Below are 72,089 nucleotides of genomic sequence, written 5' to 3'. Positions count from 1 at the left end.
TCGTGGAAGAGGCTTAGTCAACGGGTCTGCAACATTCAGATCCGTATGTATCTTGCAAATCTCTGTGTCTCCCACCTGGACTAGATCCCGGATGGAATTGAAGCGTCTCTTGATGTGCTTGGTTCTCTTGTGAAATCTGGATTCCTTCGCCAAGGCAATTGCACCAGTATTGTCACAAAAGATTTTCATTGGACCTGATGCACCAGGTATGACACCTAGATCGGATATGAACTCCTTCATCCAGACTCCTTCATTCGCTGCTTCCGAAGCAGCTATGTATTCCGCTTCACACGTAGATCCCGCCACGACGCTCTGTTTAGAACTGTACCAACTGACAGCTCCACCGTTTAATGTAAACACGTATCCGGTTTGCGATTTAGAATCGTCCGGATCAGTGTCAAAGCTTGCATCAACGTAACCGTTTACGATGAGCTCTTTGTCACCTCCATATACGAGAAACATATCCTTAGTCCTTTTCAGGTACTTCAGGATGTTCTTGACCGCTGTCCAGTGATCCACTCCTGGATTACTTTGGTACCTTCCTGCTAGACTTATAGCAAGGCACACATCAGGTCTGGTACACAGCATTGCATACATGATAGAGCCAATGGCTGAAGCATAGGGAACATCTTTCATCTTCTCTCTATCTTCTGCAGTGGTCGGGCATTGAGTCCGACTCAACTTCACACCTTGTAACACAGGCAAGAACCCTTTCTTTGCTTGATCCATTTTGAACTTCTTCAAAATCTTGTCAAGGTATGTGCTTTGTGAAAGTCCAATTAAACGTCTTGATCTATCTTTATAGATCTTTATGCCTAATATGTAAGCAGCTTCACCGAGGTCTTTCATTGAAAAACTCTTATTCAAGTATCCCTTTATGCTATCAAGAAATTCTATATCATTTCCAATCAGTAATATGTCATCCACATATAATATCAGAAATGCTACAAAGCTCCCACTCACTTTCTTGTAAATACAGGCTTCTCCAAAAGTCTGTATAAAACCAAATGCTTTGATCACACTATCAAAGCGTTTATTCCAACTCTGAGAGGCTTGCACCAGTCCATAAATGGATCGCTGGAGCTTGCACACTTTGTTAGCTCCCTTTGGATCGACAAAACCTTCCGGTTGTATCATATACAACTCTTCTTCCAGAAATCCATTCAGGAATGCAGTTTTGACATCCATCTGCCAAATTTCATAATCATAAAATGCAGCAATTGCTAACATGATTCGGACAGACTTAAGCATCGCTACGGGTGAGAAGGTCTCATCGTAGTCAATCCCTTGAACTTGTCGAAACCCTTTTGCGACAAGTCGAGCTTTGTAGACAGTAATATTACCGTCGGCGTCAGTCTTCTTCTTGAAGATCCATTTATTCTCAATTGCTTGCCGATCATTGGGCAAGTCAACCAAAGTCCACACTTTGTTCTCATACATGGATCCCATCTCAGATTTCATGGCTTCAAGCCATTTTGCGGAATCTGGGCTCACCATCGCTTCTTCATAGTTCGTAGGTTCATCATGATCTAGTAGCATGACTTCCAGAACAGGATTACCGTACCACTCTGGTGCGGATCTCACTCTGGTTGATCTACGAGGTTCAGTAGTATCTTGTTCTGAAGTTTTATGATCATTATCATTAGCTTCCTCACTAATTGGTGTGGGTGTCACAGAAACAGTTTTCTGTGATGCACTACTTTCCAATAAGGGAGCAGGTACAGTTACCTCGTCAAGTTCTACTTTCCTCCCACTCACTTCTTTCGAGAGAAACTCCTTCTCTAGAAAGTTTCCGAACTTAGCAACAAAAGTCTTGCCTTCGGATCTGTGATAGAAGGTGTATCCAATAGTCTCCTTTGGATATCCTATGAAGACACATTTCTCCGATTTGGGTTCGAGCTTATCAGGTTGAAACTTTTTCACATAAGCATCGCAGCCCCAAACTTTCAGAAACGACAACTTTGGTTTCTTGCCAAACCATAGTTCATAAGGCGTCGTCTCAACGGATTTTGATGGTGCCCTATTTAACGTGAATGCGGCCGTCTCCAAAGCATAACCCCAAAACGATAGCGGTAAATCAGTAAGAGACATCATAGATCGCACCATATCTAGTAAAGTACGATTACGACGTTCGGACACACCATTACGCTGTGGTGTTCCGGGTGGCGTGAGTTGCGAAACTATTCCGCATTGTTTCAAATGTACACCAAACTCGTAACTCAAATATTCTCCTCCACGATCAGATTGTAGAAACTTTATTTTCTTGTTACGATGATTTTCAACTTCACTCTGAAATTCTTTGAACTTTTCAAATGTCTCAGACTTATGTTTCATTAAGTAGATATACCCATATCTGCTTAAGTCATCTGTGAAGGTGAGAAAATAACGATATCCGTCACGAGCCTCAATATTCATCGGACCACATACATCTGTATGTATGATTTCCAACAAATCTGTTGCTCTCTCCATAGTACCGGAGAATGGCGTTTTAGTCATCTTGCCCATGAGGCACGGTTCGCAAGTACCAAGTGATTCATAATCAAGTGGTTCCAAAAGTCCATCAGTATGGAGTTTCTTCATGCGCTTTACACCGATATGACCTAAACAGCAGTGCCACAAATAGGTTGCACTATCATTATCAACTCTGCATCTTTTGGCTTCAACATTATGAATATGTGTGTTACTACTATCGAGATTCAATAAGAATAGACCACTCTTCAAGGGTGCATGACCATAAAAGATATTACTCATATAAATAGAACAACCATTATTCTCTGATGAATAACCGTCTCGCATCAAACAAGATCCAGATATAATGTTCATGCTTAACACTGGCACCAAATAACAATTATTTAGGTCTAATATTAATCCCGAAGGTAGATGTAGAGGTAGCGTGCCGACCGCGATCACATCGACTTTGGAACCGTTTCCCACGCGCATCGTCACCTCGTCCTTAGCCAATCTTCGCTTAATCCGTAGTCCCTGTTTCGAGTTGCAAATATTAGCAACAGAACCAGTATCAAATACCCAGGTGCTACTGCGAGCTCTAGTAAGGTACACATCAATAACATGTATATCACATATACCTTTGTTCACCTTGCCATCCTTCTTATCCGCCAAATACTTGGGGCAGTTCCGCTTCCAGTGACCAGTCTGCTTGAAGTAGAAGCACTCAGTTTCAGGCTTAGGTCTAGACTTGGGTTTCTTCTCTTGAGCAGCAACTTGCTTGCCGTTCTTCTTGAAGTTCCCCTTCTTCTTCCCTTTGCCCTTTTTCTTGAAACTAGTGGTCTTGTTGACCATCAACACTTGATGCTCCTTTTTGATTTCTACCTCCGCAGCTTTCAGCATTGCGAAGAGCTCGGGAATAGTCTTATTCATCCCTTGCATATTATAGTTCATCACGAAGCTCTTGTAGCTTGGTGGCAGTGATTGGAGAATTCTGTCAATGACGCAATCATCTGGAAGATTAACTCCCATTTGAATCAAGTGATTATTATACCCAGACATTTTGAGTATATGCTCACTGACAGAACTGTTCTCCTCCATCTTGCAGCTATAGAACTTATTGGAGACTTCATATCTCTCAATTCGGGCATTTGCTTGAAATATTAATTTCAACTCCTGGAACATCTCATATGCTCCATGACGTTCAAAACGTCGTTGAAGTCCCGGTTCTAAGCCGTAAAGCATGGCACACTGAACTATCGAGTAGTCATCAGCTTTGCTCTGCCAGACGTTCACAACATCTGGTGTTGCTCCAGCAGCAGGCCTGGCACCCAGCGGTGCTTCCAGGACGTAATTCTTCTGTGCAGCAATGAGGATAATCCTCAAGTTACGGACCCAGTCCGTGTAATTGCTACCATCATCTTTCAACTTTGCTTTCTCAAGGAACGCATTAAAATTCAACGAAACTACAGCACGGGCCATTTATCTACAATCATACATAAACAAGCAAGATACTATCAGGTACTAAGTTCATGATAAATTTAGGTTCAATTAATCATATTACTTAAAGAACTCCCACTTAGATACACATCCCTCTAATCCTCTAAGTGATTACGTGATCCAAATCAACTAAACCATGTCCGATCATCACGTGAGATGGAGTAGTTTCATTGGTGAACATCACTATGTTGATCATATCTACTATATGATTCACGCTCGACCTTTCGGTCTCCGTGTTCCGAGGCCATATCTGTATATGCTTGGCTCGTCAAGTATAACCTGAGTATTCCGCGTGTGCAACTGTTTTGCACCCGTTGTATTTGAACGTAGAGCCTATCACACCCGATCATCACGTGGTGTCTCAACACGAAGAACTTTCGCAATGGTGCATACTCAGGGAGAACACTTCTTGATAATTTAGTGAGAGATCATCTTATAATGCTACCGTCAATCAAAGCAAGATAAGATGCATAAAAGATAAACATCACATGCAATCAATATAAGTGATATGATATGGCCATCATCATCTTTGTGCTTGTGATCTCCATCTCCGAAGCACCGTCATGATCACCATCGTCACCAGCGCGATACCTTGATCTCCATCGTAGCATCGTTGTCGTCTTGCCAATCTTATGCTTCCACGACTATCGCTACCGCTTAGTGATAAAGTAAAGCATTACAGCGCGATTGCATTGCATACAATAAAGCGACAACCATATGGCTCCTGCCAGTTGCCGATAACTCGGTTACAAAACATGATCATCTCATACAATAAAATTTAGCATCATGTCTTGACCATATCACATCACAACATGACCTGCAAAAACAAGTTAGACGTCCTCTACTTTGTTGTTGCATGTTTTACGTGGCTGCTACGGGCTTAAGCAAGAACCAATCTTACCTACGCATCAAAAACCACAACGATAGTTTATCAAGTTGGTGCTGTTTTAACCTTCGCAAGGACCGGGCGTAGCCACACTTGGTTCAACTAAAGTTGGAGAAACTGTCACCCGCAAGCCACCTATGTGCAAAGCACGTCGGGAGAACCGGTCTCGCGTAAGTGTATGCGTAATGTCGGTCCGGGCCGCTTCGTCCAACAATACCACCGAACCAAAGTATGACATGCTGGTAAGCAGTATGACTTATATCGCCCACAACTCACGTGTGTTCTACTCGTGCATATAACATCAACATATAAAACCTAGGCTCGGATGCCACTGTTGGGTTTCGTAGTAATTTCAAAAAAAAAATCCTACGCTCACGCAAGATCATGGTGATGCATAGCAACGAGAGGGGAGAGTATGATCTACGTACCCTTGTAGATTGACAACGGAAGCGTTTGGTTGATGTAGTCGTACGTCTCCACGGCCTGACCGATCAAGCACCGAAACTACGGCACCTCCGAGTTCTAGCACACGTTCAGCTCGATGACGATCCCCGGACTCCGATCCAGCAAAATGTCGGGGAAGAGTTTCGTCAGCACGACGGCGTGGTGATGATCTTGATGTACTACCGTCGCAGGGCTTCGCCTAAGCACCGCTACAATATTATCAAGGACTATGGTCGAAGGGGGCACCGCACACGGCTAAGAATATGATCACGTGGATCAACTTGTGTTCCTAGGGGTGCCCCGGCCTCCGTATATAAAGGTTCAAGGGAGGGGGGCCGGCCGGCCAAGGTGTGGCGCGCAAGGAGGAGTCCTACTCCCTCTGGGAGTAGGACTCCCCCCTTTCCTAGTTGGAATAGGATTCGTGGGGTGGGAAAAGAGAGAGAGAGAGAGAGAGAGAGAGAGAGAGAGAGAGAGAACGAGGGGGCGCCGGCCCCCTCTCTCCTTGTCCTATTCGGACTAGGGGTGAGGGGCGCGCGGCCCAGCCCTGGCTGCCTCTTCTCTTCTTCCACTAAGGCCCACTAAGGCCCATATACCTCCCGGGGGTTCCGGTAACCTCCCGGTACTCCGGTAAAATCCCGATTTCACCCGGAACACTTCCGATATCCAAACATAGGCTTCCAATATATCAATCTTTATGTCTCGACCATTTCGAGACTCCTCGTCATGTCCGTGATCACATCCGGGACTCCGAAAAACCTTCGGTACATCAAAATGCATAAACTCATAATATAACTGTCATCGTAACCTTAAGCATGCGGACCCTACGGGTTTGAGAACAATGTAGACATGACCGAGACACGTCTCTGGTCAATAACCAATAGCGGAACCTGGATGCTCATATTGGCTCCTACATATTCTACGAAGATCTTTTATCGGTCAGACCGCATAACAACATACGTTGTTCCTTTTGTCATCGGTATGTTACTTGCCCGAGATTCGATCGTCGGTATCCCATACCTAGTTCAATCTCGTTACCGGCAAGTCTCTTTACTCGTTCTGTAATACATCATCCCGCAACTAACTCATTAATTGCAATGCTTGCAAGGCTTAAGTGATGTGCATTACCGAGAGGGCCTAGAGATACCTCTCCGACAATCGGAGTGACAAATCCTAATCTCGAAATACGCCAACCCAACATGTACCTTTGGAGACACCTGTAGAGCTCCTTTATAATCACCCAGTTACGTTGTGATGTTTGGTAGCACACAAAGTGTTCCTTTGGCAAACGGGAGTTGCATAATCTCATAGTCATAGGAACATGTATAAGTCATGAAGAAAGAAATAGCAACATACTAAACGATTGTGTGCTAAGCTAATGGAATGGGTCATGTCAATCAGATCATTCAACTAATGATGTGATCCTGTTAATCAAACGACAACTCTTTGTCCATGGTTAGGAAACATAACCATCTTTGATTAACAAGCTAGTCTAGTAGAGGCATACTCGTGACACTCTGTTTGTCTATGTATTCACACATGTATCATGTTTCCGGTTAATACAATTCTAGCATGAATAATAAACTTTTATCATTATATATAAGGAAATAAATAATAACTTTATTATTGCCTCTAGGGCATATTTCCTTCACCCAATACCCCTCCCGCTCTGCTCTCTCCCCTGCCGGTGTTTGCCATTATACCGGAGGACGTCGCCGCGTGGGATGCTGAACGGAGGCACCGCCATCGGGATCTGGATGTTTCACAGGAAGCTTGTTCACCCAATCATCCTACATCCCTGATGTCATATGAAAAAAATTCCAGCTGGAACATCAACACGAAATCAAGAATAAGTCTTCGTGTTTAATGAGGTAGTGCTAAATCAATTTCCTATGCCGCTTAATCAATTTCCTGATTTCATGAAGCCATATAAAAGATATTTCCCTGATAAAGTAATAATTCTTCAAACACAAATTTCTTGTGGGAATTAGCACAAACATTTTCTTGGCAACCAAAACTCGGTTTCTCATATTACATTGTACTGTAGTAATGTAATGGGTACTATCGATCTTCTGAAACATAATAAGAAGGGCTAGCTTATAAACAGAAAACATTGTTTTATGGCTCAATAAGTATTAGCAAACATGACATGATAGCAGGAGTGCTATGATCAATTTTACAAAATTGGGCAATAATGTAGCAAGGCGTTCAACTTGTTTGGGCAAGTGATGTTCAGCATGTTTAGTTTGATCTTACCAAAAGGATCAACGTAATTCAAGACAGGGGAACTGAACCAAGAATACATTGGTGCCTATCAATAACTCCCAATTGGATTTCGCCTTAAATCAGTGCAGGGGTGGCAGGGGAGCACATGTGTATACCTGCACGTGGTCGTGAAGATCGGTTCAGACGAAGTAGCATCCTCGTCGGCGTTGCAGAGGAGGGCCTGAGTGGAGGAGCCAGCTTCCATGGATAGCACACGCTGAGATGGGGAGCGGCTACACGACAAAAAAAATCGGAGGCCAGCAGCACATTGGAAATCCATCAAGAGTTGGCCTGCAGTGTTGGAGTATATAGTCAATGTTCTCAAGACTTTGCAGATTCAACTTCTCAAGTAAAATCATAGTAAAATTGATTCGTTTTACACATTATGAACATTCAGAAGCAGATAACAAAACTATCAGGCGGCTATTCACTGTTGCTAAAATTGTATCTGACCATTAGATGAGTAAGTCACCAGAGAAGTTGTTATGTATATAGAACATGTACTTCCAACACTCATGGGTGTTGCCCACACGCCACAACAAAATCTTTGATACAAAATCAATCAGGGGAGAGCATGCCCATGCCACTGAACTCTCACGCGATCTGGGGGTTGTTGTTGGCAACAGGATGAACTTATGAAGGGCATCTCTAGCAGTTAGCGACGATGCGACATATGCTTTTTACGGGGAGGAGAGGAATCGGGACACATACCTGGATCCGCCGACCGGAGCCACCGCCGGACCGAGGCGCCACGGCCATGGAGCGCCGGCCGCCGCGCTGGATCCTGACCTGATCCGCCTCGCCGCGACGTCCGCCGCTTCCCCGCCGTTCCCGCCTCCCTGCCGTTCCCCACTTTCCAGAGCCCTGCCGCCGTCGTCCTACATGTCCCGATTGGATCGGGACTTCGGGAGCGCCGCCGCTCGATCTAAAGCCAAACGTGCACAGAGGGTTGACGAAGAAAAATAACTGCGGGTTAAATTAGCGAGAACCGTTTATTCGACGGTGAGAGACGGGGCAAGGCCCAACTGGATCACGGCCCAGTTAAGCCACCAAGAACGTAGCGGTCAATCGAGTCAATTGGAGAGACAAAATTTAGTACCACCTCGAATATGTTTTAAATTTAAACTGAAAGCGTAAAATCACGAGAAGAAGCGTATTATGACGGTGAACCCACGGAGTCAATCCGTGCTTTATTATTAAGGGATATATATATATATAATATAATAACTAGTAAATATGCCCGTGCGTTGCTACGGGTTGTTGTCCAAACCATGAACTATAGCCCGTGCATTGCAACAGTTTTACAAAATTAGTTATAGTTAGTTTACTTGATATTTCATCAGATAAATATTGCAAAAATAAAAATAACAGCTTATCAATAATCCAGAGAAATATATGCCACTTCCATTGATTATACAGGAACTGTCAAAATTTATTATTAGATTTGGATCGAGATAAACTACTTTAGTTTCCCGAAAAGCAAAAAACTCCCTTCAAAGTGTAGAATTAACTCTACACAAGATGCTCAATGGAAGCAAACATTTGTTATTTGTATAAGTCTATGCAAAACAAACTCACTGAAGTTACTCATCAAGATGCCCGATGCAATTCCAAAGCAGAAAACGGAATACAAACTCGTAAAACTCACAACAATGTCCGTATGCAAAGCCTCACAAGAGGTTTCTACAATCTCACAAGACACTGGGTTTAGTCTAGACGATCTTCTTCACAAGCATATTTTGTAAGCAACTACTACCTTTGATCCTCATGATGCAATGATTGCACACCAGGTTTGTAGCTCTATTGGAATGTGTTGGTCTCGTTTATACCTTCGCATGATTGCGACTTTGGTTTACTTGTGCATGTATTCAGCGATGTACTGAATGTAAATAAGGCTATTTAGTGCCAGTCTGCCATTGCCTCTCAAGGCTTTAGTAAACAGACATATAATACCTCTTATTTATTTTATCTGAAGGTTCTTGTCGGATTCACAGTGTGAAAAATTGACAAAAAACTGACATTAAAATTTCTAAAAGTGAACAACTAAAGGAAATGTACAAACAAAATTTAATTTGTGTCAAGTAGGTCAAACCAGAACTATAAAATGTCATTTCTGAAATGTTTGCCAAGTATGTTATCAATATAAGAAAGGAGCCTTGCACTGTGTTTTGACTGAAAGGTGCACATTGGTGACCTTAATGTAAATAACATGTCTTAAAATAGTTCATGCAAGGGCTATAAAAACATATGAAGAACATAACCCTTCCAAGGTCAAATGGAGTTTTGAACCATTATCATAACCATGAAGATTCGAATCCCCAAAAATAGGGCAGTATTAAGATGTAGATTTCTAGAGTCGTTACACTGTTGTTTGTATCCCTATGGAAAACAAAATTTGAGTACAATTAAATCCTATTAACCTACTACAATAATTCAAAATAATCAACTAAATTGCATTTACTGAACATGAGAACTTATTCTTGGAAGATGTCAGAAAGGAGATCAAACACCATCAACAATAGGTTGTTTAGAAAATAAATGACATGTCAACTGGCATAGAAAATCTTTAAATCATGTTTGACATGAAAATTTGGCTATTAAAAATGGCAACTAAATTACACCTGAGAAAGAAAACATCAAGAAGCTAGAGAGAACGGACATGAAAGAACCACCTGAACATACAATTGCACCAACAGGATAGAAATCCATCTCCATCGATCAAACTTGTTTTCACCCTGTCGTACGTAGTGGAGTACACATACGGCATATCTGATGCCATCGGTTCATCAATTGATTCAAAAGAAAAGTTCCGACCAAGCATGCATGAGCACATCCCAGGAGCTCCTAGCATTGACTTCCAACACCTATAACAGATTTTAATACCATGGAGCAGTATTTTCCATATGAGATCATCCTCACCTACTGGTCCAATCACATGAATTTTTACAAGCCAATGCAACTTTTAACTGTCGGACTGAAACCACAAAGCTATAGGCCTGAAGAACAAAAGGCAAAAATCCTCAAATTAACTGACCGGCCACTTGTACTGGAATAACATATCTCTCCGTAGCGCATTATAGCATCATGTTAAACCAACTGGTGGCCAACATACCAGCTTTGACCAATCAAAAATAGATCACATAGGAATCCCCAAAGAGCAACACTACATCAGCAGATTACAACCTGATCAGAGATGCCAGCCCAAGGGCAAGGAGAGGAGGGCATACCTCGGTGGTGGTCGTCGAATCCTCATCTACTGGCCTACCTGCAGCTCGTCCAGAGAATATCGTAAATGTTGCTGCAAGAGCCCGACCCGCCGCACCGATGACCAGCAGTCCACTTGCAAGAGGGCGCAGGTGGAGGCCATGATGGCCCTCGTTGATGATGTCGCCTACCTCGCCGGCACCTAGCTCGCCACTGCCAAGGCCCACTGCAGCATCAAACAACCAACAACGCTAAATTTTCCAATTGAAAGAAGCAAAGATTATTTAACAACAATAATTTTTGATCTCAAATTCAACATCCTTCAGAGCACCAGGGTCTCTATCTCTCTGCCAATCTAAAGTTTCAAACGGTCCAATGCCAAAACCTCATAAAGTCACCACAAGCTTATCTTCTAATGTTTCGATTTGAAAGAAGTCCCAAGAATTTCAGGTATCATTGACCTGAGCATGGAAGACAAAGCTTGTAAATGTCATGGTGATTTCACTCCTAATCGATGGCAGAATTCGTTTGAGAAATATATGCACAACAGAGGTACCGGAAAAATGATATAAACTGACCACGTCTAGGATTCTGATCTACAAAAATAGAAGACTTAATGTTTCTGGCTTGCTTTGAACTGATGCACCAAATGAAAACATTTGATGTGCCCTCCTATATAATAATTAGAAAACATAATTCTTTTACGAAGAAGAATAAATATTGTGTGTTGGACCATTCGGGTCGTTGGCATCAATTTTTAGTATTTTTTTAAGAGCGGGAACATCAACTATTGATCTTAAAATTACTTTATGTCCACTCAAAAGTATTAAAGCCACTCTTCACTTGCATGATCTACAAGTATCTGAACACTTCCTTATGGACTATATGGCTCGGAGGTCCATCTTAATAACGATCTAAAGTTAAAATGGAAGCAACTAAGGAAGCAGAAGTAGCCCGTTAGGAGCTCTAACTCAGAAACACATAGATGCAGTTTCCTAATATAATCCAAATATATTTGAAAAGGTTGATTGTATTAAAACGGCAATAACCGACCATGAATAATAAATTTTGGAAATAGAAACAATGAAGTGCAAGTTAATCATACACCATGAGATGCGATAGGTATATTAAGTTTGAATGTTTTCTTGTGCTGAAACAAACAAATGTGCATGCAGTTTTTTTTTCAGCTTTAGCATGGGAGAACAGTACTTTGGCAGTGACTGAGTTTCTTCACCGGCACACTGATATTGACAATTACATATATTTGTTTCTACTGCATGTTAAATGAAAATTTTGATTAATTTGCGTACCTGTATAACCTAGGATATCGCAATGCTCATAACAAATCTAATGACGTGTCTCACCTAACCTGCCAAACTCTGCTTTTTTCTTTCGGGGAAACCTGCCAAACTCTGTTATGATCAAATCTTTAAGATAGAGCTCCGGTCAAGTCAGTTGATTTAGAACCTTTTTGGTTTAGAGTTAGTAACATGTAGCGGCCAAGTTTTATTATTTGTGTTGGCTTGTTGCCTTAATAAATGATCCTTTTCCAAAATAATAATATTACATACACATGGAGGCTAGGAAACAGAAAACTGTGTCTGAATGGATTGATACATCTATCTATACGTTTGCATTATAACCTTAATCTAATGGAAGCAGAGAAATTCAAAGAAACTAATAATCTAAGAGCACATCATCAACCATGGAGGCATTCTGTTTGAAGTTCGGTGTCATGTAGAAATTTAGAGCGCCTCGCTGCTGCTGTGCACAATTACAGGAATCCTACTGTTTTATTATAACTGTAGCATCTACTCCAAATACTGAATGATGGAATTAACCTATCAAATATTGAATGCAGCTAGTTTTGGGTTTTTAAATAGTTATTTGTCCTGACTAAAATAAGGATTTTGACATTGGTTGTAGTTTTGCGGCAAATTAATGATAGGCTGCAATTATGAATCCAAAATTTATATTAGTGCTAGAGCACAATCATTGTGCACAAAGTAAAGGAAAACAATTGGTATATACACGATACAGAAGAAATTAGAAGTACATAGTACATGGGTGCAATCAACATACAGAGAGGTCATGGACTTTGAAGAAATCTGCAACAAATCAAAGGAGACCAAGAGGGATGTGAGAGCTCACCCATTTGCCTGACACAAGAAATAGAAATTTTCTTAGTCTGTAGATTCAGTAAAGCAATTACAGTGAAGCATAACATTCCAACTCTGCAAGACCACTAGCAGTGGCGCATTTAATCTTAGTTTTGATCATAATAAGCCAATAGCCCAAGATCAATTGCCAATCATGAACCTTCATGGTCCTGTAAAATAACCTCTGTACCTCTCCATAGCACACTATAGCATCACATGAAGCCAGCTAGCGGCAAACAGACCAATTTTTACCTGCCAAATTTAGGTCCCGGATAAATCCTCTGCTCGCTCGTCGTCCGTCCCTGCACGTCCTCCACATCAAATTAGCAGCAACTGCATCAAAGTAGCAGCAGCAGCAGCAATCAACAAACAACAGGAAAGGAGCAGTACTATATGCAGCTAACAGCAGCGCAGCAGCCATCCCTCTCCCCTGCCCTCCCCGCACCAGCAGTGCACCAGACAGTCCTCGTCCTCATCGATCTCCCCCACTCCCGCAAATGTCCAACGCCCTGCTATACCTCCCCTTGTTTATCCCCTAAAAAACCTAAACATGATTAGTTAGATAAAGGGAGACCAAGAACGAACGAGGAACGAACCTGGGGCAGCCGGAGACGCGGCTGCGAAGCCCTACCCGAAACCCTAGCCATGGGGGATGGGCTTGCGAGCGGGTGGTAGAGGACGGGAGCGGAGACTCTGGCCGGAGGGGAGGGGGGCGTGGACCGTGGGGAGCTCGGGGGCGTGCTGCACGGCGCCGGAGGTCACCGGAGAAGCGGCCGACGTGGGTGGTGGCGGCGGCGAGCGAGAGAGGAGGCGAGAGCCCGTGCTCCGTGTATGGACACATGTATTTTCTTTCTGTCTCTTCTATTGGCTTGTCTGGCTGCTGGATTTGATTCGGTGGGCTGAGGCCCATGCAGGTGACGTATGGGCTGAGACAGGCAGGCGTGACCGACGGGAAACGTGATGTAGGAGCCGATGAAACCGAAAATTACCTAAGCAAAAAATTAGTACCACCTTGAATATGAGTTTTTTTTTAAACTGAAAGCGTAAATTCACGAGAAAAAGTGTATTGTGACGGTGAACCCATGGAGTCAATCCGTGCTTTATTATTAGGGAAAGACTAGCATAAATGCCCGTGCGTTGCAACGGGGAAAACGTTTAGTTCGTATGGACCACGGTTGGCGGCGTCAAGGAATGATGTCATGGGACAATGGTTCTTACGTCCAAAAACATATGCATCATTTGAGCATCATGACTTCACAACATGGAGTTTAAGACATGGGGTATGATTCAGATTAAATTGATCTGATTGCCAATGTTTTCTTATGGAAAAACTTTTGATGTATTCATAACTTCATTGCAATATAAAGAACATCAAAAGTAATAAAAATGTAATAATTTAAAAAAATCATGCATTTCAACAAAAAATAAAATCAATGCAAATTTAGTCAGGAATATTAATGCCAATGGCAATGTCCGGGAAGAGAATTCTAGTTCCTATGAACAAAGGTTGGCCGGGTCAAGGAACCATGTCACGGGACAACAAACGCTTATGAAGAAAGATGCATCAATTGAAGATCACGACACGGAGTTTGGAACATGGGTAGGATTGGAAGTAAATTGATCTGATTGACAACATCTTTTACGAAAAAACTTTGATTTATTTGTAGCATCATGACAACATAAAGATCATTAAAATTAATGAAATTTAAATAAGTAATAAAAACTAAATCATGTGTTTGAACAAAAAAATTGAGATAAACAACTTTTGGCTCTATGATTAGATAGTTAGGAGGACGGTGGTATTCCTAACCCACCAGAATTAAGTCATAGACTTGACATAGGTGCTCGCATTATTTTAAATTTATTTTAGACTTCCACGAAAGTTCGTTCAGTGAGAGAAGATGCTCCTCCCACTAAAGGTTCTTAATAAGGGTAGGGTATGCATTTGTGCGTTCATATGAATGAGTATATGCTCATGTTTGTGAGGAACTTTATTTATACTGTGTTAAAAACCCTAAAATATGTATCATGCATGTCCTCCTTTTCTTAATTAACAGGAAAGGATTAAAAATTTGAGATAAACAACTTTGGCTGTGTGTTGCGGCCGGCACGTACACCTTAGTCGTCACGTGGATGCCTCGCTCTAGAAAAAAGGCTACGCTTGAAAGCTTATCCCACTCATCTCCACTATCTCTCTCATCCCTATCTGGTTTTCTTCACTGAAGTAGGTAGGGCAGGAGTTTGTTGCGGCGAGCGGCGATGCAGGACCGGCGGTGACCCCGCTGCCCCTATTTTCCTGCTGCTCTTCACTTCTCTGAAGCCGATTCAGCGCATCATCCTTAAGCCAAGGATGTTCCCCACGATCTCGCCCCCTTTTCATCCTTGAGATCTTTTCTTTCGCCTTCCTTTTCGATATACGACCGAGACACACATCTCATCCTCTTTGCTTATTTTTGAGGCGGCTTATTTTCTCATATAACTGCGGCGTATATAAATTGATGATTTTCGATGCAAAAAGGCGATATGGGACTATTTGTCTAACCGGTATAGTTGGCAGATATTTTTTGCACTCCGATGAAGAAAAGGTACCCAGCTTGCACAGCTTGGCCCACGCACAAAAATCAAAAAACAACAGCCAATATCTTGGACGGATGAACGAAAGCCCACTTGCGTGGTCATAAAAAAACCAACTGGCCCAAGTCGAGGAGGGAAACGTCTTTAACTTACGGGCAGTGATATACAAATAGATTAGTACCACCTCACGTATATGTTTTAAATTTAAACTGAAAGCGTAAAATCATGGGAAAAAGTGTGTTGTGACGGTGAACCCACGGAGTCAATCCGTGCTTTGCAACGGGGGAAAATAACATACGAATAAGTTTAGTTCAAGACTTTCATAGGTTCATGTCTTCTATTTAACACGGCGCCACATCTTTATGCAATATGGTATATGATAGTGTGGTTGTTTCTTCGAGCACCTTATAAGCATTTTCAAATCAGAAAATAGTGTGAAGCTTTGAATTGTCCATGCCTTTAAAAATAATTGTGGTTACCAGTCATAAGCAGAGTGGGCCTAAAATTGTTTTCCATGATGTATTCTTAGCAATTTACTTTTATTTATTTCTACCATGTATACTTGCCCATTTATGTAGTTATAGTCCACAGATTGTGTTTTAACACACACATAAAATATTACAATTATTCCATTGATTAGATTTTTAGAAAAATAACATTACACTAAATTCTGGTAAAACAATATGTGGTTATGCTTGAAAATTCTATGGGTAACATTTTGGAACGACGATATTGATCAATTCATGAAACCACTCTGTCTACTATATCACAAAGTTCCTTAGGATTGGAGGGCTCTCATTCAATTGAGGTCATCAATCTAGAATTAGGTCATCGATTTTGACCGAGTCAACAATCTCTCACTCAATTCTTTTAATTGAAAATGCTCTCTAATTCTGGAGCTCTCTCATTCAAATGAGAAATTCAATATTGAATTTCGTTCATGATTTTGACTGGTCAACAATTTTTCAAATCAATCGAAAGCAACCCGCCTTAAAAAACCATACCAATCCTGCACACCCTCATCACTTAGAAAAAAGAAGCAACAACATGTGATGCTGTAGGACCAATATAATACATGCAACCGTCGACGCAGAAAATTTCTCACAAAATCACACCACCAAAGGCCCATCAAAACACCACATATATGAATGAAAAAAGATACTCCATCATCTTCACCACTAACCAAATCAAATAATCACTCTGTTTCAAAATATAAGGTGTATTAGTTTATTGAAAAGTCAAATTCTTTTAATTTTGACCAAGTTCAGAGCCAAAAATGTCGACATCCATAATAGTTCCTCCATCCCAAAAATCTTGTCTTAGATTTGTCTAAATACAGATGTATCAAGTCACATTTTAGTATTAGATACATCTGTATCTAGACAAATTTAAGACAAGAATTTTGAGACGAAGGGAGTACTAAATAAATGAAATATGTAAATTCATTTCATGATGAATCTAAAATTCAGACTTGATATTATAGATATTGATATATTTCCACACAAATTCGGTCAAACTTAAATAGGTTTGACAGTTAAAAAAAAGTAATACACCTTATATTTTGAAATAGATGGAGTAAAAAAAGTATGAAAACCCAATTACATCAACGACGCAACAAAGCGCGCCCAACTCTTCTAGTAAACACTAAAGCCGAAGTCATTCAGATGTAAATCAAGCTATAAGCTTCAAATTTGTGTATGAATACAAAGAGAAGCATGGCCATTCTGCAATGTTGACAGATTATTATCATCCTTCAAAAAGTGTAATGGACAAATGAGATAAAAATAGAGAAAGAGGTCAGCACCGAGTAATGAAATGAAGGACAAAACTGTCCAATTGATAACCTCTCCGTCATGCAGTCAGTGGCCTTGAAGGGGACAATTAGTTTATCAAAGAAGCTGGGCATGAAAGGTTAAACATAGCAAAACAAGGGACAAAAAGTTAAAACACATATATGCTGGCACCATACTTGAAGGGCAATGATAAACTGCACCTTTTGGATTAGCAAAGCATAGCACCGGCACTTGTTCTTAAAAGGATAATACTACAAAACGTATAGCAGCGTAGTATGTGCACAGCGACTGTAAAACTAGATAATACCCCGCGTGTTGCTGCGGGAATTGGTTGCAAGATATTTCAGTGATATTTGGTTGTACGAAACATGCATATTTAGATTTATAATATGAACTTTAGTTAAATAAAAATAGATATACATAATCATTTGATTATTGTACAGTTGTACAACCATTATTGAATATAAGTTTTATAAAATGACGGATGTATTTTCCCATGCATGAATGATTGAAATGGATGTTTTCCCATTCATGGTTGCATATTGAATTGGTATATTCACATGTTAAAAGAAATATAGGTAATGGTGATCAACTATTTGAATCAGACACGTGCGTTGTTACGGAGAATTTTTAGTGCATACCATGATAGTTTCTATAAAATACATGGGATGTGGTGATCTTACACACTCAAAAACGTGTGTAATAAGGTGAGAATAGATATGTATATAGGAATGGATAAAATGCCTATCATCAATGACATATTTACAACAGAACTATATATTGTGCATTGCAGAAATCACGTAATGCATTGACAATTGAACAGTTACAAAACATATATAATTTATTGAGTGCTCTATCGCAATCATGCTTAATTCAATGGAATTTCTCATACTTAAAAAATATATTTCTTTCTCAGGTGCTAAACTATTAACGCAGTGGTCTAGTAACCCCATCGGCTAAGTGTAAAATTATTGAAACCATAACATCCGAGGCACGATATGGTGATATCGCTAGCTAGTCGTTCTACCAGCAAAGAACCATTGGTAGTAAAGATGCTTTACATACTCATATTAGATTAGTTGGCTTACATTCCAGTCTGAGATGACCCTTTCACCTGCACATCTGATTCCTACCATGCTAGCTTGACAGTTTGAACATCACAGCAAAATTGTATGCAGGTATACCTAATGGACTTACCTGGAACTTGAGCCTCAGACCAATGAGCTACTCCCGCAGCAGAATACCACTACAATAGTATTACCATAATTTACATTATGCTCAATAATTTGGCTGAAAAATTTATCATGCTCGTAGAGATTTTCTTAGGTGAGACCATGGAGATCTTTTACCTACCTCGTGATGTGTAGCGAATTCAACATGCCTTTGATTTCGGTACTGTGATAGGATGGGAGTAATACAACGATCCATCTGTAACATTACCATAGAGATTTTTCATAGGCGCCAACGCTCGATAGGGCAGCTACCTCTACACTTTTACAAAGTAAATACATCGGACATCTTCAGCAATGCACAATAGTAATATATGTGCAAATGTGAACCCAAAAGATAATGAAAGAATATAATTTGAATCAGTTGGATGATGATATTGTCTTCATGAATGGTCTGGTAACATGGTTAATAAAACTTTTTGTTATGCGCAAACACGATGCATCAGGGAAAATTAGACCATCGATAGCATGTTTGCAGTCCATAATTGATCTCGGATCTCCAGTGTACCTAAATAGTCGTTACAGCAGTATCTTTTCTGCCGTAGCTGACTGCATTATAGATGTCGTGAAACCTGTTGCCATAATAGTGCTCCTTCTCCTGACCAAGCCGATGCTTCAACTGGGCTGTTACTACTGCTAGACACATCATGCAGCGCGCGCTCGTCAGATGGCGACAGTACTGCATGAGCATCATATTCAAAATACAAATTAAGCAAACCAACTACCAATAGAGAGAAATAATAGTTTGCAGAAGATTCATAACCCCCATACGTCTTTTATTTGTCATCTTGTGAATCACACAACCTAAATTTTATGAAATTTAAGTGAGCTTATGACACCAGCTGGGAACTCTTGAGTGTGACTAAGCAAATAAAATGCGCAAAAGTAGCACATGAATGTCAAGAAACATGAATCTTTGTCTCAAGGAGCCATAATTATCATATTTTCAGTTCTCGGAAAATAAATACTTAATTTTTGGAACATTATTGTCAATTTTTGGAATTCCAATGAAGAAAGGAAGCGAGCCATGATGATTACCGATAAAACATGTATATGACGTGCCTTAGAAATATGAACTTCTATATACCATCACACTGTTGCATGTGTGGGATGTAATCTTCAGGAAGAAAAGGAAAATTAGAAAATGGTTCAGAATTAGAAAAAACTAAGTATCACGCCACTTCATAATTGGTTGAATTACCAGGTAGCACGTGATGTTTTATAACCTTTCCAGCGGAAGCATGAAGAAACAGACATCATTGCAAAATTTCAGCAACTACCTTTTTCTTGCCAGGGGTTTCAGTGACTTCAGTGCCCCCTTTTTGTGTGCATACATCAAGATCTCTAGCAAAAATAGATTGAAACGCATAGATGTTACTTAAAAAATGAATGAAACAATCAATATATGCGCAATGTTATCATAATTAGTCAAATCTAATAGCCGCATAACATTTTAGCACATCAAAAGAGAATGCATAGTGCTGGAAAACACCAAAATTATGCTGTGAAAACCAATAGCTACATCACCATAAATATACTACAAAGAGGAGCGGGGAGTCAATGGAGGCGATGGTATCCACGAAGAAGTCAGGAACCCACTGCACCGGCAGCAGCGTCTATCTCTCCGTCGGCAACCATGAGACCATGGCCAAGTAAGGAGCAGGAGGCGGCCCCGACTGGAACGGCCTGCTCAAGTGGAGCCTCGCCCACGACGGCGTCTACACCAACCGGCCGCGCGCACTCAGGTCCGTCCGCCCAGATCCCAACACCGGCGGCGGTTACCATGGTTAATGGACGTGAGAGCACTGGAACGGGATGTACCTACATGAATCATGGACTGGGGATTAGAAGCGTTGTATTGGAGAGAGAGAGAGAGAGAGAGAGAGAGAGAGGAGGGATCCGTCTCTGCAAAAGGAGCTCCAATCTATCCCCATTGACGCCTCCCAACATTCGCCAATCGTCTGCTGCGCTCACCCCGGTTCGTTCCTACTACGGGAGAGAGAGAGAGATCGGGAAGACAGGGGATAAAAAGGGCCGAGAAGGGGAAGAGACTGGGAAGAGGAGAATATCGTGTATTTCCGTTGAATAAAAAGAAGTAAGCTAAATTAAAAAGACCTGCAAAAAAAATCCCGAGGGAAGATGGATGTTCGGATGGAAATTATATTTGCTGAAGATGAGAAGAAAACGTCTGCAGGCATCCATGACCTTTGGCTTCGGAGCTAATCCAGTATGTAAGCTAAATTTAATATAGAAAGGTTACTGGAAGGGGAAGATTGCTTTCACATGTGGGACCTCCACGTTCATTAAATAGGAGGAAAAGCTATCAATTGATCAATTGTTCTTTTTTAAAAAGAAAAATGACGTGGTCTTGAGTGGGACTGCATGAGGTGTGACATGGCTGGATGTGATTGGATGATGACGTGGCTATGCTGCATGTTGAGATAAATCAAGTAGTGGGGGTGAACTTCTTAAGTATATAGGATAAGTTAATGTTTTTTAAGTCGAGATAGTAAATCATAATGAAATGCATTAGTTCTACCAAGAATACCACCATTATTGATTTTAGAACACGAACACACTCAAAATACAATATTTTAATTATATAAGAAGCTACATCTATTGGGAAATAAGCATAGATCTGTAGGGAGGAGAGCGAAAGAAACTTTCAGGTTCCGCTTTACCTATGGGTGCCTTTATCTAACCTTTGTTGCTAAACTGAAAAAGAAATAAGCTGTAAGAACGAAATACATACGACCACAGGAAGGAAGCCAAAGTTTCAAGTTTTTAGACATGAAGTTGCTTTAGCTACACCTTTAGTATAAACATTCCCGAGTTCAGCTCCCTAATGTCCCTTGAGGTGATCAAGACATCCAAGGATATGGTAGTGAGTTTCATTAGTAAATTAGCCCAACAACTCTGCACTTCAGGATATTACTGTCACCTACTCGTATATATGAGTAATGTGAATTCCCTACTTTGCACTAACGTGTAAGAAAAGAACATATATCTCCGAAGCTACTCTCTACCTACAATCTTTCCTAACCAAAACAAGGCGGACCACCAATCAAGACACAAAGACACCTATAGCATTTAAAAGAAACTATGTTGTACACTGGAAATTTCGTACAAACAAATATTACCGAGAAAAGAAACGAGGGCCTACATATCATATAGGATAAAGTGGGGATTTATTAAAACAGAGCCATGTGTATCCAAATAAACAGGATGGTGAAATAAGTAGGTTACATTCAGAAATATGATTTACACAATGGAAGTAATCAGTTTCTTCGTTTGCTTTCTAGTATCTCATAGTATTGGCTTGCATAAACACTGCTTATAATTTCAAATGAATAAAATATTTTTTACAGGATCAAGGAGAACATAGTTGGTTAATCTTTAAAGTTTCAGCTACAGTAATTTGAAGGACCTTTCAAACTAATTGTTCAGATGATAAAAGAGCTGCAATTGTAGTTAAATTCATCAAATCATAATGGCATTCATGATTGTATAATTTTCAACTGTAATTAAATTCAGCATAAGGGGCAGTCTACCTGCTGCCCACGCCCACAGCTCGTGCCTCGTTCCGGCACTACTCGAGATTTAAATGATAGATAACTGATACTTGGTGACCTTTGCGAAACCTACTAACTAAAGTTGTGTCATCACAAGAAAATGTTGTGTTAAAAAAATCAATATCAGTCATTCGTGAGACAATTCGATTCCAGTCTTTATTAAGATTGGGTATGCACTTTCAGTATTCAAAAACTAAAGCAGAATATGAAAGCTAGTGAATCTCAGTTCCTAACACAAAAATCCATTGTTAAAATATGAAAAAAAAAAGCCGCAGAAGTAATACAACATAACCAACAGTGCACAATGAGAGATACTACAGACACGATGTTCGTCAGTCAAGTAGGAATAGTACTTGCCAGATTAGAAGAGGATTCTCATTGTGGTGGTTTCTTCCTGTGAGCAACTGATGCACTATCTCATCTGGATCATCCCAAACAAAAGGAACCGAGTAAGAAACTTCTACCTAAACACACAACATAAATGATCTATCGCGTGAGTCAACTAAGATTGCATGAACGAGCACACAAAGGTCGAGCACAAAGAGGGCATGAAATCATATATATACCTCGTAGGACACACCCCAGGAGGTTCCCCTGGGAAAAACCTGCCTTGGAACGGGCGTGACATCAGCCAGCAAACCTAAGGAGTGGCCACGGCTGGGGGGCAAAGATCCAACGAACGGGGAGAGGTGGACCCATGGGATCCAGATCTGCTCCTAGCCGGGGACGCCTCGCCTGGAGCGCTTATCCCATTTGAGGTGGATGTGGGAATTGCAGCGAGTAACTGGGAGTTGGGCGTTGGTCGGACTTAGGTCTCTTCCGTAATCTGTACTTATTTGGCGGCCACTGACCGGATTCCTGCCTGTCGCTGGCAAGCTGAAGGTCCGGTTGCCACCAGCAAGGAGACACGAGCAGCAAGGACCTCGCTTCTGATCGGCCCTTCATGGTTTCTTACAAAGGCAGAGCTTCACGTCAAAATTACTTAGTACTAAATTAACAGGATAATAAATAAAGAACTTGTAATTCATGTCGAGAAGGATTACATACCATGTTGATTCAGTTCCATAGAACTATGATTAGCATCAGTGCAAATTCTTTTACATGACAGTGCAGCAAATTCATGTACTGAAAAACGACCCTCAACTAAACAGACAATGTGACTATTTGCATACATTAAAACAAATGTTTTTGCTTGTTGATATCAGGTTATGCTCAAGGTCAAGACTTGAAGCAAGTACAACTAACTGATGTTGTTTAATCCTAAAAAAATAACTGATGTTGTTCAATCCCTAAAAAGAGAACTATATCAGACAAGACACAAATGGTAGTGCCGTATACAAATGTATCTATCTGCTGCAGTATAAGTATGAACAGAGAAAATGAAAGAAGCACGCATATTCTTTATATGTAGAAGCACATATACTATGCTTGAAAATGAGAGTTAATGGTGATATTTACCTGATTGGAAATTCAGAGCTTTTCATATAGCAATTGAGATAGATGAAAGGAGCAGCACGGCCTCATCCATCTCTTCCTTGGTGGATCTGAGTTGCACAAAATTCAGATAGATAAAAGAGCAGCACGGCTTACTGCTGTTTGTTTATCACGGCTGGATCTCATCTGCAGAAAATTCAGATAGGAGGAAAAGACCAGCAGTCCAGCACAGTCTGCTACTATTTGTTCATCACGGCTGGGTCTCATCTACATCCACACGGACTGGCCATCGAACGCCTACCTCCGCTCCCGTGAAGTGCAGCCATGGCGAGCCGCCACCAGTCGCCTCCTCCGGCCTTTCGACAAGGCCAACGCCTCCACCAGCCGCCTCGAAGTCTCCACAGCCCGCCCCTCCCCTAATCCTTCGTCCGCCGGACTCGACGGAGCGACGCTCACACTCGAAAGCAGCAGCAGCTTGCCTAAGGCTGCGTCTCCAACCGCCCGCAGCCGCAGCCTTGCATGGTGCCCAAGCGCTCGATATTCGCCGGTGAGCAGCAGAATCCCCGCCGGCCAATCCCTTTCCCTTCTCTCTCCCATCTCCCTTTAAATCTCGCCCCACCATCTTCCCCTGCAGGAGCTCACCGAGCAACCATGGCACCACCCCGAACTCTGGATCCGGCGCCGCCCAACCTCGTCGGCCTTCCGCGCGCCTCTCTGACTCTCCTCTGTCTGTATCCGTCCGTTGGCAGCCGCCTGTCGCTGTTCTCCACGGTGGGAGGCAGGAGGCGGCCGGCGGAGCACGGTGAGATGGGGCGGCGCAGGAGGCGGCCGGCGGAGCTCGACGAGGCAGGGCGGCGCAGGAGGCGGCCGGAGGAGCGCGGGGAGGCAGGGCGACGCATGAGGCCGCCGGCGGAGCGAGGCGAGGCAGGGCAGGAGGCGGGCGGCGGAGGACGGTGAGGCGGGGCGGCGTAGAAGGAGGCCGGTGGAGCGTGGCGAGGCGGGGCGGGACAGGAGGCCGCTGGCGGAGCGCAGCGAGGCAGGGCAGGAGGCGGCCGGCGGAGCAGGAGGCGGGACGAAGCGCGGCGCGGAGAGGGGGAGCGCGGGGCTGGCTTTTTTTTCCTTCGTATCGGTTCGGGCTGACTTATGATGAGGACTGCGGGTCGAATAACTACAACAGCAGGGACTTTTTTGCAAAAACTCTGACGACGTACCATCAGAAGCAATCGGTGGTTTATTATTAGGGAGAGATATATAATATATAGGGTCGCGCTATTCGTCACCCTGCGTGAGGAATAGTTATTCTTCACCCCCCTCTATTTTACCATCAATGCATCGTAATTTTACGTTCCGTAAGTTTTGTCTTATTTCCGACGCAAAAAGGACCGTAAGAAAATATATAATCAGCGTAAAAAATATTTTATGTTATGTAAAATTACAAACGTAAAAAACATAGTCTAAAATACACATAAACTGCAAATTTTCTTGTCTTATGACCTATATTTTTATTTTCTTATGTCAAATTTTACATAGTGAATCAATAGGAATGTAACTATTTGAATTTGAAACATACTTTAATTATGAAATGATCGTAAGATTACCTCGGATGAAGAATAACTTATTCTGCACCCTGGATGATGAATAGTAACATTAATAATAATAAATATATATATATATATAAGGTAAAACTGTATCTATTATAGCTTGTCACAGAACTTGTTTAGGCTCCCTAAACTTTTAACGATTTAGAAGTTATCAAAAAATATGAAATAAATATGGGTGCATCTCTCTAATGTAATAAGTTGATCCAACGGAGGGATTGTTAAAATATGCATCTATGTGTCCTCGCAAAAATAATAAGCATTTCAGCTCACTGCGACATAAATATATACTCAACTAATTTTTTTTGTGCAGGACACATGCAGTCGTATTTTTTTAATCCCTCCGTTGGATCATGTTATATTATAGGTGTGTTGGTTCAGTATTTTTTTCAGAATTTTTAAGAACTTTTGCACCGTTGAAACCTTTAACTAGTTCTGTGGCAAGCACTTGTAGAAAATCCTACTCCTATATATAATATATATATATATAATATACTAGTACAAATGCCCGTGCGTTGCACCGGGCGAAGAAAGAGACACAATTTGCTTTGTGTGCCATTGTGCATCAATTTTTATATTCAATTTAAATAAACATCGATAATTAGGTTAATTTTGGTAATTTTCTTATTTAAAAAACATTGAAATACTATTTGGGCTTGTCCCAAACAAACACTTGACGTAGATAGTAGGACACAGTCTTTCCCCTTAGTTACAGATTTTTGTTGCATGGGAGAGGGACCCAACGATTGTTGAATTGGTGGACACAAAGTGGAAAGAAGCGGTAGGAGAATCAGTGGAATCAGTGCATGCAAAGTTAAACCAACTGGGGACAGATTTGTCAGCGTGGGACAGAGAGCACTTTGGAAATGTTCGACGTGAAATAAGCCAATTAAAAAAGCATCTATAAGAATGGCGGGCGATCCCAGGCCGCACGGGACCGTCACATGCTGAGATTAAGGTTTCTGATCGTCTGATTGAGCTCTATTACCGTGAAGAGATGTTGTGACGACAACGTGCACGCATTGAATGGCTCAAGCATGGCGACAAAAACACGTACTTCTTTCACTTGCGTGCAAGTAGGAGACGGAGGAAAAATCAGATTAAGTCTTTGCAGAAAGATAATGGTCAAATGACGGATGACATGGCAGAGATGGAGTCGATGGCCACAACTTTTTATAAAAATCTTTATACTTCCAAAGGCGTGCATGATATGAACGAGGTTCTAGATACTGTCCCATGTAAGGTAACGGCGGCAACGAATGAAACACTTAACGCCCCCTACACCCAAGCTGAAGTCAAGAAAACTTTGTTTCAGATGTTCCCCATCAAGGCCCCGGGCCCAGACGGCTTTCCAGCACACTTTTTTCAGAGTCATTGGGACATATGTGGAGATGATGTTACTAAGGTGGTCCTGAGAATTGTGGATGGGACAAAGTCAGCCAACTGCATTAATGAAACTATCTTGGTTTTAATCCCAAAGGTAAAAAACCCGACTCTCCTATCACAGTTTCGACCCATTAGTCTATGTAATGTGTTGTACAAGATTGCATCGAAGGTTATATCCAACCGCCTGAAGGAGATTCCACCAGAGATAATATCTGAGGAGCAATCAGCCTTTGTCCCAGGAAGGCTAATCGCTGACAATATCATAACTGCTTATGAGTGTCTGCATTTCATGAAGCGAAACAGGGCAAAGAAAAATCAATCTTGTGCTTTGAAACTTGACATGATGAAAGCATACGATAGGGTGGAATGGGAATACCTCCAAACTATTATGCTGAAGTTGGGATTCATAGAGAGATGGGTTAACATTGTGATGGGCCTGGTTAGCTCTTCAAATTTTCAGTATTGTTCAATGGACGGAAGTTGGAAGAATTTACACCATCAAGAGGGATCCGTCAGAGGAACCCGATATCTCCATACTTGTTCTTGTTGGCAGCAGAGGGCCTTTCGTGCCTCTTAAAATCAAAAAGTGAGTCATCAAACTTGGGTGGTCTACAGGTGGCACCTTCCGCGCCGCATGTAAACCATCTTTTATTTGCAGATGACAGCCTGCTGTTAATAGTGTTGGTGCTACCGAGGTGCTCCAAGTCTTGGACATATATTGTCAAGCTACTGGTCAGCAAATCAACTACAACAAAACATCTATCTTTTTCAGCAAGGGTGTTCCAGATAATGTTCGCAATGATATCAAAGGTATTCTTAATGTGCCAATTGAAACTTTGAATGAGAAGTACCTAGGTATGCCTTCCAACATGGGGAGTTCGAAGAATGGGGCTTTCAAATACCTCAAAGATCGACTGTGGAGCAAGATACAAGGCTGGATTGAAAGCACCATGTCGAGAGTGGGGAAAGAAGTCCTTGTCAAATCAGTAGCTCAAGCAGTTCCGGTTTATTCCATGTCATGCTTCAGACTTCCTCAAGGACTCTGTGAGCACCTAAACAAGCTTATCAGGAAGTTTTGGTGGGGTAGCAAAGAAGGGCAGCGGAAACCACACTGGGTGTCCTGGAGAGACATGACACAACCAAAGTACATGGGGGGCTTGGGCTTCAAGGACTTTGAGTTGTTCAATCTAGCCATGCTAGCGAGGCAAGCTTGGCGTCTGTTGCAGAACCCTGATTCTTTGAGTGCGAGGATATTGAAGAGCATCTACTACCCAAGCACCTCCATTTTAGATGCAAGCCTCGGCAACCACCCAAGCTAGATATGGCGAGCAGTAATTGAAGGACGGGACACCCTCAAACAAGGTTTAATTAAGAGGATTGGGAATGGTCTCACCTCCAATATATGGACAGAGAATTGGCTCCCAAGAACAGAGATGCCGCGCCCATATGGTTGTTTGCTACAGGACCGACCAGCTTTAGTGTCTGAACTTATTGATCCAACGATTGCCACCTGGAATGTTCAGCGCGTTCGTGAGGTTTTCCTGGATATAGATGTTCCTGTCATTCTCGGGATCCCTTTATGCACTCGGAACGTGGCAGATTTTTGGTGCTGGAACCATGAGAAGAATGGGTCTTTTTCAGTAAAATCGGCATATAACATGTTGGTTGCAACTCGACAGAGAAGGGAAGCTTGGCTGTATGGCACAGCGGGATCTTCTGCTGAAAGCAGAGACAAGAGGGCATGGAAAGGATTGTGGAAGACAGAGGTGCCGGGCAAAATTCAAATGTTCCTATGGAGACTTGCGAAGCAGACGCTGCCGACGGAGGATGTAAGGGCACATCGCCACATGTCTAATTCTAACTCGTGCGGTCTCTGTGGAGCTCCGGATTCTTGGTGCCACTCTTTACTCGAGTGTACGACCTCCAGATGCATTTGGGCCCTTGTAGATGAGGAGCTAGCACAAAGCCTAGTGGCGACATCTGAGCCGAGTGCCAAGCATTGGCTTTTTACTCAGATGGAGGTATTATCTCATGCATTGTTTGTCAAACTTGGTGTTCCTTTGTGGGCTATTTGGTCGTCACGAAGGAAAGCTATCCATGAGGGAATTTTCCAAAGTCCACATTCTACACATGCCTTCGTTCAAAGGTTCACTGAGGAGCTCCAGGTTCTAAATCCCGGTCGGCCAGCTGCTCATGTTTCTGGCTCGGCGGGGTCAAACGTTCAGGAAAGGAAGCGACCTAAAGCACCCCCCTCCCCAGTAGGCGAAAATTAACGTGGATGCAGGAATCAGAGTTGGCCGGAGAGGCTCTGCAGTCGCAGTCTGTCGCGACAGCAATGGAGAGTTTTTGGGCAGTTCAGCGCTGATCATAGCAGGGGTGGATGACCCTGCGACAATGGAAGCCATTGCATGTCGAGAAGCTCTATGCCTAGCTGAAGATCTTCATATCAGAACGTTTGTCGTAGCTTCTGATTCCAAAAAAGTGATTAAAGATATCAACAACGGTACTATGGGACGTTATGCAGCAATAGTGAGCGAGATCAAGTCTCGAGCAACCTCCTTTCATTGTAATTTAAATCTCGCTGTAGGACGTCATGTGTGGCTCGGCCAGCCTCATCATGAAACTTGTATCCCACAATTTGTGGTCTTTGATGAATAAAATCGGCCTTTCAGCTAAAAAAATATATAGATTTTTGTGATAAATTGCATATGCACATGGAATTATTCGTATAGATTGCACAAACATTATAAAGAAGGACCATCAGACTAATCAAACTTTTAAATAACGATGAATGAGTCATTAGGAACATTATCAATACATAGCACAAGGGCCCGTGCGTTACAACGGGTACACAATAAGTTTGACAGTTTGTGTTGTATTTAAAAATGTAACTGTTGTGGTGCACTACTGATAACTCTTTATTTTGACGGTCCTCAAAATTCTTCATAAAACCACTTCGACCTTGTTTGAACCTTCACATCTAAAAATGGTTTTAGCACAAAACCATATATATCATGGCATCAGGTCATGGATAGCACATGTTGCTCAAAGGCTTGTGAAAAAGATTTAAGTTTTTACGCTGTGACTTTTCTAATCTAGTCAATATAAACAGACTGACAAGATGCTCGGCCACCAGAGGAATTTTCATAGCGCTTCATGTTCCTCTTCAACTGCCTTGGTCCTTCATCAAGCAACATGTTGCTTGACACTTCTTGAAAGTTGAACAATATTAATTCTCTAGAAGTTCCTTGGCTTGTTTAGCTGCTTGAACAAATCAATAGAATTGGGACTACATTTACAACACTTTCAAGCCAAAGAGTTAATTATCACGTAAGTTACTTAATGGCCATCCGAACATATACCAGGTTGTATGGGGGTCACATCACATGACACTTTTGTTCTACACGGTGACATACAAAAACAACGACTGATTGGCTTGTCTGTATAATTAGAAGAATAGAAGCTTTTCAAGAGATCATCTCTTCAGAGTAATTAAGAATAAAGATAAATCATTAAACAGTTCCCTTAACAATCACAATGTGATTCTACCTTTTCAAAATATTTGTATGCAACTTTTTATTTTTAACACTCTTTACTTTCTCCTGGTAAGTTGTAATGATGTAAACTGCTTCAGGCGGTAATCCTGCCTAAAATGTTAGATCAAAGTTGCAAAGAGAACCTTGTGGCACACTCACCTATGAGTAATGATTAGATAAAGATCGGCTTCTGCCTTTCGAGTAATGTTTAGATAATGTAAGGTTAGGATCCCATAATTCCCCCAAAAAAGATATCAAAATAATTCAACAATCTACAAATGATTATGATATACTCGTAGAAGAACTTGGAGATGTTCCGGTAAGAAGCAAGATTCCACCTTCTGCCATTGGCTTTTGGATGATATAATGACATGTATATAGAGAGTCTTCACTGCTGGCACGAGCAAGAAGCACAGAGAGTAGGCATGGGCGAGCCGCAAATAGGATGCAGCCTTGCCAGGGGTCGCGTAGGAACACGCTGATAACCACGAATAGAAGTAGCAACAATCAGCTCAATTCACCTCACTTTGTAACAGAAAAATCACACCTACAATGGAAGCAACATAAGTACATCACCATCGGTCCAACACCAAACCAATGAGCCTTTAGATCTGCGGACCTGCTATTTTGATGTGTTCACTGGAAGAATGTACAGTCGGGGTACAAAGTAACGGTTGAAAATAATGCAGAATAATATTCTCTAGCTTAATATACAAAGGAAAATGAAAAGATCATTATGACAGACATGGGAAAGGTTTGAGATAGGTTCTATATTAGTGCTCAAAAAGCCACCGTCTAGCTCAGAAAGTCATTTACTTTTGATAGCATCATCGATTTAATCTTGATTTTCTCAAGTGAATAACAATTCCTTATTGTCACCAACTACAAAAAAGGAAATGTGAATAAAAGGTTGCTGTAAGATTTGAGGCAGAATACCTCCAGGGAAGTTGGACCCCTACTCTCAAATGTCTTGTTGTTGTCCTTGTTATTGGCATACTTCACATAATGATCACGCATCAGGTGAAAAACGTCTGCCAGCACGAATTTCAAAACTGCGCTAGTCCTTGTACCATGGAGAATAAGCATCTTCTTGCCATTCTCAAACTGGGAAACAAACATTAGAGCAGGGTAAAACACATAAATACTATTTCTAGTTTCTCAACATGGAAGGTTCGATAGCAACAACTTTTCCAATAGCATCTGGAAAAACGATATGTAGATATCCACATGATATATATGGCATGAGAGCTTTTACCATAGCTGATCCAAGTTTTCTACACATGATTTGCAAATAATCTGATTAATCCTAGTCACAGCCAGAACTTTTTTAAATCAAGGTATATGATCTTGGGATAAATTTTTGTTCTCATTGTCAAAATTACCAAATGACCATAACTAAGAACCACATCCTAAAAGCAAGCATTTTTGTGAGAATCAGCAAAAGCGCGGACACACACATACCATAAATGTTTGTTGAACAGCAAATCAAGCTACTGATTTCCATCATATGGCAACTCGAAAACAAATCATATGTGGCTATGTACTACATATATCCTAATCGACGTCCAACCAATGAAGTCCCATCACATTAAACACATAATAATGTTTATCCACTTGGACTAACATATCAAGATCAAAGTCTGCTCACCATAGGTGGCTGGAGTCACGTATCTAAGCAGTGATTGCCAATGTGTGGCCATCGGCCGGCTACCGCTGCAGCTTCCATTCCTTGTCTCCCTGTTCACATGTACCTAGCAGAAGCATACATACCTACATATCATGAATGGATTGTAATCAGCAAGCAGCAGCCTTCTGTATGTAGATGTGTAACAGTAAGCGAGTAGCAGCATGAAATATCTGTAGTAACAAGCTGCTGTTCTCTTCTCCAATCTCTCTATATATGGAATAGTAGTATAGCACAAAAGAGCAGCAAATATAGCAAAACCAGAGCAGCCTCAGCAAGGCAACATACCTCTATAGAGGAAGACTAATATTTTTTCTTAACTCAGATATAAAACGGCAACGAAGTGTATAACTATCTCTTCTTATGAATACAAATATTTTACACTAAATAGCAGATTAAATTACAGTGATCATTATCTACATTATATTGTAGAGCGAGCATATATTTATATACACAAGAGTCATATATTTGAAGTGTTTCTTGCTGTCAACACCTAGCCGAGATAAAATAAGTAGACCTAAAATGAAATTCGAGATGGGCGTATATCACAACAAAGAAGTACGAAAAGTTTCCATAAGAAAAAGAACTACAAAAAGTTAATTGTGTACAAAAAGTTCATTGTGTACCAGTACTTCTATCAGTGACCCAGAGTAAAGATTAGGCTTCGCCTTGCTATATTAGTGTAGAATATAAATAACTAAGGACAAATAGAAAGACTACCAACAGATGGTATTTATCCTGCTCTTTCTTCGTGTAGAACACAGGTGAATAAACAGGTGTTCAAACTATCTACTTTTTTCTTCCGTTAGCATATAGGAAAATTGAAAAGACATATACGAACAGAAGAACCAAAAAATTCTGTATATGATCACCAAAAATGGTTCTCTACTACCAAGTTGCAGCAAGATGATCTGAAATGTAAATCAAAGGGATCTGAATTCTGAAGCTGCTTGTCGTCTAAAAGTGGAATATGAGTAGCACATTGTAGGCATAACCTTAGTGCAGTAGCCAAAGGGGTCTATCCCCCTCTCTCTCATGTCACCAGCTAATCATATTGGATAATGCAAAGTCAATTAGACAAAGGATCAAACTCCGGTTGAATATCTCCCGTCCACTGCCTCCTTTATCTTGTGACAGCCGTGCAAAGTAAATTCCATCTCTAATCTTGGCACTCTGATACTATTAATTCATATCCACGTGAATGGCCTCTTTCTGCTACATTAAGACTATCTACAAAATTGACCTCACGTAAGGGGATTCATGGACTATTCATGTAATAGATTAGACAAGGTAAATTCCACCCATAACCATGGCTGCAGTCTTGGCAACCGAGAACACCTGTATGCCGCCCAACCTTCTCTCCAAATCCTTCTCCTCTGGGTCGCCAGGCGTGTCAGATCATCCACCCCATCACCCATCACGAGTCTGATGACGGGGAGCGCGAGATGGCGAGCCCATAGGGCGCGCTTGACGGCAGGGCTGAGCAGGATGCCAGTCGATCGCTCAGCGTAGCACCGTCCATAGGTCAGATCAGCCATCAAGCTGGTGGAGCTTGGAAGGGAGGCTGGGAAGGTGAACAGCAAGGGCTTGGACATTGGCGTCTCAGCCTCGTAACCTCTTTATCTTGGGCGGGAGCAACGCGAAGACGGAGGCAGCGGCGAGCGGAGGGAGGGGCGCGGCGGTGGCGGGGATCCGCACCAGCGAGTGGGGTTAGGGCGACGGCATGCTGTAGCGGGGGCGGCGGCGGCGGATCCGGTCGTGAGGAGAGGATAGAGCATAGAGGAGACAACCGTACTTGAGAGATTAGTACCACCTCATTTATATTATGATTTTGTCCATACAAATCATAAAAGTGTATTATAACATAAAAAGAAAGTGTATTGTGACAGTAGAGTCAATCCATAACATAAGAAGAAAGCGTAATTCTAGGTTGGCAGGATAATGATCGGCGTTGTCAAACGCTGTACCTGGCTGTTAGCGTGTACAAACGTGTCGTACCCTTTCCCCTTCCCCTTCCCACGCTGTGCGCTACGCTGGGGCCGGCGTCCACCTTCCCCCGCTGTGCACTACTCCGGCGCCGGCGTCCACCTTCCCTCGCCTTCCTCGCTTCCATCTCCTCGGGGGGGGGGGGGGGGGGGGGGGTGATCGCGGCCATGGGGTCAAGTCCCAAATCTGTTTCCTCCCTGTTCCGTCCGGAGGGTGAGCGCCCGGTGGTTTCGGGTCTTGGGCTGTCGGGGAGCTCGGAGGGCTCGGAGGTGCGTGAGCTGCCGGCGGTCGACTCGGCGGAGCGGCCGGAGCCAGCGGCCGCGGAGGGCTGGGTGCATCGGCCCCCATCAAAGAAGGAGCTTTGGCGCATCCGCCATGGCTTGGTGGACCAAGAAGGTGGCTCTGGTGCGGCGGCCGCGCGTTCCTCACCTCCGCCTAGGCCGGAAGTGATCCCGGAGATGAAAGACAAGTGCTTCCGCTGCCTCGAGAAGGGCCACTACAGGCGCGACTGCACCAATCTGGAGGTGTGCATCCGGTGTGGGATGCCTGGCCATGGCTCCCGCGACTGCAAGCGTCCTCGGAGACCCTCGTCACCGGATGAGCTGCGGCGGGAGGCCATCGCCAAGGTGGCCCGTAGATCCTCCCCACGTTCCAGCCCCGACCGTCTCCCTCAGCGGGCTCAGCTCCCTCCGCCGCCTCCGCCCCCTGCCCCTGCCCTACGGCCAGCGGTGTGGCCCCAGCTCGCCCCGCCCCGCCTGCAGGTGGTTGTTGACCCGGAGGAGGGGGCTTCCGAGCTCTGCATAGTCCGGCGCTCGCAATCCATAGAGGATTTGGAGCGCCGGCTGCGCTTCACGATGGTGGCATATGTGGCTCGGGCTCGGCGCCGGCTGCCGGTCCATCAGGTGTATGAGATCCTGGCAGGTCGGCTGGGCATCGATGCAGATCAGCTCTCTGTTCACCCGTACCGACCAGAGGATTTCTTGGTGGTGTTTGCTTCAGCAGAGGTTCGGAACATGGTGGCGGCGTGCCCGTCAGTGGAGTATCAGGGTGACCGGTTGTTCTTCCGGCCATGGAACCGGCAGTTGCAGGCAGTTCATTCAGTGTTGGGAATTAAGGTTTGGATTGAGATAGAAGGAATCCCGCCGCACGCCTGGGAGAGGGAGATTGCTGAAGAGTTGCTTGGTTCGTCGTGCAAGGTGGAGGCCGTGGCGCCGGAGACGAGCTCTCGGGAGGACTTGTCGTCATTCAAGCTCACTGCTTGGACGGCAGACCCGGAGGAAATCCCCATGCTTCGCTGGCTTGCCGTGCCGGAGCCGGGCTCGGAAAGGCCGCCGCACTGCTTCAATACAAGGTGCTAATTCATGTCGAAGCGATGGCTGATTTTAGAGACGCAGGGGAGCCGGTGTTTTTAGGTGATTCCCCAGACAGTGGGCTGAGCGGGATCCCTGATTCGCATGATGGTTTTGGTGGTGGTGATAGCAGTAGTGCCAGGCCACACAACCGCGCATGGCAGTTCGGAGTTCGCGACTCGCGCGGTGGTGGTAATGGCAGTGGTGGTGGCCATGCCGCTGGCGGCGGCGGTGGGCAGGGCAGTTCGGTGCGGTCTCGTTCAGATTGGCGTCTACCACCGATGGACCCCACCCACGTCACGGAAGGGAGCCAGCTGGACGGGTGTGGGACAGGCTGACGATCAGGCAGTCGGCTTTGACCGGCTCCACGACCAGACCAGCAGTCGTGCCACGATTGGCGGGAGGTCTCCAATCATTTCAAACGGGATGGGCGCGAATCAGGTGGGGGTTGATCCTGCGGGTGGAATCATTGCACCCTCCAACTCGATTGTGGTGAGAGAGCCACTGCACGTGGCGGGCCCGGAAAAGGTTCTGGAAGCATCAGTGGGCTCGGATGCCCCGCCAACCACGGCGGCCGCTGATGCCGCAACGGTTGTTGCGTTGCTTGGACTAGGGGGCAACGGCTCTGTTGAAGCAATCACGGTGTCCCCGACAGCTGGACCCCAGACTCTGGTTCGGGTGGGGGGCAGCCCCTTATCGATGCAGACCCCAAGGAGGTGGTTGTGTGTGACGCCCCGAGACCGATACTCGAGAAGACTTCCTTATGTTCCGGGTTTCTCCGTGTGTTTTCATTTGTGCCTGCTCTTTTATTTTTTTTGCATTGCATCATGTTATCATATCATCATGTCATAATCTTTTGCATCTCAACTAAATAATTTGTGTGGATCTTCGATCCATTTAAATCGAGGGAAGAGTGACTTCTCTTTATAACATATCCTCCCTATATTAGTGGAGCTATTATAAAATATTCCATTTATTTGGAATTCACCATAACACACGTGCAAAATATTTTCCCATGTCTATTCCTCTTCGAGTTGACCTTCAAACCTTGCCAATATTTCTCATCTCTTCTATCGAGGCTCCTCCTAAATTCTTAACATTTTTGGGCACACCTAAAGTTTAGACTCCATTCAAACTTCTTCGGTGCAAGTTTAATAATCTTGGATTTAACTGCCCCTATTTCGTTGGAACCATTTTTGTTGGGTTGGAAGTATTCTATAAAGCCTTACAAATATGTCCCACCATTTTTATTCTTGATCATGGCCTCTTCTTCTAATTCTTTTAACTCTTTTTTTTCTCTTCTCTGTTAAAGAGAGAGAGAGAGAGAGCAGAGAGCCCAACTGGGCCTCCCTAGGCCACTCTCGCGCCAGCCCACCTAGGCCTCCCGCAGCGAGGCGAGCAGACCTCCCGCGCCGGCCCATAGGCCCAGCCGACCCCACCAGTTCTAACCCTAGCCTCGACCCACATCTCCCTCGAACCCCTCCTCCTCTTTCGTTCATCCCAGCGCCGCCAGGAGAGCGTCGCACACACACGCAACCATCGCTCGTTCTTCTCCTCTCGCTCGTCTCCTTTCCCCTCCTTCCACCTAGCGTCCTCACTGCCCGAGCCGCAACCACGACGCCCTACCTCCACCTCCTCGTCTCCACCACCCGATCCGGTCGGCTTCCGCCGCCTTTTCCCGTTCCCGGATGGATCTCGCCAGCAGGACCCCGTCCCCGACTCTGTTTCTTTCACTACCATCGCCTCCGGGTGCCGCACCGGAGTTCCACCTTGTCGGAGTAGCCTAGCGGACCAGGACACCCCTGCTGCACCTCTGTTTTCTTCCCCTGGTTCCTTTTCTCTTGATTCTCTCTCTCGATCCTCAAATCCCTCCCTCTCTCGTCTCTGTAACAGGAAGCCCCGAGGAGCCGCCCTTGTCCCTGACGCCGGCAAGCTCGCTACTACCCTTATGCGGCAACACTGGTGCGCCCACCTCCGCACACCTACCTCGTGGGACCCCTACCACGGCTCCATCTCCACGCGAAGACCGTCCGCCTCTGCTCATGGTGAAGCTCCTCCTGCAACTCTGCATCACTTGTGCCTCCTCCCTGGGCAGAGAAGCTCTTGTCTGAGCCGTCCCCTTCGGTCAACCCGGTTGCTACCGCCGCTGCCTTAAACTTCCCTGGTGCAGCTCAGGGTCTTGGTGGTCTGAGGTTTACCTCCACGCAAAGTACCACGACGCCCGAAGCTCTCGGATCCGTCAAATTCGACTACCACACCGGAGCGCCAAGTACATGGATATGCCAAGTACCCCTTCGAGTTGATAAGACCGGCAAGTTCGAAGACCCCAAGTACCCCTTCGAAACGTGTACTACTACCGACGACTGAGACCCTGGATTCGACAAGTTCCTCACAGTGACCCTGAACGTCCATGGGGCATGCACGACTTCGAACCGTGTACCACGTCGAACATGTACGGCTACATGAGGAATCGCCAAGACCCTGAACGACTACCGCCGCCGAAGTCCGCGAGTACAACTACTTCCATAACGCGTCGTGTATGACCACCGTCGCGAGAACGCCTACTTCCTCTACTTGCACCGAACCTGAACCCGAACCCGAATCGTCCCGCTTGCACGCTTCAAAGGAATAACCCCAAGACGACCGCCCGTGAACGGATGCATGTGTTGAATGAGACGATCGCGTTTGCACGTGCCCGACGTGTTTCTTGCATGTTCCCTGTTGCCATACCGTTGCCTCGTGGGAACCCGGTAGTCGGGATCACCCCACCATCTTTTTGCATGCTCCCGTCATTTTTCCTTTTGCACCGGTATTTCCATGAGCTACCGGAACCGTTATCGTTGCCGTGGCACTCCCTTTCTTTCCACCACGGTGAAAAATGCTTCATAATGCTCTTATCAACTTTTAATAAATATTGCATAAACTTGCACATGTCATTCGCATCATGATAATAACATTTAAATGTTTAAAAATTGTTGTTGCACCAAATTGATGAATGCATATGGGGATTTACCGGAATTATTGTTTGTTGTTCCGACCTCATTTAAACTTGCCTAGTCAGTTTGTTTTCATATGCTTCACCTCTTGCCATGTTAACCAACATTTAAATTTTTTGAGTATCTAACCGAGAGAGAACTAAATATTTGATGTGGTGTGTCGTCAATATGCAACTCGTTGCATATTGAGCTCCACTTAACTTGTAGAGTTGTTTGTGCTCTTTGCCATGCCATGCATATTTAAACCGGACATGCATCATTCTTGGTTGTGCATCATGCCATGTTTATGTGATGGTTGTTTACCATGTTGTTTGCTTCTTTCCGGTGTTGCTTCTTCGGGTTAGTTCCGTTAACGTCGCGTTTGTGAGGATTCGTTCAACTACGTCCGTTTGCCTTCTTCATGGACTCGTTCTTCTTCCTTGCGGGATCTCAGGCAAGATGACCATACCCTCGAAATCACTTCTATCTTTGCTTGCTAGATGCTCGCTCTTTTGCTATGCTGTAACACTCTGGATGTAACTTTCCCAATTTGTACTCCAATTTTTGCCATTTCCGGCGTTAAGTTAATTTATTTTCTCGGGTTCAGGTCTTTGTCTCCGTGTGTTGTTATCGTTGTCATGCATCTCATATCATGTCATCATGTGCATTGCATTTGCATACATGTTTGTCTCATGCATTCGAGCATTTTCCCCGTTGTCCGTTTTGCATTCCGGTGCTTCGTTCTCCTCCGGTGGTCATTTCTAGCTTTCTTTCGTGTGTGGGGATTAAACATTTCCGGATTGGACCGAGACTTGCCAAGCGGCCTTGGTTTACTACCGGTAGACTGCCTGTCAAGTTTCGTATCATTTGGATTTCGTTTGATACTCCAACGGTCAATCGAGGGACTGAAAAGGCCTCGTGTGTGTTGCAGCCCAACACCCCTCCAATTTGGCCCAAAACCCACCTAACTCTGCTCCATCATCTAGAGCGTTCGATCACGATCGCGTGGCCGAAAACCGTACCTCATTTGGACTCTCCTAGCTCCCTCCACCTCTATTTAAAGCCCCCTCCTGAAATTTTCGGATCCCCTCTCTTCCTAACCCTAGATCCACCCTCACCGCGCCGGCCGGACAAAATCCCGTCGACGGACATTGTCCGCGCCGCCTCCCCGCCGCCACGTGGCACCTGCGCCGCCGCCCACCGCTCCGGCCCGGGAGGCCCGCCTCCGGCCCCTGCGGCCCATCCGCGGCGCGCCGCCAGGCCCCTCGTCCACCTCCTCTCGCCCGCGGCCGCCTGCCCGCAACCACGCCGCGCCGCCGCGCCGGCTTTCCGCTCCGCCACCGGAGCCGCCCCGCTGCCAAAGCTCACCGGCGACCGCGGCCACCCTCGCCGCCCCGGCCGTCTTCTCCCTCTCCGTCGAGCTCCGGCGTGAACAGTAACTCCGGCCGTCGTTCCTCGATTTCTGTGCCCCGATCTAGATCTGGCGTGAACAGTAACCCTAGAGGTTGATTTTTTTGTCCAAGTCCCGAAATCCCAGATCCATGTGCCCTTCTTCTCAGCCTCGTAACTTTGCATCCGTAGCTCCGATTCATGCATATAGCATATCAAAATGTTCATCTCAGAGAGTAAATCATTTCATTCCATTGCATCATTTTCATTTGAGCTCATCTTGATGCCCGAAATGCTGTTAGAAGAGGGCCACTTGAGTTAATTGTCAGATCTGCTACTCCATATAGGTTTTTGTCATTTTTGCCATGATTAATGTGTGCATGATATGCCCTTGAGTTCTACATATGTTTTGTTAAGGGTTTTGTCATCTTTCCAGAGGTGCAACCCATGTATTTTTGTGATGTGTGTGGTGACTAGTGCAAGCTTGCAAAGTGGTGCACTTGGAAATTCTGTTTTCAGGGACTTAGCAATTCCACTAAGTCCTTGAGCTGGTTATCTCATGATGCCATATGTTTATATTGTTTCCTAGTGATCCGTGCCTCTTTTGAGGATGATCAGTAAGGATGTTTTGTTAATATTGTAGTGCTCTATCCATCCATGTCTTTGTTTGCAATTATGGAGCACCCTAGCTTGAGTCAATCGAGGTCTACTTTTGCTACTTTGTGAATCTGGGCAGATTGTCAACTTGTTTGCAATTTTGCCGATGATGTTGTAGTTGATCCGTGCATGCTATGCTATTGTTCTTGCCATGTCTAGCCTGCATTTTGTTCCTTCTTGATGGATGTATGCTTGTGTTGCCATGACTTGCACCGTAGTGAGTGCATCGAGCTCGTAAACATGCCTACTTGAGTTATATTTCAGCATGTGCCAGTTTTCACTAAGTCTGAAAATTGATTATGTTTTTGCTATGTTCACATGCTTGCAATTGTATTTTCTGATCCCTTTTGGCTCAAGGTCACTAAGGGACTTTTGTTAAGCTCTTTGAGTAGCTACATGCCATGCTTTACTTTGCCATGTTCAGGTCCTGTAGCATGTAGTTTTGTTGCTCCGAAGAGTGCTACCTGATCTGAAATTCCAGACAAGTGTTGATTTCACTAAGTCTGAGATCTGTTTTCCATATGCATTTTTGCCATGCTTGTTTGAACCTGTTAATGGATGAATTGGCCGTAGCTCAGTGCTAGAATTTTGTTAAGAATCTTGAATGCATCCCTGCCATGTATTTTTTTGTCATGTTTGGGTGCTGTATCATGTTCATCTCATTGCATTTAGATGGCTACTCGCTGTAAATCACAGACCGGTGTCAATTTTGAATCGCTTGCCATTTCCAAACCGTAACTCCGATTCCGGCGTTCTTTATATCGTTTTCAAGCGATTTCATCTCATCTTTCCAGTGGCACCCTTGGATTTCCAAGTTGAGGCTAGGTTCATGCATTTCCTGTCATATCTTGCATTTTGCATCCCGCATCGCATTCCGCATAGCATATCATCATTGCATCGTATTGCTTGATCCTTGCACGTGGTTGATTGTATCCTTGTTGCTTGTTTGTCTTGTTTGGGTAGAGCCGGGAGACGAGTTCGCTAACGAGGAGCCCGTTGAGTTTGCTTTCGAGGATCCAGTCAACTCTGACAACTGTGCAGGCAAGATGATCATACCCTCGAAATCACTACTATCTTTGCTATGCTAGTTTGCTCGCTCTTTTGCTATGCCAATGCTACGATGCCTACCATTTGCTTTCAAGCCTCCCAAATTTCCATGTCAAACCTCTAACCCACCTTGTCCTAGCAAACCGTTGATTGGCTATGTTACCGCTTTGCTCAGCCCCTCTTATAGCGTTGTTAGTTGCAGGTGAAGATTGAAGGCCGTTCCTTGTTGGGACATTTATTTACTTGTTGGGATATCATTATATTATCTTGTTATCTTAATGCATCTATATACTTGGTAAAGGGTGGAAGGCTCGGCCTCTCGCCTGGTGTTTTGTTCCACTCTTGCCGCCCTAGTTTCCGTCATATCGGTGTTATGTTCCCGGATTTTGCGTCCCTTACGCGGTTGGGTTATAATGGGAACCCCTTGATAGTTCGCCTCAATTAAAGCTTTTCCAGCAATGCCCAACATTGGTTTTACCATTTGCCACCTAGCCTTTTCTTTCCCTTGGGTTCTGCAGACTCAAGGGTCATCATTATTTTAACCCCCCCGGGCCAGTGCTCCTCTGAGTGTTGGTCCACCTGTCAGCTACCGGTGGCCACCAGGGGCAACTCTGGGCTGGCCTACCCGTACCTAAGACAATCTGAGTGTGCCCTGAGAAAGAGATATGTGCAGCTCCTATCGGGATTTGTCGGCACATTCGGGCGGTGTTGCTGGTCTTGTTTTAACCTGTCGAAGTGTCTTGAGTAACCGAGATACCGAGTCTGATCGGAACGTCTTGGGAGGAGGTCTATTCCTTCGTTGACCGTGAGAGCTTGTCATGGGCTAAGTTGGGACTCCCCTGCAGGGATTTGAACTTTCGAAAGCCGTGCCCGCGGTTATGGGCAGATGGGAATTTGTTAATGTCCGGTTGTAGATAACTTGAACCTTAACTTAATTAAAATGAATCAACTGAGTGTGTTACCGTGATGGCCTCTTCTCGGCGGAGTCCAGGAAGTGGACACGGTGTTGAAGTAATGTTTGCGCAGGTTGATCTCTAGTTTCTCGCTCGCGCTTTGCCTCCTCTTCTCGCTCTCTTGCGAATAAGTTAGCCACCATACTTGCTAGTCGCTTGCTGCAGCTCCACATATTTACCTTGCCATACCTATAAGCTTGAATAGTCTTGATCGCGAGGGTGCGAGATTGCTGAGTCCCTGTGGCTCACAGATTACTATTACACCAAATGCAGGGCCTGATGATTCCGCTCCAGGAGACGCACTTGAGCTCAAGTGGGAGTTCGACGAGGACTCTCAACGTTACTATGTTTCCTTTCCTGATGATCAGTAGTGGTGCCCAGTTGGGGGTGATTGGGACCGTGTCGCATGTTGGGTTATCTTTTATTTCAGCGTCGTAGTCGGGCCATGAGTGTTTGGATGATGTAATGTTATTTATGTACTTGATTGATGTGGCGAGTGTAAGCCAACTATGTTCTCTCCCTTTATGATTTACATTACATGGGATGTTGTGAAGATTGCCTTACTTGCGACATATGCCTTCAATGCGATTATGCCTCTAAGTCGTGCCTCGACACGTGGGAGCTATAGTCGCATCGAGGGTGTTACATATGCCTATGCTGCGATACCTACCACTTGCTTTTCATGCCTCCTATATTGTTAAACCAAGCCTCTAACCCACCTTGTCCTAGCACACCGTTGTTTGGCTATGTTACCGCTTTGCTCGGCCCCTCTTATAGCGTTGTTAGTTGCAGGTGAAGATTGAAGTTTGTTCCTTGTTGGAACATGGAGATGTTGTTCCTTGTTGGAACATGTTTACTTGTTGGGATATCACAATATATCTTATTTAATTAATGCATCTATACACTTGGTAAAGGGTGGAAGGCTCGGCCTTATGCCTGGTGTTTTGTTCCACTCTTGCTGCCCTAGTTTCCATCATATCAGTGTTATGTTCCCGGATTTTGCGTTCCTTACACGGTTGGGCTATTATGGGAACCCCTTGACAGTTTGCCTTGAGTAAAACTCCTCCAGCAATGCCCAACATTGGTTTTCCCATTTGCCACCTAGCCTTTTTCTTTTCCCTTGGGAGTCGCGCTCTTGAGGGTCATCATTATTTTACCCCCCCGGGCCAGTGCTCCTCTGAGTGTTGGTCCAACTGAGCGATGTCCGAGGCTACCAGGGGCAACTCTGGGCTGGCTTACCCGACATCTTGCTCATCCGGTGTGCCCTGAGAACGAGATATGTGCAGCTCCTATCGGGATTTGTCGGCACATCTGGGTGGTGTTGCTGGTTTAGTTTTACCATGTCGAAATGTCTTGTAGAACCGGGATACCGAGTCTGATCGGAATGTCTCGGGAGGAGGTCTATTCCTTTGTTGACCGTGAGAGCTTGTGATGGGCTAAGTTGGGACACCCCTGCAGGGATTTGAACTTTCGAAAGCCGTGCCCGCGATTATGGGCAGATGGGAATTTGTTAATGTCCGGTTGTAGAAAACCTGAAGTTGATCTTAATTAAAATGCATCAACCGCGTGTGTAACCGTGATGGTCTCCTTTCGGCGGAGTCCGGGAAGTGAACACGGTGTTGGAGTTATGCTTGACGTAGGTTGTACTAGGATCACTTCTTGATCATAATTTCTCGACCGTGCTTTGCCTTCTCTTCTCGCTCTCATTTGCGTATGTTAGCCACCATATATGCTAGTCGCTTGCTGCAGCTCCACCTCATACCTTTACCTTACCCATAAGCTTAAATAGTCTTGATCGCGAGTGTGCGAGATTGCTGAGTCCCCGTGGTTCACAGATACTTCCAAAACCAGCTTGCAGGTGCCGATGAGTCCGTGCAGATGACGCAACCAAGCTCAGGAGGAGCTCGATGAAGATCTTGTCCTTTGTGTTGTTTCGTTCTAGTTGATCAGTAGTGGAGCCTAGTTGGGGTCGATCGGGGACCTTGTCGCATTTGGGGTTATTCTTTTATTTTGGTTCCGTAGTCGGACCTTGATTGTATTTGGATTTTGTAATGCTTTATTCTTGTATTTATGTGAAGTGGCGATTGTAAGCCAACTATGTATCTCTTTCCCTTATGTATTACATGGGTTGTGTGAAGATTACCTCACTTGCGACATTGCTTTCAATTCGGTTATGCCTCTAAGTCGTGCTTCGACACGTGGGAGATATAGCCGCATCGAGGGTGTTACAAGTTGGTAATAAGAGCCTTCCCCGACCTTAGGAGCCCCACTTCTTGATCGAATTAGCGGACGGGTTGAGTCTAGAAAATGTTTTGAGTCATTTAGGAATTATATATCGGAGAGTTAGGAATTCTTTTTACTCCCCAGTCCCTTCATCGCTCTGGTAAGGCATCCTGACGTAGAGTTTTGACTCTTCTCTTCTCAAATTTCACTAATTATTTTTAGGATCACGCGGGTATCTTGGAATCGTTCCGATGGTTTTGTGACGAGAACATTGTCTTGGTGCCTCCTGTCAGGGGTTTTGTGGAAGTGTCCCGGGGAGTTGAGCTCCGAGGTGTTGTCGTCACAATTTTATCGTTGCAGTTCTGGAATACCTGAGTTTAGTTTCGCCGACATCGAAAATCTCTTTTATGCAGTTGTTGGTGAGATAACCTCGACGCCACCCAGTACTGGGGCGGGAGTTCAGGAGTATTGCCATAACTCGTATAACGGATGCTTTTCAAAGGTTGAGGTAGACGATTTCCGAAGTTTTCTCGGTTATGTGTTGAAGGATGGATATAGCTGGATGTAGGATTTGCTAGATTTGGGTGAGATATTATGCTTCCCCTGTATCCCCAACAACTGATTGCATAACCGGAAAGGTTCGGGAGTTTCATAGGTGGGAATTCAAGTAGCTCTTAGGATATCTTTCCAACGGATGTATGATATGAAATTGGGGTTCGACGTCTAGTGGTCCGCCTATTCACGGTTGGTTTTACAGTGGTCTCGTTGTGTCTTAAAGAGTCCTTGGCTATGCCGACTCGGGGACGCTTTGTATGTCATGTGCACTGCCTTGTACATGATGGTGCTGCACGATCGAGCCTGTTTAGGCCCCACCACGAAAACTTCGGACGAAATTTCTATCATATGTTTGTTCTGGCTTATTCTGCAAGCCAATCCTTGTTTTGTTTTGAGTTGGGGTATTCGAGTTGCTTCAAAGTCAAATGTTGATTCCATACTTTTCCTAAGCGGTGTTTTCATACTCCTATGTGAATACTAAACCCTCATGATAATCAAGACTATCATGTCAATCCTTTTCAACCGGTGTGCTTCTCTTCTGGTGGATCCGACCATTTCAACATCCGCAAGATCATTTATCAGTTATTCTCAACGGTGTTTGTTCCATCCGTCTCCAAGTTGCCTTTGTTTTTCCCACCCACCCACCCTTTTTCTTCAAGGACTTAGATTTCTTAATCGAGTATCCATCTTATGGATGTGAAGCCTCTCCATTCTTTTCCGTCAATATTCTTATCCGGTGATTCTCATGAAGATTCTAATGGAGCTTCAAGTTCATCATTCTTCGTTCTTTTCTTCTTCGATGGTTTCAAGTCAAGCTTTGTTGATCATACCCTTTCCTCATGTCAATGCTTTCTCATGCCGGTGCAATTCTTAATCATTCACTTCTTGCTATTCAATTGTTCCGGAGTGCTGAAGAAATCTTAGAAGGCTCGTTTTTCCATTCAAGATCCGTTCAACTTATTTCGAGGTCGTTATCTCATTCAAGCCGTTAAATTCAACCGATGCATTCTCTCTTTCAAATCCTTCTACGGTGTTTCTTTTGAGTGGGCCCTAACCCACAGGTCTTTTCCCAGGATCTTACCTGACTCTTCTTATTTTCCCGGCGTTACTCTCAAATTCTTTTCCAAGTTTGACGTAAGAATGAGTTATCATCAGTCAAATGCCTTTCTCCAAGATCTTTCAAATTGTTTTCATCATTGGTTCAACTTTTCTATTCTTCTTTATTCCGGAGTGTCTCAACAATTCAGGGTGGTGTTACTCATCGTCTTTTCCAACTTTTGAAGACCGAAGAAGAGTTTCTCCTCAATCTTATCCATTCTCTCAAAGATTCATGATGCTATCCTTATGCCATCCTCTCATAATTGTTTTCGATCGTGAGAATTCTTTTCACCCATCCGAAGCAATTCAAGAGTCTCCTCAGTTTGATTATCCGGAGTCCATCAATTCAGGGTTATTCATTCTCAGCTTTCAGTTGTCATCCTCCAATCTAACCGGTGCATCATTCAAGTTTTCACTTATCAGTTCGTGATCCCTTCGTTCTCTTGTATCTAAATTCTCTCAAGCATCTTCATTCATTTTCTAATTCTTCCCGATGTTTCTTTATCTTCTCTTCGTTCATTTTCAATTCTTACGGTGGTTTGCTCAAGATTCTATTCCATGGTTATCATATCAACTCACTCGTTGTTTTCCAAATCCTACCGATGGTTCGTCGAAGACCTTCCCAAGTTTTGATATATCTCTTTTAATCCTTTATACGAGAATAAGTAGTATGCCAAATCCATTGATTGTCATCAATTTAATTGGTGAAGGATAAGCATAATAATTCTTATTCTTGTTTCATCCAAGTGATTAATTTCCTATTCCGGAGGCTTACCAAATTCCTGATTTCAATTGTTTCATCTTCTCTTTTTCCCGGAGTTCCAACCTTTTTCAATTACATCTCCATGGAGATTCATTTACATCATTGCAAGGCTTCAACCTTATTCTTTTCATCCACCATTTCGTTTGATCATTCTTTTTTTACCGGAGTTTTCATGAAGGCTCGACATGGCGATTCATCAAGGATTTAATTCCTTCTCGAAGTGTTCATCGAGATTTTTTTCTAAGGAGCTTAAGTTTCTTCATCTTGCAATCCGGAGTGCAATTCTTTTTACCTTATCTTTTGAGGTGGTGTTATGTCATTGTTGACAATTTCCCTTCATGTTTCATGATTCAAAAGTTGTCAGGAATGAGATATTTTAAGCCCATCAATCTCTTCATTGGAGTTATCTTAGGTTATATTTCACCTTAAGCCTTCCCTAATGACTGTTGCTATTTATGGTGCTCATAAATGACCCAAGTTCTTCATTTATCCTACCGGTGAAATAAGTTTTTTTTTCTTGTTCATATCAATCCAATCTATTGTTTCCATTAGTGGCAGAATTTTCACCTCATAATTTCGAGATGTTCTCCATAAGCCCACTACAACCTTGTTCTTTTTGTTGTTGTTTTACCAACAACTCTGTTCGACCCCTCTCCTAAAAGATGCTTTTCAAGCTCATTTGAGTTAGAAGATGTTGTTTTCTCCTCCGTTCTTTTGATTCCATCCCTACATTTGTTCCGGAGGCATTGTGATGTTTCTCACTTCTCCATCATCTCGAATGGTGTTCTTTCCTTTGCTTATCCATTTAACCGGAGTATTGCGCCTCTCTGCTCAACTTCTTTTCATATTATCAAGTTTCATATCAATTTTCAACCGGAGTGTTGCCCGAATTTGTTCTCCCTTCTTCCTCCTTCATAACGAAGTGCTCTCAACTTCGTTTATCTCCCTTGTATCCTTTTCTCGAAATGGTTTAACCTTTCAAGGTTCTTTGGTTTCACTCATTTGTCAAGAAGCAGCTTAGTTTTACCTCTTCCTATTCCTTTTTCCTCCGGTGCCATCCTAGATCTCGGGACGAGATCCTCTCGTAGTGGTGGAGTGTTGTGACGCCCCGAGACCGATGCTCGAGAAGACTTCCTTATGTTCCGGGTTTCTCCGTGTGTTTTCATTTGTGCCTGCTCTTTTATTTTTTTTGCATTGCATCATGTTATCATATCATCATGTCATAATCTTTTGCATCTCAACTAAATAATTTGTGTGGATCTTCGATCCATTTAAATCGAGGGAAGAGTGACTTCTCTTTATAACATATCCTCCCTATATTAGTGGAGCTATTATAAAATATTCCATTTATTTGGAATTCACTATAACACACGTGCAAAATATTTTCCCATGTCTATTCCTCTTCGAGTTGACCTTCAAACCTTGCCAATATTTCTCATCTCTTCTATCGAGGCTCCTCCTAAATTCTTAACATTTTTGGGCACACCTAAAGTTTAGACTCCATTCAAACTTCTTCGGTGCAAGTTTAATAATCTTGGATTTAACTGCCCCTATTTCGTTGGAACCATTTTTGTTGGGTTGGAAGTATTCTATAAAGCCTTACAAATATGTCCCACCATTTTTATTCTTGATCATGGCCTCTTCTTCTAATTCTTTTAACTCTTTTTTTCTCTTCTCTGTTAAAGAGAGAGAGAGAGAGAGCAGAGAGCCCAACTGGGCCTCCCTAGGCCACTCTCGCGCCAGCCCACCTAGGCCTCCCGCAGCGAGGCGAGCAGACCTCCCGCGCCGGCCCATAGGCCCAGCCGACCCCCATGAGTTCTAACCCTAGCCTCGACCCACATCTCCCTCGAACCCCTCCTCCTCTTTCGTTCCTCCCAGCGCCGCCAGGAGAGCGTCGCACACACACGCAACCATCGCTCGTTCTTCTCCTCTCGCTCATCTCCTTTCCCCTCCTTCCACCTAGCGTCCTCACCGCCCGAGCCGCAACCACGACGCCCTACCTCCACCTCCTCGTCTCCACCACCCGATCCGGCCAGCTTTCACCGCCTTTTCCCGTTCCCAGATGGATCTCGCCAGCAGGACCCCGTCCCCACCTTTTTTTTCTTTCACTACCATCGCCTCCGGGTGCCGCACCGGAGTTCCACCTCGTCGGAGTAGCCCAGCGGACCAGGACACCCCTGCTGCACCTCTGTTTTCTTCCCCTGGTTCCTTTTCTCTTGATTCTCTCTCTCGATCCTCAAATCCCTTCCTCTCTCGTCTATGTAACAGGAAGCCCCGAGGAGCCGCCCTCGTCCCTGACGTCGGCAAGCTCGCTACTGCCCTTGTGCGGCAACACTGGTGCGCCCACCTCCGCACACCTACCTCATGGGACCCCTACCCCGGCTCCATCTCCACGCGAAGACCGTCCGCCTCTGCTCATGGTGAAGCTCCTCCTGCAGCTCTGCATCACTTGTGCCTCCTCCCTGGGCAGAGAAGCTCTTGTCTGAGCCGTCCCCTTCGGTCAACCCGGTTGCTACCGCTGCTGCCTTAAACTTCCCTGGTGCAGCTCATTTCCAATGAATGGCGGTCTGAGGTTTACCTCCACGCAAAGTACCACGACGCCCGGAGCTCTCGGATCCGTCAAGTTCGACTACCACACCGGAACGCCAAGTACATGGATATGCCAAGTACCCCTTCGAGTTGATGAGACCGGCAAGTTCGAAGACCCCAAGTACCCCTTCGAAACGTGTACTACTACCGACGACTGAGACCCTGGATTCGACAAGTTCCTCACGGTGACCCTGAACGTCCACGGGGCATGCACGACTTCGAACCGTGTACCACGTCGAACATGTACGGCTACACGAGGAACCGCCAAGACCCTGAACGACTACCGCCGCTGAAGTCCGCGAGTACAACTACTTCCATAACGCGTCGTGTACGACCACCGTCGCGAGAACGCCTACTTCCTCTACTTGCACCGAACCCGAACCCAAACCGTCCCGCTTGCACTCTTCAAAGGTATAACCCCGAGACGACCGCCCGTGAAAGGATGCATGTGTTGAATGAGACGATCGCGTTTGCACGCGCCCGACGTGTTTCTTGCATGTTCCCTGTTGCCATACCGTTGCCTCGTGGGAACCCGGTAGTCGGGATCACCCCACCATCTTTTTGCATGCTCCCGTCATTTTTCCTTTTGCACCGGTATTTCCATGAGCTACCGGAACCGTTATCGTTGCCGTGGCACTCCCTTTCTTTCCACCACGGTGAAAAATGCTTCGTAATGCTCTTATCAACTTTTAATAAATATTGCATAAACTTGCACATGTCATTCGCATCATGATAATAACATTTAAATGTTTAAAAATTGTTGTTGCACCAAATTGATGAATGTATATGGGGATTTACCGGAATTATTGTTTGTTGTTCCGACCTCATTTAAACTTGCCTAGTTAGTTTGTTTTCATATGCTTCACCTCTTGCCATGTTAACCAACATTTAAATTTGTTGAGTATCTAATCGAGAGAGAACTAAATATTTGATGTGGTGTGTCGTCAATATGCAACTCGTTGCATATTGAGCTCCACTTAACTTGTAGAGTTGTTTGTGCTCTTTGCCATGCCATGCATATTTAAACCAGACATGCATCATTCTTGGTTGTGCATCATGCCATGTTTATGTGATGGTTGTTTACCATGTTGTTTGCTTCTTTCCGGTGTTGCTTCTTCGGGTTAGTTCCGTTAACGTCGCGTTTGTGAGGATTCGTTCGACTACATCCGTTTGCCTTCTTCATGGACTCGTTCTTCTTCCTTGCGGGATCTCAGGCAAGATGACCATACCCTCGAAATCACTTCTATCTTTTCTTGCTAGATGCTTGCTCTTTTGCTATGCCTATGCTGCGATACCTACCACTTGATTTTCATGCCTCCTATATTGTTAAACCAAGCCTCTAACCCACCTTGTCCTAGCACACCGTTGTTTGGCTATGTTACCGCTTTGCCTGGCCCCTCTTATAGCGTTGTTAGTTGAAGGTGAAGATTGAAGTTTGTTCCTTGTTGGAACATGGAGATGTTGTTCCTTGTTGGAACATGTTTACTTGTTGGGATATCACAATATATCTTATTTAATTAATGCATCTATACACTTGGTAAAGGGTGGAAGGCTCGGCCTTATGCCTGGTGTTTTGTTCCACTCTTGCCGCCCTAGTTTCCGTCATATCGGTGTTATGTTCCCGGATTTTGCGTTCCTTACGCGGTTGGGCTATTATGGGAACCCCTTGACAGTTCGCCTTGAGTAAAACTCCTCTAGCAATGCCCAACATTGGTTTTACCATTCGCCACCTAGCCTTTTTCTTTTCCCTTGGGAGTCGCGCTCCTGAGGGTCATCAGTATTTTACCCCCTCGGGCCAGTGGTCCTCTAAGTGTTGGTCCAACTGAGCGATGTCCGAGGCTACCAGGGGCAACTCTGGGCTGGCTTACCCGACGTCTTGCTCATCCGGTGTGCCCTGAGAACGAGATATGTGCAGCTCCTATCGGGATTTCTCGGCACATCTGGGTGGTGTTGCTGGTTTATTTTTACCCTGTCGAAATGTCTTGTAGAACCGGGATACCGAGTCTGATCGGAATGTCTCGGGAGGAGGTCTATTCCTTCGTTGACCGTGAGAGCTTGTGATGGGCTAAGTTGGGACACCCCTGCAGGGATTTGGACTTTCGAAAGTCGTGCCTGCGGTTATGGGCAGATGGGAATTTGTTAATGTCCGGTTGTAGAAAACCTGAAGTTGATCTTAATTAAAATGCATCAACCGCGTGTGTAACCGTGATGGTCTCTTTCCGGCGGAGTCCGGGAAGTGAACACGGTGTTGGAGTTATGCTTGACGTAGGTTGTACTAGGATCACTTCTTGATCATAATTTCTTGACCGTGCTTTGCCTTCTCTTCTCGCTCTCATTTGCGTATGTTAGCCACCATATATGCTAGTTGCTTGCTGCAGCTCCACCTCATACCTTTACCTTACCCATAAGCTTAAATAGTCTTGATCGCGAGTGTGCGAGATTGCTGAGTCCCCGTGGCTCACAGATACTTCCAAAACCAGCTTGCAGGTGCCGATGAGTCCGTGCAGATGACGCAACCAAGCTCAGGAGGAGCTCGATGAAGATCTTGTCCTTTGTGTTGTTTCGTTCTAGTTGATCAGTAGTGGAGCCCAGTTGGGGTCGATCGGGGACCTTGTCGCATTTGGGGTTCTTCTTTTATTTTGGTTCCGTAGTCGGACCTTGATTGTATTTGGATTTTGTAATGCTTTATTCTTGTATTTGTGTGAAGTGGCGATTGTAAGCCAACTATGTATCTCTTTCCCTTATGTATTACATGGGTTGTGTGAAGATTACCTCACTTGCGACATTGCTTTCAATGCGGTTATGCCTCTAAGTCGTGCTTCAACACGTGGGAGATATAGCCGCATCGAGGGTGTTACATTGTGGCTGCTGTGGGTGGCCCCCATGGAGACAGTGACAAGGCGCCCCGGTCGGGGGATGCAGATGCCACGGGAGGGGCCCCTAAGGAAAGCGACTTGCCACGCCAACTGGAGACATGCACGGATCCCAAGGAAGATGCGCTAGCTCTGGCCTGTGCGCCCAATATTGGTGGGACCCCCGATGGGAGTCATGCATCGGGACGTGATTCTCATGGTTCGGCTGCTTTGGAGACGGCGATCTCTGTGGTTTCAGATGCAAACCCTCCCCTGGATGTGAACACGATGCCCAGAAAGACCAGACCGCTCTGCCGGTAGGGGAGTTGAGTGACTCGACAGCCACATCGGCAGTACATGACATGCATATCACGGCGAGGAACTTGGACGTTGCGAGTGACATGCAACCCATGCAATCATCAGAACAGGGAGGAATGAGGCCACAGGAGGTAGTTGCCTTCGATAAGCTAAAGTGGTTCTGCTCCTGTCTTGTGAAGAAGCTTGCCCCCCCACTACTCAAGGAAGTTCATGCATCTGGACTCAGGCCCGAGGCGGAACCTTTCACACCGTGGCGCACTACACGTGCTACGAAGAGGGCACCCCACAGCAAACAAGGCAAGGCCTCCTGGGCCGAGAATGTTCTCATGAATGCGTTGGGATTGGCGCCGCAAGACCTGGAGGTGGACGAGGCTATTGTGGATGAGCTACAATAGCTATTTGACTCCCCCCTTCGCGCACAACATGTTAGGGTGGTTGCTGCGTTGTTTGTAAAGGAGGTTCCATCTGGGATGGAGCTGTGCACTGAGCCTGGACTGTCGGTTGTTGCACACTAGATGGTGTGCTCGGTGCTGGCTGATTCTTCTTCTTTATGGATCTAAACCCTCACATTTTGTGTTGGAATGTTAGGGGCCTTAACAGCCCGGCTAGGAAAAAGGCCGTTAGAGAATTCGTGACATCGGTGAAAGTAAACCTAGTATGTCTACAAGAGACGAAGCTTGATGTAATCGACCCCTTCATTGTAATGCAATGTATTGGACCATCTTTGGATGGTTTTGCTTATCTACCGGCGCATGAAACACGTGGTGGCATCCTCTTGGCATGGGACAAGACGGTAATGGAGGTGGACAGCATCATGCTTGATGAAAACCCCCTTACTGGTCTTGTGCACACCAAGGAGGGAGTGAATTGGTGGCTTACAGTGGTCTATGGCCCCCAAGGAGACGATCTTAAAACTCAATTTCTGGATGAACTTAAGAATAGAAGGGTGGCTTGTCAGGGCCCGTGGATGATTCTTGGAGATTTCAACATGATCCTACGTGCCTCAGAGAAAAACAACACCAATCTCAATCGCTCGATGATGAGAAAGTTTAGGGACTTTGTGGACGAGCATGAGCTAAAAGAGCTATACATGCATGGTCGAAATTTCACCTAGAGTAACGAAAGGGATGCACCGGTCATGACTAAAATCGATAGAGTCCTGGTGTCGGTTGATTGGGAGCTCCACTTCGCGGACAGCTTGCTGCAAGCTATGTCCACCAATGTCTCGGATCACGCGCCACTGCACTTATCTACTAGTGCACAATTCTGCCCTAAAAAGAGATTCCGGTTCGAGATTTTCTGGACTAAGCTCGATGGCTTCATGGAAGCAATTCAGGAAGCTTGGGTTTGCGATGATTCTATCATGGATCCCTTCAAGAGGCTAGACGCGCTCCTTAGAAACACCACGGCGTTTCTGCTAGCTTGGGGACAGCGCAAAGTTGGAAACATCAAACTTCAAATGGCTGTGGCTAACTATGTTATCCTTCGACTGGAGAGAGCCGAGGAGTCTAGACTGCTTACCCTCGAGGAATTATGGCTCCGGCGCTCCCTTAAGCTTGCGGTGCTGGGCCTGGCGTCCTTGGAGAGAACGATAGCTCGGCAGAGATCGAGGATCAGATGGTTGAAAGAAGGGGATGCCAACACTAAACTTTTTCAGATTGTGGCAAATGGGAGAAGAGCTAAAAACCATATCCTCAAAGTTAAAAAAGGAGAGGAGATTGCCACCGATCAGGAGCGCAAGGGTGAGATTTTCACAGAAGCCTATGAGGAGTTGTTGGGAGGGGGGAATGCTAGGGAGGAGAGCCTTGACCTGGATTACCTAGACATAGAGGAATGCGACCTGCAGGAGCTCGAGGGCATGTTTACGGAAGAGGAAGTTTGGAACACCATCAGAGAGCTGCCACCGGATCGCGCCCCCAGTCCAGATGGTTTCATCGGGGCTTTCTACCAGAAGGCCTGGCCCATCATTAAGCATGACGTGATGGCAGTAATGATGAAGTTATACGTGGGAGATGGCAGAGGGTTTGGCAAGCTTAATCGAGCGCACATTGTGCTTATCCCTAAAAAGCCGGACGCGGAACTCGTTGGTGACTACCGACCCATAAGTCTAACTCACAGCGCAGCTAAGTTGTTTGCTAAAATGCTTGCGCTCAAGGCTAGGAAGAGAATGAAAGAGGTCGTTGCTACGAACCAATCGGCTTTTATACAAGGACGGAATCTGCATGACAATTTCTTGCTGGTAAGGCAAGTGGCCACGAAGATCCATGAATGAAGAGAACCTGGGGTGTTTCTTAAGCTTGATAACTCACGCGCCTTCGACTCCCTGTCGTGGCCTTTTCTCTTTGAGGTTTTGAGAAAGAAAGGTTTTGGGGCTAAGTGGATTGGATGGATCTTGATACTGCTCAAAACTGCTTCAACAAAGGTGGTAGTGAATGGCATTCCTGGGAGAAGTATTGCTCATGCGTGTGGTCTTAGACAAGGAGACCCGGTGTCTCCTTTGTTGTTTGTGATCGCCATGGACGTTCTCATGATGATTTTCAACAAGGGTGTGGAACAGGGAGTTTTGAGCTCGTTTCGCGGAATCATGCCCATGCAGAGGGTGTCCATTTATGCGGATGATGTTGCCCTTTTCGTCAGGCCCTCGGAAGGGGACTTGAGCTTTGTCAGCAGCGCGCTTCATGCATTTGGAAAAGCTTCGGGCCTACGCGTAAACTACCAGAAGTCTTCGGCCATCCTCACTCGTGGCTCTAAGACGGATCAAGCACGCGTCGAGGCGATGTTGCAATGCAATATTGGAGAGTTTCCTTGCAAGTACCTCGGGCTGCAGTTGGCGATTCGGCAACTCACGCGTGCGGAGTGGCAGCTGATCATGGACAAGGCTAAGAAGCTAGTCCCGTCTTGGCAGCGGGGACTCATTCAGCGCCCAGGTCGTCTCATCCTTGTTAAGTCAGTAATGTCCGCGAGGCCGGTGCACCACTTCAAGGTGATGGATGCCCCGAAGTGGGTTTTCGAGGAATTGGACAAGTGGATGACAGCTTTCTTCTGGACAGCGGAGGAGAAAGTGAATGGGGGGAAGTGTCTAGTTGCTTGGGACGCGATTTGCAGGCCAGTTTGCTTCAGCGGGCTGGGAGTCAAAAATCTGCAGTTACAAGCATTGGCACTTCGAGTCGAAGAACCAATCCGAGCAGGCCATGGCAGGATATGCGCTTGATAGTTGACTTGGAAGCTAGACAAGTTTTTGATAGTTTGGTCTGCATTACAATGGGAGATGGAGCTAAAACTCTCTTCTGGCGGGACCGCTGGCTACATGGAGCGTGCATTCTGGATATTGCTCCCCTGATATATGGCATGGTGAACTCAAGAAGAAGGAATCATCGAACGGTTCAGCAAGCTCTGGACAATAACAGTTGGACCCAAGACTTGAGGGGAGAGCTCAACTTTACTAGCCACATCCAATTTTTAAACCTTTGCCAGGACATAGCCACTATCCCACGAGACACTCACACCCCAGACAAATTCACATGGCCAGCGGATGTTTCGGGGCAATACACGACTCGTTCGGTCTACAAGAGGCTATGCCAGGGTCTTGAGAGGGTGCCTTACGCTGATTGCATATGAAGGAGTGGGGCACCGCTTAAATGTAAAATCCATGCCTGGCTTGCTATCCAGCATCGGATTTGGATGTCAGATCGGCGAGCTCGACATGGGCTGCAAGACCACCCATCAACTTGCTACACGTGTTTGCAAGAGGAAGACAACGCGGAGCACATACACATCCAATGTCCCTACGCGAGACAGGTGTGGCATCAATGCTTCACTACATTGAATTTGGTAGTACCCCGGCCGCATGAGCAGGACAATTTCTTGGAGTGGTGGCTGCTAGCTAGAAGCAACTTCACTAGGGCCAGCAAGAAAGCTTTTGACACGCTGGTGCTTGCTGTGGCATGGTCGCTTTGGAAGCAAAGAAACGCGAGGGTGTTCAACCGGATAAATCAACAGAAAACGGTCGATGAACTACACCAACACATCCTGGATGAGATCAAGGAGTCGAAGGAAGCCGGATTAGGTGCTGGATGTTTACATAGTTTCCTGAGAGAGTAGGCTTTGCTTCATAGGTATGGGTGTAGGTGTTTTCTTCTTCCTTTTGTGTGATGCCCGCATCACTCGATACTTCTTGTAAATATTTCTGCCTTCTATAAAAATATGGTATGCCTTTGGCGTACTCTCGAAAAAAAAGAAAGAAAGAATAAAGCGTATTGTGACGGTGAACCCACGGAGTCAATCCGCAGCATATTTTGTGAATCCGATGGATAAATGTATCCCCGTATCCCTCTGTTTCTCAGCCTCCCGATCAAAATCCATCATCTCACGTGCAGCCAAGTGAAAATTTGCAGTCACCCGCCCGCTTTCTGACTTAACAAATATTTTTGTTTGCGGAAACCCCCCTAATGCCTTCGATCCATCATCACAAACCCAAGCCCCAAGTCGTGCGTCCTGCGTCTCCTGCCCCAACTCCTTCGTTGCCAGATCTCTCGGCTACCAAATCAAGTCCTAATCCGAAGGCCTCGTACGACAAAAACGCCCAGATGATTCCCTTGAACTTCTCCGGAGACGACAAGCAAGTAGCGAAAGCAACTGCTCGACGATCACATAGACCCGGCCGGCCGGTCGTCTCGACGGCGAAGGCATGATAACTGATGATGTTCCGCGGCTGCGAAGACGAGTCTGATGAGGCGCCAGTGACGCCTTGGATGGCCTCCCCTGACCGTGACGGTTCCTTCATAGGACGATGCCGTCTCTCGTGATCCGTAGGAAGTTGTAGTGCTGTAGCCTGTAGCAGAGTAATAGTATTTGCCCCTAATGAATGGCATGGTGTGAGATGTTTTCACATGTTTCTATTCATTTCTAAATTGCTTACCAATACATGATATGCCTTGTTCAGATCAGAGGCTTTGGCTCAGCTTTTCCCTTGTTAAAATATCATGTTTGCTGTTGCCACAAAATTCAGTGACTAGTTCAGTTATGTACTTATGTGTTGAAAAAAACCCAGTGATTTTCTCAACCATGTGGTCAAAGCATATATTCTTTGGTATAAAGCTTTTGAGTTGCAGAAGTGGGCTGGGATGGCTTTATCCACTTTTGATATGTAAGCTGTAAGCAGCAAGTCACTATCCAAAATTTCTTGAACATTCACAAAGTTCAGTGACTAGCTCCCGTATGTGTTGAAAAAAACCAGTGACTTATTTATAAAATCTTCTTAATTACCAGAAGTGGCCTGGGATGGCCTTAACCAGTTTTGAGGTAAAAAAGGCTATAAGCAACAAGTCACTATCCAAAGTTTCCTGAACATTTACTGTAGTTTATGATGTATCATGTATAACAAGTAAATTGAGAAACAACATTGTGTGCTCCACTATGATGCTGGTCTGAGCAAAGAATTGATTTCACATAATGCAAATTTGACAATCATCCGCCGGCTGAGGTTCAATATATAATGTAATAATTTGACAATCATCAAAGTTGTGATAAATCAAGTCAATTTGATTTAACATAATTGAAATCCCCATCCATTACATGGCTTATGTACATCCAAGAGTAAATCAAAACATATATAAAATCATTATTTGCTTGTTAAAATTTGGTATCAGGGAGCACAATTTAGTAGCATATCTTCCACAGTCATGCTCCTTTTCCCTTGGACACAGCTCTAGAATGCCAACGTGAGGAAGAATTGATGGCAGACAATAGAAGTATACAGCCGTAGGATGCCAATTTGGAATTGAATCCTTCATGGTTACACATGAAGCGCTTAGTCCGGACCACTTTATTCTCAATCTTCTTCTGTTGGCCGATACGAACTCCAAAACCCACATTATGTGCATACGCCTTGTAGAACTTCTCCACTCCCTCAAGTCCTTCAAATGTCATACCTACTTTAGGCTTCAAATTCTCATCACATTCAGGTGTAAAAGATGAGCACTACAACATCAAGATAACCATATTCACAAATAGATTCCTAAATTGGATCGGATCAGTTGTAAGGTGCAAGCTAATCAAACTCACAGCAGAGGCAAGGCTGCATTCTTTTTGGGTGTGCCAAACTCTTCCTCATTCATATGCCTTTGCAAGTAATTTGTTGGCTCCATGTGACTGCAAACACACGTATATATAGCATCAAGCTTTCACACATGATGTAATTTACGCAAGGACTGAATTTTTTAGGGGGTTGTGTTACCTGAAACATGTGGTGTCGTGGTGTTCCTGACTGCTACTTATCTCGTGGTTGTCCATTCGAGAAACGGCTGATCTAGTGTGTAACAGCTTCTTAGACCGTGAATCTGCAGAGGAAAGATACAGAGATCAGGACTTGCATTCATGCATGGGCCGGCGGCTGCCGATGAACGCCAAGATCAAATCAACTAGGAAGATATGTACTTGCACGGGGCATTTGTTGGTAGATGCCGTCGCTCCAACAGGAGAGCAGAGGAGCACGGGCGTTCGGCCTAGGGTTCCACGCCACTGCGGGAGAGAGGATCAGAGGAACACCGAGAGTAGTCAATTACGGCGCACGATGCAGTCCTACATCCTGGGTTATTTTTGCAAAGAAAAACTGCTGGTATGGGCTAGAGGCGGGCGTGTAAATGTAAATTTGCTGCAAATTAATCTAGAGCAAAAGATTTTGATCGGGAGGCTGAGAGCAGAGGGATACAGGGATACACTTATCCATCGGATTCACGAGATATGTTGCCAGCATATTTTGTGAATCCGATGGATAAATGTATCCCTGTATCCCTCTGTTTCTTAGCCTCCCGATCAAAATCCATCATCTCACGTGCAGCCAAGTGAAAATTTGCAGTCACCCGCCCGCTTTCTGACTTAACAAATATTTTTGTTTGCGGAAACCCCCCTAATGCCTCCGATCCATCATTGCAAACCTAAGCCCCAAGTCATGCATCCTGCGTCTCCTGCCCCAACTCCTTCGTTGCCAGATCTCTCGGCTCCCAAATCAAGTCCTAATCCGAAGGCCTCGTACGACGAAAACGCCCGGATGATTCCCTCGAACTTCTTCGGAGACGACAAGCAAGTAGCGAAAGCAACTGCTCGACGGTCACATAGACCCGGCCGGCCGGTTGTCTCGACGGCGAAGGCATGATAACTGACGACGTTCCGCGGCTGCGAAGACGAGTCTGATGAGGCGCCAGCGACGCCTTGGATGGCCTCCCCTGATCGCGACGGTTCCTTCATAGGACGATGCCGTCTCTCGTGATTCGTAGGAAGCTGTAGTGTTGTAGTCTGTAGCCTGTAGCAGAGTAATAGTATTTGCCCCTAATGAATGGCATGGTGTGAGATGTTTTCACATGTTTCTATTCATTTATAAATTGCTTACCAATACGTGATATGCCTTGTTCAGATCAGAGGCTTTGGCTCAGCTTTTCCCTTGTTAAAATATCATGTTTGCTGTTGCCACAAAATTCAGTTACTAGTTCAGTTATGTACTTATGTGTTGAAAAAAACCCCAGTGATTTTCTCAACCATGTGGTCAAAGCATATATTCTTTGGTCTAAAGCTTTTGAGTTGTAGAAGTGGGCTGGGATGGCTTTCTCCACTTTTGATATGTAAGCTGTAAGCAGCAAGTCACTATCCAAAATTTCTTGAACATTCACAAAGTTCAGTGACTAGCTCCCGTATGTGTTGAACAAAACCAGTGACTTATTCAGAAAATCTTCTTAATTACCAGAAGTGGCCTGGGATGGCCTTAACCAGTTTTGAGGTAAAAAAGGCTATAAGCAACAAGTCACTATCCAAAGTTTCCTGAACATTTACTTTAGTTTATGATGTATCATGTATAGATGTATCATGTATAGCAAGTAAATTGAGAAACAGCATTGTGTGCTCCAGTATGATGCTGGTCTGAGTAAAGAATTGATTTCACATAATGCAAATTTGACAATCATCCGCCGGCTGAGGTTCAATATATAATGTAATAATTTGACAATCATGAAAGTTGTGATAAATCAAGTCAATTTGATTTAACATAATTGAAATCCCCATCCACTACATGGCTTATGTACATCCAAGAGTAAATCAAAACATATATAAAATCATTATTTGCTTGTTAAAATTTGGTATCAGGGAGCACAATTTAGTAGCATATCTTCCACAGTCATGCTCCTTTTCCCTTGGACACAGCTAGAATTGATGGCAGACAATAGAAGTATACAGCCGTAGGATGCCGATTTGGAATTGAATCCTTCACGGTTACACATGAAGCGCTTAGTCTGGACCACTTTATTCTCAATCTTCTTCTGTTGGCCGATACGAACTCCAAAACCCACATTATGTGCATACGCCTTGTAGAACTTCTCCACTCACTCAAGTCCTTCAAATGTCATACCTACTTTAGGCTTCAAATTCTCATCACATTCAGGTTTAAAAGATGAACACTACAACATCAAGATAACCATATTCAAAAATAGATTCCTAAATTGGATCGGATCAGTTGTAAGGTGCAAGCTAATCAAACTCACAGCAGAGGCAGGGCTGCATTCTTTTTGGGTGTGCCAAACTCTTCCTCATTCATATGCCTTTGCAAGTAATTTATTGGCTCCATGTGACTGCAAACACACGTATATATAGCATCAAGCTTTCACACATGATGTAATTTACGCAAGGACTGAATTTTTAGGGGGTTGTGTTACCTGAAACATGTGGTGTCGTGGTGTTCCTGACTGCTACTTATCTCGTGGTTGTCCATTCGAGAAACGGCTGATCTAGTGTGTAACAGCTTCTTAGACCGTGAATCTGCAGAGGAAAGATACAGAGATCAGGACTTGCATTCATGCATGGGCCGGCGGCTGCCGATGAACGCCAAGATCAAATCAACTAGGAAGATATGTACTTGCACGGGGCATCTGTTGGTAGATGCCGTCGCTCCAACAGGAGAGCAGAGGAGCGCGGGCGTTCGGCCTAGGGTTCCACGCCACTGCGGGAGAGAGGATCAGAGGAACACCGAGAGTAGTCAATTACGGCGCACGATGCAGTCCTACATCCTGGGTTATTTTTGCAAAGAAAAACTGCTGGTATGGGCTAGAGGCGGGCGTGTAAATGTAAATTTGCTGCAAATTAATCTAGAGCAAACGCAAATTAATCTAGAGCAAACGATTTTGATTGGGAGGCTGAGAGCAGAGGGATACAGGGATACACTTATCCATCGGATTCACGAGATATGTTGCCAGCATATTTTGTGAATTCGATGGATAAATGTATCCCTGTATCCCTCTGTTTCTCAGCCTCCCGATCAAAATCCATTGTCTCACGTGCAGCCAAGTGAAAATTTGCAGTCACCCGCCCGCTTTCTGACTTAACAAATATTTTTGTTTGCGGAAACCCCCCTAATGCCTCCGATCCATCATCGCAAACCCAAGCCCCAAGTTGTGCGTCTTGCGTCTCCTGCCCCAACTCCTTCGTTGCCAGATCTCTCGGCTCCCAAATCAAGTCCTAATCCGAAGGCCTCGTACGACGAAAACGCACAGATGATTCCCTCGAACTTCTCCAGAGACGACAAGCAAGTAGCGAAAGCAACTGCTCGACGGTCACATAGACCCGGACGGCCGGTCGTCTCGACGGCGAAGGCATGATAACTGACGACGTTCCACGGCTGCGAAGACGAGTCTGATGAGGCGCCAGCGACGCCTTGGATGGCCTCCCCTGACCGCGACGGTTCCTTCATAGGCCGATGTCGTCTCTCGTGATATGTAGGAAGCTGTAGTGCTGTAGTCTGTAGCCTGTAGCAGAGTAATAGTATTTGCCCCTAATGAATGGCATGGTGTGAGATGTTTTCACATGTTTCTATTCATTTCTAAATTGCTTACCAATACGTGATATGCCTTGTTTAGATCAGAGGCTTTGGCTCAGCTTTTCCATTGTTAAAATATCATGTTTGCTGTTGCCACAAAATTCAGTGACTAGTTCAGTTATGTACTTATGTGTTGAAAAAAAACCAGTGATTTTCTCAACCATGTGGTCAAAGCATATATTCTTTGGTATAAAGCTTTTGAGTTGCAGAAGTGGGCTGGGATGGCTTTCTCCACTTTTGATATGTAAGCTGTAAGCAGCAAGTCACTATCCAAAATTTCTTGAACATTCACAAAGTTCAGTGACTAGCTCCCGTATGTGTTGAACAAAACCAGTGACTTATTCAGAAAATCTTCTTAATTACCAGAAGTGGCCTGGGATGGCCTTAACCAGTTTTGAGGTAAAAAAGGCTATAAGCAACAAGTCACTATCCAAAGTTTCCTGAACATTTACTGTAGTTTATGATGTATCATGTATAACAAGTAAATTGAGAAACAACGTTGTGTGCTCCAGTATGATGCTGGTCTGAGCAAATAATTGATTTCACATAATGCAAATTTGACAATCATCCGCCGGTTGAGGTTTAATATATAATGTAATAATTTGACAATCATCAAAGTTGTGATAAATCAAGTCAATTTGATTTAACATAATTGAAATCCCCATCCATTACATGGCTTATGTACACCCAAGAGTAAATCAAAACATATATAAAATCATTATTTGCTTGTTAAAATTTGGTATCAGGGAGCACAATTTAGTAGCATATCTTCCACGGTCATTCTCCTTTTCCCTTGGACACAACTCTAGAATGCCAACGTGAGGAAGAATTGATGGCAGGCAATAGAAGTATACAGCTGTAGGATGCCAATTTGGAATTGAATCCTTAACGGTTACACATGAAGCGCTTAGTCCGGACCACTTTATTCTCAATCTTCTTCTGTTGGCCGATACGTACTCCAAAACCCACATTATGTGCATACGCCTTGTAGAACTTCTCCACTCCCTCAAGTCCTTCAAATGTCATACCTACTTTAGGCTTCAAATTCTCATCACATTCAGGTGTAAAAGATGAACACTACAACATCAAGATAACCATATTCACAAATAGATTCCTAAATTGGATCGGATCAGTTGTAAGGTGCAAGCTAATCAAACTCACAGCAGAGGCAAGGTTGCATTCTTTTTGGGTGTGCCAAACTCTTCCTCATTCATATGCCTTTGCAAGTAATTTGTTGGCTCCATGCGACAGCAAACACACGTATATATAGCATCAAGCTTTCATACATGATGTAATTTACGCAAGGACTGAATTTTTTAGGGGGTTGTGTTACCTGAAACATGTGGTGTCGTGGTGTTCCTGACTGCTACTCATATCGTGGTTGTCCATTCGAGAAACGGCTGATCTAGTGTGTAACAGCTTCTTAGACCGTGAATCTGCAGAGGAAAGATACAGAGATCAGGACTTGCATTCATGCATGGGCCGGCGGCTGCCGATGAACGCCAAGATCAAATCAACCAGGAAGATATGTACTTGCACGGGGCATCTGTTGGTAGATGCCGTCGCTCCAACAGGAGAGCAGAGGAGCGCGGGCGTTCGGCCTAGGGTTCCACGCCACTGCGGGAGAGAGGATCAGAGGAACACCGAGAGTAGTCAATTACGGCGCACGATGCAGTCCTACATCCAGGGTTATTTTTGCAAAGAAAAACTGCCGGTATGGGCTAGAGGCGGGCGTGTAAATGTAAATTTGCTACAAATTAATCTAGAGCAAAAGATTTTGATCGGGAGGCTGAGAGCAGAGGAATACAGGGATACACTTATCCATCGGATTCACAAGATATGTTGCCTATATATATATAATATATATATATAATAGTCCAATTCGGATTGGTTTTGTCTGAACTTTCCAAAACTGTTCGGTTGAAACTGGCTGCACCTTGCGGGTCTTTTTTGTGGTGGTAAACGATCTCGGATGAAAACGAGCCCAAAAGCAATCTTAACCGTTTCGACGAGACGAACAACTTTCATGTTGAAAGTTTTTTTTATCAGAGGTCATCTTGAGGGTCAAATCGGTCTCGCAAAACAGGCTATTCTTTCGCGCTACCCATCAGGCATGTGTCTGGTGGGGCGCGCCACATCTCGCCTCGTGACAGTGCTGCACTCCGATTGCTCTAACTTTTGCATACGAACTAGGATTTGAACAATTTTTATATCAAAATCGACCGTTTCGACGAGACGAAGACAACTCGTGTAGGTCACTTTTCCATTTGAGGTCGTCTTAGGGGCTTAATCGGCCAAACTGTACTCTGGATATAAGATATTAGTACTTTGAGCATAGTTTCAGCCTTCGAGATGAAATCGGACGACGATGACCCAAACTTCAAAGATGTTCATATCAATAATACAGAACTCTTTCATGTAGATCACTTCTCCATTTGAGGCCATGTTAAATAAGTTCTTGACCGTGCCAAAATCTGGTGTCAACACATGCCCCCCTGTTTTTCGGCAAAGCTTGTGTGCCGAAAAATAACTTGCACATAGCTTGCTCTAAGGACGATGTTAAAACTACATCGGCCATTTTGCATATGCTTAGGACGATAAGTTTATATCGGCCATTGCTTGTGTGAATATTTTGATGCAAGCTTGGGTGACTTTCCCAACTTCATTAATCCGACTATAAAGTTCCATAGGTATGCATGTCAAGACCATCCATCAACCATATTGTCCACCCTTCTGCTAGGATCTTGCAGATTATCAACAATGAACTTTCTCGAATCCTTACTTTGTCTGCATAAAAGTTTCATTAGTGGCCGAGGTAGTGAGCTCCAATTCGGCCTTACCTATGTTGGCAAGAATAAGCATCGGCTATTGATAGATATGCAATACACCATCACGGACATGGTAGCCGGATGCTTGCTATGCCAACTCTCTTAAATTGACATGTCTAAATATATGAACAATTTTAATGCAACCCAAGGTAAATTTTGCATCTAGACATACCAAAAGATAAACTATAAGTGATTCGTCAAAACATTGATAACCCTTGGATATTTGTTTCACTACTAATAACGAATCACCGGAAGCCTCAATATGTATAGCACCTATAGCAAGGCAAAGCTCCAATCCGAATAACAATGCATATTCGGCTTTGATCATTGTGCAAAAATATTTTGAGCGGCATGAGGCTTCACAAAATAGCTTCATATGGAGATAAATAAACAACACCAACACCTTGGCCATTGTTACAAATTTAACCATCAATATATAATCTCCATGGTACTAGAGAGATCAAGCTAAAAACAATATTATGCATGATGTCAATATGACGCTCAATAAAAAAACAACCATGATTTGGCCTTACGTAAATTCTGAAAACTAATAAGCCAAAGCACACCCAATCAAAACATAATTTCACTTTGCAATTTTGATGAATTGGTCTATGCATAATATCTTCAATGGTATCAATTTGACAAATTCCTTTGCAAGGACTTATCTCAATCTCTACTCAAACTAAGGACGATATTAGAATACCACACCGTCCATTCTTAGATATTCTTAGGGCGATATATAAGTATTGGCCATTCCCATGAGGTCCATGTAGAATTCACGCACCAAAGTATGTATAGCCGAAATAAACAAATGAAATAGCAATAAAATATTTCGGCCCCTTTGTATTAGCAACAAAGATGTAACTAACCAAATGTATAGTGATTTGGTAATACCCTCTCATGATATAGAAAATTATGTTGCATCCATGAATCAAAATAAATCCATGGAGGGTAATTGATCATACCTAGGGATGAATTCCATGGCAAAGGCATCAACGGCATGGTTGAAGAAAATGGATGATGTGCTAACCAAAGATTTTGATGTTGTGATGCGCACCTTCGGCTTAATTGTTTGTTGCTTTCATTCTTTTCCTTCTTCACTTTTATTGTACTTGTTGCAATAGAAGCATGCACATCATTTTTGTCTTGATTGATCTTCTTGGGAACCCATGCCATGTTTTTCTTTCTCAGCTCTTGTGCACTAAGATTTTGTAATTTCTTGTTTTGCCAATATGATAAGCTGAGTGAGCATGTCGGCTGTGATTTTGTTTCAACCAATGGCAACTTGTTTTGGGCCTTGTGCACCCTCAACCTATTTTCTTCAGATTTGGCACTCTGATTTTTATCAATTGATTGCTTCACTTCTTTGCCTTTTGTAGCCAATGTCAACACTTTAATTGGCTCTTTGTTATTTGAGATCAAATCTGAAGTAGCACACTTACGACCATCTCTTTTCACGCGGTAAACTTGCTTTACCGCCTCTTTCTTCTTCCTTGAGCTCTGGACCGATTCGTTATGATTGAAACGGTCTTTAACATGTGATTGTTCAAATGTTGATCTTCTTGGAGCTGCATAATATTGGTGAGATGGTCTAAAATAAGATGGAGAATGTGCCCTTGTATCATACCTGTCCCATGAGGAATATGGATCTATATGAGCATAGGGAGGCATCCACGACATTGGCACTAGCGGCCAAAAATAAGGATATGAATATGTTGCATTAAAATTCTCACTTTGCCAATACCGATCCTCATATTTGCGCCTTGGGGGTGATCTTGGTTTCTTTGCATGATTTGGCCGATAAGCATTCTTCTCTTCAATCTTCTTTTGATATTTATCCAATAGTTCAGCGAAGGTGATTTTTGATCTCTTACACTTGCGCTTATTTCGGCCTTTGTTTTTTTGGTTTGCTTTCATCGACCATTGGATTTTCTTGCTGCCCCCCAGTCCTTGGCGTCTCCATTGTAGCTTCAATGGAATTCCCGCCCTTAAGATTATGTTCATTATGCTCTTCAACAACTTCTTTACTTGAAAGCTTGATCCCATCACCTGACGTTTTTACCTTCTCTTTAAATGGATCGGCTTGAAGCAGCCGATGCAAAAACTTTTTGCCATCAGGACCAATCAGAATAGACTAGTCATCTCTTGGTATTTCAACAAACTTCAATCGTCCTTTTTCAATGGCCGATTTAACTATTTGACGAAACATGTTGCAATCCTCAAAATTATGCTTGGACGAATCATGCAACTTACAATACATTCGTCCTTGGATTGATGGCTTAACATGGTGATCAAGAATTGTAATGTAATTATTTTTCAACAACAAATCAAATATTTGATCACACATGCTTGAATTGAAGGTATACTTCTTGTTTTCTAGCCGATCGTGTTGTGAGAACGGCTTTGGAGTTAAGCAAACGAATGGTTCAGATTTTGCATCACCCCATTCGGCTATGCATTGTGTTTTGCACTCTATCTCCGATATCTTTGGATAAGAAACTATACTGGCATCGGTTTGCTCAGAAGATTTTAACCTTGGCTTTAAATTTCTGAAACGAAAATAGCTAGAACATACATGTCTCAATTGAGACCAAGTGTAAGCCAAGTAAGAAATAAGCAGGGCTACCCAATTAGATATGAGCTTTAGATAAAGCAATGGGGAAAGCCTTGGCTGCAATAATTTTTCGCAATTGGTCTTTTTGAATGGTGCAATATGTTGACCGATATGCTTTGTGACAATTTTATTGCTAACAAGTAAATTGCCCTTCTTCATTGGTCTTTGAAAATTACTTATTAGAATTTTCCTAATAGATGCATCAACAATAAAGTTGTGACCAAATCTGAAAATAGGTAAATTACTTGCTAGACATACCTCTTCAAATATGTTGGGAGAGCATGATGATGGTGTGACTTGAAGAATATCTTGCTCCGCCTTTGGATAGCTCCCCGGTGCCTTGTCATCATCTTTCTCTTGGTTTCGTGCATCGTTAGTTTGAAGATATTCGTCCACCAAACTTTCTTCGGCTACTTGTTCTTGTTCTTGAAACTCATCAATTTCTATGGCACAAAACTTATAGGGCAGGAAGTAGGTTCCATTAACTTCAGAAAAATCAAGTATGGTTGTCTTGCTATACTTCCCATGCCCTTTCTCAACAATGTTTGCCTCTTTGGATTTGATGGATTCAGAATCTTTACTACTTGATTCGGCTTTTTCAACCGAAGCACTTTTAGTTTCTGAATCATCATTATTTTCACCGGTTATATCAATTGGCAACACTTATTTTCTTTGAGCTAATTCCCTATTAATTCTCTCTTGGTAAAGTACTTGCACCCTATCGCGCAAAGCTTTAACTCCCCTCTCAATCTCAGCCCGCTCTAGATTAGTTTGCCTCCCAATGCTTTTAGAATCTTTCGGCAATGAAGTATTAGTGTTGCCGAAATTTTGCAATTTTGTAGGGGGTGTATAATATGCTGCGGTACTAGGTGGAGGTGTATGCACTTTTGTATAACCATATGCTCTTTCGCCAATTCTATCAATGCATGTAGTTTCATCTTCTTGCAAAACTCTAGCCTTTATTGCAGCATAATCAGGAAACAACCCCTTTTCATATTGTTCAAGGCAAAGAGCACTAATTTTCTTGTTTTGTGCCAAGATCTTTTCGCAGCCACAAGCACTTCTGGAAGGGATTGCTCCATAATACTTTCAGATTCTTTCGGCAATGATTCGTGAGTGTTGCTGAAATTCTCGAATTGCGTAGAGTATGCATTATATGCTACAGTATTTGATGACGGCACATGTGTTCCTATAAAATTTTCACTTATTCGGCTATGACCATGAAGATGCGGGGCCGAATTATGAACATCTACAGTTGCATACGGTGCTGAAAAATTACTAAAATGAGGTGTAGCATATGATGGTTGAGAGTAACTGGCCGAATAGCTAGTAGTAGCATGGCCAATTCTCCCATCCATCGGCAAGGTTGGATTCACATACTACAAATTAGTTGCCAAGGAATAAAAAGGTGAAACACTTTCTTCTATGCTATTGGAAATTTTAACATGAGGTGTTTCAAATTGATTAACCGAACACATCATGTTGTTCATCGGCATATGGATTTGTGGGGTTGCCGATGCATGAGAGTTAGGATACATATGTTGTATGTTACTAGTTTCATAAGAAGTTGAAACATGTAAATTACTTTGAATCGGCCTATGCACGTAATTAGATGCATTATTGAAAAAACTAGGGCTGGCCGATAGAGTATAATCATTGAACGATCTAGTAACATCATATGAATTATTTTCATCTATAGTAGGGAATTGGGTATTCATATTACCTTTGTAGATTGCAAACCCTAGATGACGATCTCTTCGTAGCAAGAACGGGCCGGAGACCGTTCAAAGCTTCGTCCCCAGCGGAGTCGCCAAAAAGTGTGTTCGCACATGAACACGTCACCGTGTACCCTCGACGCCGAGGGTGATGCACCGCAGCTCACGTCGAAAGAGACCCGGCCGGAAGCGCGGTACGCAGGCAATCCGGCGGGCGCTTTTGAAGACCCGAAACCCCGCACGCCCGGGAGGGACCCCGTTTGGACGTGCGGCGGCTATGGGCTGCCCTAGGTCGACCTGATCGCCCCTAGGGCCTTGTGGTTCGCCGCCCTGCAAAGAAGAAGAACAGACGAAGAACGAGGAAGAAGAAGAACTAGGGTTAAGAAGAAAAGATAAAAAGTGGTAGATGGATTGATCGATTGTGTGTTGTTCAATCGGCCGTCACCCCTTAGGTATATAAGAGGCGGCTGGACATCCCGTGCAAGGAAAACACTTCAATTCATGTCCAAAACCCTAGTCCAATTCGGATTGGTTTTGTCCGAACTTTTCAAAACTGTTCGGTTTAAACTGGCTGCACCTTGCGGGTCTTTTTTGTGGTGGTAAACGATCTCGGATGAAAACGAGCCCAAAAGCAATCTTAACCGTTTCGATGAGACGAACAACTTCATGTTGAAAGTTTTTTGATCAAAGTTCATCTTTAGGGTCAAATCGGTCTCGCAAAACAGGCTATTCTCTCGCGCTACCCATCAGACATGTGTCTAGTGGGGCGCGCCACATCTCGCCTCGTGACAGTGCTGCACTCCGATTGCTCTAACTTTTGCATACGGACTCGGATTTGAACGATTTTTATATCGAAATCGATCGTTTCGACGAGACGAAGACAACTCATGTAGGTCATTTTTCCATTTCAGGTCGTATTAGGGGCTTAATCGGCAAAACTGTACTCTGAATATAAGATCTTAGTACTTTGAGCATAGTTTCGGCCTTCGAGATGAAATCGGATGACGATGACCCGAACTTCAAAGATGTTCATATCAATAATACGGAACTCTTTCATGTAGATCAGTTCTCCATTTGAGGCCATGTTAAATAAGTTCTTGACCGTGCCAAAATCTGGTGTCAACAGCTGGGAAGCCCTTTTTGTTGCGGACGAAGTTCGGAGATTCGAAGTATGCCCCTCTGGATCAATTATGGAGTGCTGCAAATGTGTACTAGGACTTGGCAATGAGTGCTGCTGATGCGACTGAGTTTTTCAAAGATCAGAAAGATCATGAAGTGGAAAGATTGTTCTGGTCGCAGTTCAGTGCTCCAACGCGTCCGTTGCTATTAAATGAACAAATGACCGAGTGGGTCGAGCTCCATTGGTTGTCCTGACTTGCCATGAGGTCTGTCGTGGATCATATTTGGCCGAAGGGACCAAGGCTGGATAGTTATTTTGGTTTAGTGCAACGATTCCTTGGAGCTGTGCCGCATATCGACGCTGTAAAGAGGTCGGCATGCATAGAGGGTGCGCGGATGGCTCTTGCCCGTGTTAAGACATACTGGGCAGAGATGGAGGCCACCGCTATTGCAACCCGGGATCTGGCCGTAGGCCAGGTCTCGGCTGAGCACTATTTTGAAGAAGTCCTAGAAGGCGCTCGTTTAATAAAGGCTCAGTGCTCGAAGAGTATCATGTTCGAGTGACATGTATCCCAATTGTAAAAACAATGCTATTTGGATTATAAAGGCCGTGTTTATACTTTTGCCTGAAAGTATTATGATGCCTCCTGTGTGACCGTTTATGTATGTAGATAACCTGAAAGTTTGCAGTCGTCGGCTTCAGCCCCCACACACATAATGCAGGGGTGTTCGGAAAAGCGCGTATTCACACTTTACCCAACGTGTTGGTCCATTAAGGAGGTGATAGCGTGGCGAACAAGGCAATCGGACTATATAGCTTTAACACTTTCACTTAGCCATAGGAGTTTGACGGTGGGGCTACTATATAGCCCCCGGTACTTCCGCGCTCATCCGAATACAGTGCGCATACATACATGACCGGGAAACCGGTCCTTCGTTAATGCGGAGGAATCGCGAAGATTCCGCTGAGTCATCAAGTGGTTGACCAGTCTCGCGCTTTATCATGACAGTCAGTTTTTGGCTTTCTTTACTGAGGTGCTCATTCGGATGAACCAGGGCACAATCGCAGTAGTTCTCTCGGTGCAACCTTAGCCGATAGAGTGGAACATAAGGTAGCAAAACTATTGACCAAAGACATGATTCAGAGTTGATGCATATAGGGCCAAACTCGCGACGCCGAACACTCCCTAAGGTATTCGGACTTTACAACATATACTGGGCTGAGTAACGCCCTCGATAGTGAGCCCTGAATTTCCAGGTACTTGCATTAGTCTGACGTGATGAAATGCCAATAAAGCCAGCATCCCTTTCGGTTGTGTTGAGTATCCAGAGGGAGTGAAGCAATAAGAGACAGTAAAAAGGTTTACACAGAGTCTTAATCTAAAAAGAAGCCTTGAGCGGGGCCCTGCTGCACGTCTGCACCCATGTCTCCGTTGTGCCGTATCTTGGAAGGGTGTAGCACGATGATCATCTATAAACGAGAAAAACCCAGGTGAA

The 72,089-nt window shown here is 44.2% G+C and overlaps 2 long non-coding RNA genes across 2 annotated transcripts; both read right to left on the bottom strand.

The window, feature by feature from the left end:
- Positions 1–16,980: 16,980 nt before the first annotated feature.
- On the bottom strand, positions 16,981–20,633 carry LOC125512194. Its single transcript, XR_007285240.1, has 3 exons — positions 18,621–20,633; positions 17,279–18,513; positions 16,981–17,198 (listed from the first exon to the last, which is right to left on the bottom strand). It is a non-coding gene; the product is annotated as an uncharacterized LOC125512194 (long non-coding RNA).
- A 9,533-nt stretch (positions 20,634–30,166) lies between these two features.
- LOC125513892 lies at positions 30,167–33,501 on the bottom strand. The gene is made up of 3 exons (XR_007286218.1): positions 31,671–33,501; positions 30,959–31,126; positions 30,167–30,569 (listed from the first exon to the last, which is right to left on the bottom strand). It is a non-coding gene; the product is annotated as an uncharacterized LOC125513892 (long non-coding RNA).
- Positions 33,502–72,089: the final 38,588 nt, after the last annotated feature.

The sequence above is a fragment of the Triticum urartu genome, chromosome 6 (genome assembly GCF_003073215.2).
Source record: "Triticum urartu cultivar G1812 chromosome 6, Tu2.1, whole genome shotgun sequence".
Lineage (NCBI taxonomy): Eukaryota > Viridiplantae > Streptophyta > Magnoliopsida > Poales > Poaceae > Triticum > Triticum urartu.
Note: the sequence above shows the minus strand (reverse complement) of the source record. Positions and strands in the feature narration are given on the sequence as shown.